Source organism: Oncorhynchus mykiss, chromosome 23 (genome assembly GCF_013265735.2).
Source record: "Oncorhynchus mykiss isolate Arlee chromosome 23, USDA_OmykA_1.1, whole genome shotgun sequence".
NCBI classification, from domain to species: Eukaryota; Metazoa; Chordata; class Actinopteri; order Salmoniformes; family Salmonidae; genus Oncorhynchus; species Oncorhynchus mykiss.
Genome location: NC_048587.1, coordinates 9,150,955 through 9,222,822, shown reverse-complemented (window position 1 = coordinate 9,222,822; position 71,868 = coordinate 9,150,955). Strand labels below are relative to the sequence as shown.

Here is a 71,868-nt window from a genome sequence, read left to right as displayed (position 1 = left end):
GTGTTCACAGCAGTGGGTAAAACTGAAAGGTGTTGCTGATCTAGACCTTTCACTGAACCGTGTCTTTGTAACACGTTTGAAATCAGACGTTGGAGTTGCATCAGGCCAGATTTCACGGAGGAGTCAGTCCTCAGACAGACAGACGCAGATCTCCTGAGGAGACATTTCCATGTCAAAAGGAAGATCGCTGAGATTGAAAGTAAAGCAGTTTTACGCCTCTTTTCAAATATGATTTATTTTGGTAGAGTACCACACAGGAATAGAGATGTCAAATTGCATTTCCCCACATAAGACATCCTGATATTTCACCCTATCCTCATCCAAAGCTTTATAAAAGCCTGTTATCTGTCAATCCACACATCTCAAGACAACAGGCAGGTATCCCAAATGGCACCCTATTCCCTGTATAGTGCACTACTATGGCACCCTATTCCTTATATAGTGCACTACTACGGCACCCTATTCCCTGTTTAGTGCACTACTATGGCACCCTATTCCCTGTATAGTGCACTACTATGGCAGCCTATTCCCTATATAGTGCACTAGTGTGGCACCCTTTTCCCTATATAGTGCACTACTATGGCACCCTATTCCCTATATAGTGCACTACTATGGCACCCTATTCCCTATATAGCGTACTACTTTTGACAAGGGCCCATTTTCCCAATGCTAGGGTCATAGGGGTATCGTCAAATCTCAGAGTATATCATGTTCAATAAATAAATTGAGTTCTATTTTGCTACTTCTAGGCTACTGTCTGTTTATTTGTCTCAATATATATTATGATGTGTAGCCTAGCATGTGCTCAATGATGTGACAAATCTGGGATTTAGTGCGTTTGTGTTGGGTAAGCAAAACATTAGAATAAGCCATAGTAGTGCACTATGTAGCGAATAAGGTGCTATTGGGGATGTATCCCAACAGGTATCAGTCATAAGAGTCTTCCTGATACTCCATGAAATTGTCACACCCTGATCTGTTTCACCTGTCTTTGTGCTTGTCTCCACCCCCCTCCAGGTGTCGGCCATCTTCTCCATGATCCCCTGTGTATTTATACCTGTGTTCTCTGTTTGTCTGTTGCCGGTTCGTTTTGTTTCATGAAACCTACCATCGTTTGTTCCCCTGGTCCTGTCTGTTCTTGCTCCTGTTTTCTAGTCCTTCCCGATCTTGACCGTTCTGCCTGCCCTGACCGTGACCCTGAGCCTGCTGTTCTGTACCTTACCCTACCTGTCTGGATTATTGACCCCGGCGAACCCTGACCCTGACCCTGAGCCTGCTGTTCTGTACCTTACCCTACCTGTCTGGATTATTGATCCCGGCGAACCCTGACCCTGAGCCTGCTGTTCGGTACCTTACCCCACCATACTGGATTATTGACCCTGGCGAACCCTGACCCTGAGCCTGCCTGCCTGCCCTGACCCTGAGCCTGCCTGCCCTGACCCTGAGCCTGCTGTTCTGGACCTTTTGCACCCTCTCTGGATTACCGACCCCTGCCTGTCTTTGACCTGTCGTCTGCCTGCCTTTGACCTGTCGTCTGCCTGCCCCTGTACTAGAAATAAACTTTTGTTTATGTTATCTATGCTGCTATCTACCAACCAGGACCGTTATATTAACCATGTTTATGTTATCTATGGTGCTATCTACCAACCAGGACCTTTATATTAACCATGTTATCTATGGTGCTATCTACCAACCAGGACCTTTATATTAGCCATGTTATCTATGGTGCTATCTACCAACCATGACCCTTATATTAGCCATGTTATCTATGGTGCTATCTACCAACCATGACCTTTATATTAGCCATGTTATCTGTGGTGCTATCTACCAACCAGGACCAACCTGGGGGGGGGGGGGGGGTACACTGGTTCCATTCCAGACTGTATCACAGCGTTCTGACTGAACATATTCAGTGATCCTGACTGAACATAAATCCTCAAAGGGTTTTTGATATTTACTTGACTGTTTTCTATAGCAGGAACCTCTCTCTGCCACCTCCACCTCTCTCTGCCACCTCCACCTCTCTCTGCCACCTCCACCTTTCTCTGCCACCTCCACCTTTCTCTGCCACCCCCACCTCTCTCTGCCACTCCCACCTCTCTCTGCCACCCCCACCTCTCTCTGCCACCCCCACCTTTTTATGCCACCCCCACCTTTCTCTGCCACCTGCACCTTTCTCTGCCACCCCCACCTTTTTATGCCACCCCCACCTTTTTATGCCACTCCCACCTCTCTCTGCCACCACCACCTCTCTCTGCCACTCCCACCTCTCTCTGCCACCCCCACCTTTTTATGCCACCCCCACCTTTCTCTGCCACCCGCACCTTTCTCTGCCACCCCCACCTTTTTATGCCACCCCCACCTTATTCTGCCACCCCCACCTCTCTCTGCCACCTCCACCTCTCTCTGCCACCTCCACCTCTCCCTGCCACCCCCACCTTTCTCTGCCACCCGCACCTTTCTCTGCCACCCCACCTCTCTCTGCCACCCCCACCTCTCTCTGCCACTCCCACCTCTCTCTGCCACCCCCACCTCTCTCTGCCACTCCCAACTTTCTCTGCCACCCCCACCTCTCTCTGCCACCCCCACCTTTCTCTGCCACCCCACCTCTCTCTGCCACCTCCACCTCTCTCTGCCACCTCCACCTTTCTCTGCAACCCCCACCTCTCTCTGCCTCTCCCTCCTTTCTCTGCCAACTCCATCTCTCTCTGCTACCTCCATCTACCTGCCACCAGGTTATCAGGTAAAGGTAGGGGTTGTCTCTACTTTCGGGGTGGGTGGGTGGTGTCATATGAGACCGGCTAGGTCCTGTCTGTTTATTGAATCATCTGTCATCCAATAGAGAGTCTGGTTACTATAGCTGTAGAGACTGTAGGAGCTGGTCTCAGCAGTAAACCAACAGCTTGTTAAGTGAATAGAGAGTCTAGTTACTATAGCTGAAGAGACTGTAGGAGCTGGTCTCAGCAGTAAACCAACAGCTTGTTAAGTGAATAGAGATTCTAGTTACTATAGCTGTAGAGACTGTAGGAGCTGGTCTCAGCAGTAAACCAACAGCTTGTTATGTGAATAGAGATTCTAGTTACTATAGCTGTAGAGACTGTAGGAGCTGGTCTCAGCAGTAAACCAACAGCTTGTTATGTGCATTCTTATCATTCTGAGTTATTGTAGCTATATATAGTCCTTTGGTATTCCATGTATAGCATCTGTGTCGAGACGCTGATCTATGATCATTTTTGTCTTTTAGATCATAATGAATGAGAGTATTATGGAAAGGGAGGGCCTGGTCCTAGATCAGCACTACTACTACTCGTACTACTAGGAACTAGTACTTAATACAGGCCCAGGACATGCATCTGAAGATGTGGATTTAAAGTTTCTCTTTAGGTATGTTACCTTGTATAATGTTCATTTTAAAGGAGGTGGTTAACTTTTTTTTTTGTTTTTTTTACCAAATCTCTGTTTTTGTCGTCATTCTGAACTTTATCCGCAATGTTATATTCCATTTTGTTGGACTCGAGCGATATATTTCCGTGTGCGAGCATGCTTGTGTTTTCTCATTTCTCGTTACCACGACAACGGAAGCAGAAATCACACGGTTGCTCGCTCGAGTTCAACAAAATGGAATATAACGTTGCGGATAATGTTCGGAAATAACACAATTTCACGAACATGCAAAGACTAACATCACTATACTAAAAGCTTTTGCGTTTCTAAAATGACATTTTTTTGGAACTTTTGTTCATGTTTGTCCATGTCCCCTGTACTACAGAATAAACACCGCTGGTTTCGGTTTCTCAAAACCAAGTTATTAAATAGTAAAAAATAAATTCTATAACATACCTTTTACATTAAAAAAAATGATATTTGGTCAATGAAAAGTGAACCAGTCTTTTAAGTAGGTTAGGTTTCTTGAAGGTAAGAGCATTATGACAAGAGAGGAGGAACCATAGCTTGACTAAAGTGTCTACTGCTGTGAACCATTCATGTAGGTCTCAAATGGCACCTTATTCCCTATGATAGGGCACTACGTTGTATTGTTGCACTGCACTAGACAGGGAAAGGATGTGATTTGAACCACGTCCACTGTCTCTTATGACCCAGGTATGAACATGACGGTGCTTTTCCCTGCCTTTTTCAGCTTCCCTTCTGACTGACACAGCTTTTATTTTTAGGCAGAATGACAGAACACAGAAATGGTGTCAGGGTACAAGAGGAGTAAACACACTCCAGTCTCTCTCTCTCTCTCTCTCTGGGTTACTGAAGTCGTAAAGAACTCATACGCCTTATCCTTCCTTTAGATTTCCACATGTATATTTGTTTGATAATAAATGCATTATAAATGTCTCCTTGGGCCGGCTTACATGGCACCAGCCTTGCGCATGGTGTCCCCGGTTCGCCTGCATAGCCCAGTGCGGGCTATTCCACCTCACCGCACTGGCAGGGCGACCGGGAGCATTCAACCAGGTAGGGTTGGGCAGGCTCGGTGCTCAAGAGCTCCAGTGCGCCTGCACGGTCCGGTCTATCCGGTACCACCTCCACGCACCAGCCCTCCGGTGGCAGCCCCCTGCACCAGGCTGTCTCTCCGTCTCATCCTTACAGGTGCTCCCGCCTGTCCAGCGCTGCCGGAGTCTCCCGCCTGTCCAGCGCTGCCAGAGCTGCCAGTCTGCAAGGAGCTGCCAGAGCTGCCAGTCTGCAAGGAGCTGCCAGAGCTGCCAGTCTGCATGGAGCAGCCAGAGCAGCCAGTCTGCATGGAGCAGCCAGAGCAGCCAGTCTGCATGGAGCAGCCAGAGCTGCCAGTCTGCATGGAGCAGCCAGAGCCGCCAGTCTGCATGGAGCAGCCAGAGCCGCCAGACTGCATGGAGCAGCCAGAGCCGCCAGTCTGCATGGAGCAGCCAGAGCCGCCAGTCTGCATGGCGCAGCCAGAGCCGCCAGTCTGCATGGAGCAGCCAGAGCCGCCAGTCTGCATGGAGCAGCCAGAGCCGCCAGTCAGCATGGAGCAGCCAGAGCCGCCAGTCAGCATGGAGCAGCCAGAGCCGCCAGTCAGCCAGGATCTGCCAAAGCCGCCAGTCAGCATGGAGCAGCCAGAGCCGCCAGTCAGCCAGGGTCTGCCAGAATCGTCAGCCAGTACGGAGCTAACCCTCTGTCCCGAGCTACCCCTCTGTCCCGAGCTGCCCCTCTGTCCCGAGCTGCCCCTCAGTCCAGTGGGTTCATTTAGAAGGGTCGCCGTGGTTAGGAGGCCACGGAAGAGGACAATGGGGCGGACTAAGACTATGGTGAAGTGGGGGTCACGTCCAGCACCGCGGACAGATGCCCACCCAGACCCTCCCCAATAGGTTCGGGTTTTGCGGCCGGAGTCCGCACCTTGGGGGGGGGGGGGGTACTGTCACACCCTGACCATAGTTTGCCTTGTATGTTCTATGTTTTGTTTGGTCAGGGTGTGATCTGAGTGGGCATTCTATGTTGGATGTCTTGTTTGTCTGTTTCTGTGTTTGGGACTGATATGGTTCTCAATCAGAGGCAGGTGTTAGTCATTGTCTCTGATTGGGAGCCATATTTAGGTAGCCTGTTTTGTGTTGGGTTTTGTGGGTGATTGTCTCCTGTGTCAGTGTTTGTGTCGGGTTTACACGTTTGTTGTTTTTGTAGTTTATTCATGTATAGTTTTCTTATTAAAAACAAACATGAATTTCAACCACGCTGCATTTTGGTCCTCCTCTCCTTCCCAGGAAGAATCCCGTTACAAAAAGTTTGGACACACCTACTCATTCAAAGGTTTTTCTTTCTTTTATTTGACTATTTTCTACATCGTAGAATAATAGTGAAGACATCAACTATAAAATAACACATATGGAATCATGTACTGTATATATTAAAGTGTTAAACAAATCAAAAAAATATTTTGGATTCTTCAAAGTTACCACTCTTTGCCTTGATGACAGCTTTGCACACTCCTTGAATGGTACTGTATGGGAGAACAAGTGGGGAGTGGGGAGAACAAGTATTTGAGACACTGCTAATTTTCCAGGTTTTCCTACTTACAAAGCATGTAGAGGTCTGTAATTTGGTACAGAAACCTTTGTTTGCAGTTACAGAGATTATACGTTTCCTGTAGTTCTTAACCAGGTTTGCACACACTGCAGCAGGGATTTTGGCCCACTCCTCCATACAGACCTTCTCCAGATCCTTCAGGTTTCGGGGCTATCGCTGGGCAATACGAACTTTCAGCTCCCTCCACAGATTTTCTATTGGGTTCATGTCTGGAGACTGGCTAGGCCACTCCAGGACCGTGAGATGCTTCTTACGGAGCCACTCCTTAGTTGCCATGGCTGTGTGTTTCGGGTCGTTGTCATGCTGGAAGACCCAGCCACGACCCATCTTCAATGCTCTTACTGAGGGACGGAGGTTGTTGGCCAAAATCTTGCAATACATGACCCCATCCATCCTCCCCTCAATACGGTATAGTCGTGCTGTCCCCTTTGCAGAAAAGCATCCCCCAAATATGATGTTTCCACCTCCATGCTTCACGGTTGGGATGGTGTTCTTGGGGTTGTACTTATCCTTCTTCTTCCTCAAAACAAAGGCGAGTGGAGTTTAGACCAAAAAGCTCTATTTTTGTCTCATCAGACCACATGGCCTTCTCCCATTCCTCCTCTGGATCATCCAGATGGTCATTGGCAAACCTCAGACGGGCCTGGACCTGCGCTGGCTTGAGCAGGGGTACCTTACAGGCGCTGCAAGATTATAATCCATGACGTCGTAGTGTGTTACTAATGGTTTTCTTTGAGACTGTGGTCCCAGCTCTCTTCAGGTCATTGACCAGGTCCTGTCGTGTAGTTCTGGGCTGATCGCTCACCTTCCTCATGATCATTGATGCCCCACGAGGTGAGAACTTGCATGGAGCCCCAGACCGAGGGTGATTGACCGTCATCTTGAACTTCTTCCATTTTCTAACAATTGTACCAACAGTTGTTGCCTTCTCACCAAGCTGCTTGCCTATTGTCCTGTAGCCCATCCCAACCTTGTGCAGGTCTACAATTTTATCCCTGATGTCCTTACACAGCTCTCTTGTCTTGGCCATTGTGGAGAGGTTGGAGTCTGTTTGATTGAGTGTGTGGACAGGTGTCTTTTATACAGGTAATGAGTTCAAACAGGTGCAGTAAATACTGGTAATAAGTGGAGAACAGGAGGGCTTCTTAAAGAAAAACTAACAGGTCTGTGAGAGCCGGAATTCTTACTGGTCGGTAGGTGATCAAATACTTATGTCATGCAATAAAATGCAAATGAATTACTTAAAAATCATACAATGTGATTTTCTCGATTATTTTTTTTTGATTCCGTCTCTCACAGTTGAAGTGTACCTATGATAAAAAAATTACAGACATCTACATGCTTTGTAAGTAGGAAAACCTGCAAAATCGGCAGTGTATCAAATAGTTGTTCTCCCCACTGTATATATATATATCATTTATTTGCAGACTAAGAGACAATTTACGCTTGCTTTTGAAAATGTGGTCGGAGGCGTTGTAAGGAGGGTGTGACTCAATTGCGGGGCTTCCGGAGGCATGCAGAAGCCAAAGTGTTGTAATAATACAGAGGGCTCCGTATAGCTCCGCATTCATATGATTGGTTGACGTTAGCTGAGGGCGGGAGGTCCTGAATAAATACAAATACACTTCCTTGACAACAGCTCTGCGAAGCACAAGAAGTATAAATGCCCTGACTTCTGCAGAGGCCATATCACCATAAATGCTGCGCGCCCCAATGCAGACGTCGGATTGACCATGCAGCGCCTGGAAAAAACGAGGTCCTGAAGAGACGGGGGCGAACCAAACGGAAGCAATCAGGATAAAATGGGGAGAGATCTACCTAAATGTGTCCAATAAAAACTCGTTTTCATAGCAAAGCATTTTCCTTTGCAAAACATTTTTCTACAGTGTGCATTAATGATGTCAGTGCGCACTACCCGATGTTGAGTTCACTGCTCCGTGTTGTGGTTGGGGAGAATTCACACCTCCATATATCTCTCCTGACATTCAATCCATAAAGATAAATCATTTTAAGAGCTGCTGCTTTCCCAGCCCAGGGGAACCTGTATTGTTTCAAACTCTGATCATATATTATAGACAAAGTAAGTCCGGTGGGTAGAAAACACATTTCCAGGAAACTTTCTTATGTAGGTCTACAACATTGTCCGTTTTAGATATGCCAGACCTTGCCTGCTTCCCAAATCGCAGCCTATTCCCTATATAGTGCACTACTTTTGATCAGATCCCTAATGGCTCTGGTTAAAAGTAGTGCACTACATAGGGAATAGGCTGCCATTTGGTACACAAGCTGGTTTGATCCCGACGTCCCAGAAAGGGCTGAGTAATACCTCATGTTGTCGGAGAAGAGGAACAGAATATAAATGACAGAAGGTCCATCAGGGCTTTCAAACTTAAAGAGAATTAATTTGACCAGAACATGTCTAATATTGGAAGAATGGGCACTGAAGCTGTAGACTACTGTGTTCTTACAACAAAAACAAAAACTCTAAATAACAGCGGGCTATGCTCTCATCTCTTCCGCTCTCATCTCTTCCACTTTTCCAGAGTAATTTGTTTTTCAAAATAACAAGACCTGTTTCCAATGGGGTTACAGAAAGGTTCCCCGAAGGCTGCTTCTTTTATATCCCTGCTAGTCATTATATGGCATGTCACTACACCTGATTGGACATATGTCCCAAATGGTACCTCATTTCCTTTATTAAGGGACACTACTTTTGACCAGTGCCCATAGGACCCATAGGACAATAGGACCCATAGGACAATATATATGTGTGTGTGTGTGTGTGTGTGTGTGTGTGTGTGTGTGTGTGTGTGTGTGTGTGTGCGTGCGTGATATGTCCAGTCAGGAAAACATCCCATTATTTCCATCATAATTATACAAAAAGGGCACTTTACTTTTGGCAAGCCTGGATCTTTTAGGAAGGCTTTATATGCAGGAGATGTTGTGTTGTGTTTTAACAGTGGGACTCCAGGTGATGTTGTGTTGTGTTTTAACAGTGGGACTCCAGGAGATGTTGTGTTGTGTTTTAACAGTGGGACTCCAGGAGATGTTGTGTTGTTTTTTAACAGTGGGACTCCAGGAGATGTTGTGTTTTAACAGTGGGACTCCAGGAGATGTTGTGTTGTGTTTTAACAGTGGGACTCCAGGAGATGTTGTGTTGTGTTTTAACAGTGGGACTCCAGGTGATGTTGTGTTGTGTTTTAACAGTGGGACTCCAGGTGATGTTGTGTTGTTTTTTAACAGTGGGACTCCAGGAGATGTTGTGTTTTAACAGTGGGACTCCAGGAGATGTTGTGTTGTGTTTAACAGTGGGACTCCAGGAGATGTGTTTAACAGTGGGACTCCAGGAGATGTTGTGTTGTGTTTTAACAGTGGGACTCCAGGTGATGTTGTGTTGTGTTTTAACAGTGGGACTCCAGGAGATGTTGTGTTGTGTTTTAACAGTGGGGACTCCAGGTGATGTGGTGTTGTGTTTTAACAGTGGGACTCCAGGTGATGTTGTGTTTTAACAGTGGGACTCCAGGTGATGTGGTGTTGTGTTTTAACAGTGGGACTCCAGGAGATGTTGTGTTGTGTTTTAACAGTGGGACTCCAGGTGATGTTGTGTTGTTTTTTAACAGTGGGACTCCAGGAGATGTTGTGTTTTAACAGTGGGACTCCAGGAGATGTTGTGTTGTGTTTAACAGTGGGACTCCAGGAGATGTTGTGTTGTGTTTTAACAGTGGGACTCCAGGAGATGTTGTGTTGTGTTTTAACAGTGGGACTCCAGGAGATGTTGTGTTGTGTTTTAACAGTGGAGACTCCAGGTGATGTTGTGTTGTGTTTAACAGTGGGACTCCAGGAGATGTTGTGTTGTGTTTTAACAGTGGGACTCCAGGAGATGTTGTGTTGTGTTTTAACAGTGGGACTCCAGGTGATGTGGTGTTGTGTTTTAACAGTGGGACTCCAGGAGATGTTGTGTTGTGTTTTAACAGTGGGACTCCAGGTGATGTTGTGTTGTGTTTAACAGTGGGACTCCAGGTGATGTGGTGTTGTGTTTTAACAGTGGGACTCCAGGTGATGTTGTGTTTTAACAGTGGGACTCCAGGTGATGTTGTGTTGTGTTTTAACAGTGGGACTCCAGGAGATGTTGTGTTGTGTTTTAACAGTGGGACTCCAGGTGATGTTGTGTTGTTTTTTAACAGTGGGACTCCAGGAGATGTTGTGTTTTAACAGTGGGACTCCAGGAGATGTTGTGTTGTGTTTAACAGTGGGACTCCAGGTGATGTTGTGTTGTTTTTTAACAGTGGGACTCCAGGAGATGTTGTGTTTTAACAGTGGGACTCCAGGAGATGTTGTGTTGTGTTTTAACAGTGGGACTCCAGGAGATGTTGTGTTGTGTTTTAACAGTGGGACTCCAGGTGATGTTGTGTTGTGTTTTAACAGTGGGACTCCAGGTGATGTTGTGTTTTAACAGTGGGACTCCAGGTGATGTTGTGTTTTAACAGTGGGACTCCAGGTGATGTTGTGTTGTGTTTTAACAGTGGGACTCCAGGTGATGTTGTGTTGTGTTTTAACAGTGGGACTCCAGGTGATGTTGTGTTTTAACAGTGGGACTCCAGGTGATGTTGTGTTGTGTTTAACAGTGGGACTCCAGGAGATGTTGTGTTGTGTTTAACAGTGGGACTCCAGGAGATGTGTTTAACAGTGGGACTCCAGGAGATGTTGTGTTGTGTTTTAACAGTGGGACTCCAGGTGATGTTGTGTTGTGTTTTAACAGTGGGACTCCAGGTGATGTTGTGTTGTGTTTTAACAGTGGGACTCCAGGTGATGTTGTGTTTTAACAGTGGGACTCCAGGTGATGTTGTGTTTAACAGTGGGGACTCCAGGTGATGTGGTGTTGTGTTTTAACAGTGGGACTCCAGGTGATGTTGTGTTGTGTTTTAACAGTGGGGACTCCAGGTGATGTGGTGTTGTGTTTTAACAGTGGGACTCCAGGTGATGTTGTGTTGTGTTTTAACAGTGGGGACTCCAGGTGATGTTGTGTTGTGTTTTAACAGTGGGACTCCAGGAGATGTTGTTCTTGGGTTAGCTCTCGTTGGGTCACCCATCGTAGGGTAGCTTGCTGGAGTCGTGTTCTTGGGTTAGCTCTTGTTGGGTCACCCATCGGAGGGTAGCTTGCTGGAGTCGTGTTATTGGGTTAGCTCTCGTTGGGTCTCCCATTGGAGGGTAGCTTTGCAGGAGTCGTGTTCTTGGGTTAGCTCTCGTTGGGTCATGTACTCTGTTAAGTTTGTACACCGCCAGTTCTGCAGTCTGAATGAGTCTGACATCAGTACATTGCCAGTCACTACAGTGCCTTTGTTAAGACAGGAACCATTTTGTTGCAATATCGTTTGGCATATTTGTTCACATATTAGATCAATTTTAATTTAAATATATTTCTGACAAATACATTAAAATAAAACACATTTCACAAAACATTTCCAAATATGTTGATAAATACATGTGGAAATACGTTGTAAAATAAATTCCTTAAAGGATTTCAGAGTTTACTTTAAATACATGTTCTGATGTGTTTAACATGTACTATTTAACTAGGCAAGTCAGTTAAGAACAAATTCCTATTTTCAATGACGGCCGGGGATTCAAACCTGCAACCTTTCGGTTACTTATCCAACGCTCTAACCACTAGGCTACGCTGTCCCCCCCACTTACTTTATGCAATATATACTCAGTGTACAAAGCATTAGGAATACCTTCTTAATATTGAGTTGCACTTCCCCCCTTTTCCCTCAGAACAGCCTCAATTCGTCGGGCATTGGACTCTACAAGGTGTCGAAAGCGTTCCACAGGGATGATGGCCCATGTTGACTCCGATGCTTCCCACTGTTGTGTCAAGTTGGCTGGATGTCCTGTGGGTGGTGGACCATTCTTGATAAACATGGGAAACTGTTGAGTGTGAAAAACCCAGCAGCCCCAACAGTTCTTGATACACTCAAACCGGTGTGCTTGGCACCTACTACCATACCCCGTTCATTTAAAAAAATACTTTATTTTGACATTTTTATATCATTCACAAATGCATGTTTTTCCCCCAAATGGGTTGGAATTAATGAAGAGAGAAGCTACAACAAAGTAGATAGAGGATTACTCTGTCAGGCCGAGGAGGATTTCTACGGCTTTTAAGTCTAACAAGCAAATTGAAAAAATATATACAAAAAATACATAGAGCAAACAAGCTTCCACTAGCAGGAACTTAGTCACATTCAGCAGAACACTGGCGAGGAGAGGACACCACCTCGTCATAATGAGCAGAGAAAGATCTGAGGAGCCTTGTATTTCTGGCTAAATACTGCCCTCTACTGGCTGGATCTAGGTCTCTACAGTCTGCCTCAAAACAAGATTGTAAATTGACTGTCAGTGGTTGTGAGTAGCTTTGTTATTGTTGCAGTATTGACAAAGACTATTTATTATATAGACAAGATAGCCGACTTCCTGTAACTGCTATAGTTGTGATTTATCTCACACAATTGCACGGAGTAAATCATTTGTTCAACAACAACAACAACAAAAAGAAGGATGATTTACTTTAGAGTTTCAACTAGTTTCACGAGATCTAGAATCAGGTTCACACCAGCACATCAGGAACGTAAAGGTTTACATCATTCAAACAAACAAAAAACGTTGTTACTTTTCGGTCTCTAAGCAACAGTAATGGAGTAGACATTAACTCCACCATTGGTTCGTTTAGCAAATCCTATGGGTAAATTAATGGAGTTTTTTTTTGGGGGGGGGGGGGGGGGGGTGTTGGATAAACACCCAAAATAAGCAGTGTGGTAAACACAGACTTAGGAGATCTTATACCTTTTGTTCTATGAGATCATCTTAATCCGCTAACGTAACGTTTTGTGAATTTTTAAGGATTTGTGTAATTAAAAACAATAACATAAAGGTTTCATAATTCATAAATGTCATGTTAACTGACTGATATTATCTCATAGAATAAAACGTATAAGATATCCTAAGCCTGTGTTTACCTTTTCGCTGTTTATTCCAAAAACCCATTCTTTCCCCGTGAATTTTCCCATAGGAATGGCTGAACGAACCAGTGGTAACTTATTTCCGGTTTTTAAGACTACAAACTGGCGAGCTCTATTCCCTTGTATATAAATGCTTGTGAAACACCAGCCAATGGCCTAGGATTAAGGCTCTGTCTATTTCTTAGATTTCGATGCCTATGACAATGTCTCTGACTTTGTGTCGAATGTCTTTATCTAAGTATGAAACCAAAAAAAAAAAAATGTTTTGCAAAAAACATTGAATGGTCATTACGGGGGAAAACAGAGAGATAATAGTCCACTTTCCCACGCCCTGCATCTGTCAGCTCGCCAAGGCCCTGTGAAGCTGCGCATAGACGGTGCGCCTCTGATGCGGTCGAGCGCCTGAAATAGACCTCCGAAGCGTCGCAATGACGTCACCGTGTCACGTCGACTGTCACTTGTGCGCCATTTTGGATTTTTGGAAATGAAATGAAAAAAATCACGGGCATTTCTGTAAAGCCCATATTCACGACTCTAATAACTGTTTCCTTTTTAATAACCTTGTACTGAAATTACAATCCTTACAACTCTAATCACTATCGGAAGACCCCCTCCCCCCTCCCAAAAAAAAGAAGCCAGTTGTGTTGCAGAAAGTGACAATGGCAGGTAAGGTTGACAACTTTGTAGACGGGGGGCCCCCGCATCAGCGCGGCCTAAAAGCATTGCAAGTTTCTTGGCTAACAGGCAACCGAGCAGCTCTGACAATGTGTGCCAAAATGTATACTCCATAGTTAACTAGTTGCTATGTTGAAGTACACATTTAAAGGTGGGAATTAATTCCTCTGTATTTCTATAACATCTGCTCCTATTTTCTGGCTATTTATTCACCTTTATTCAATTTGTGATGTTTTATAGGTGTCGGAGGAGGGAACGATTTCCAATGGTGCTTCTCTCAGGTGAAGGGAGCCATAGACGAAGATGTGGCTGAAGGTAAAGCTCGTTTCCATTTCAACAGATAGATGAACATTTTGAACGTTATTTATTGACCTAATCACGGGTGTTTTGTGCATGCTAACGTTAGCAAGCTAGCAACGTCGCTAATACAGATGGTTGCTAGTTCACTATCTAGCTAGCCTAGTGCCTAAGTTGGCAGCATTCAAACCTTGTTAACTCGCTAGCCAGTTATAGCAATGGCTATTTAGGGGAGCTGTCTTGTTAGCTGCAAGTACTATTGTTTTGGCTAGCTAGGTGTAGATGGTTGACCTATGTAGTTATTGCAAGCACATGGTAGGTTAACAACAGTTGTTCTCTCTTCACCAGGCAGAACAAGGTCAGATATTTGCTAACTACATCTGTCACTAAACATGGGCTTTAACTATATAGTTATATACCTATAGCTGTGAAAACACTGCAAGATCTTGTAACAACTGTCAGTGTTGGTGTGAAAGAGAATCATGGATACATTGCCCTGCACACCCCTGTTATCTAAGACGGCATTGATTCGGATGTAGCGACACATTGATCTGGTCTGTAAAGGCCCGCTATTGGCCCGCTATTGGCCGGCAGTGTGAAGGCTGACAGATATGGTGATGCTGGTCCCTCTGGTTTAAAATAAGGGGTGTCTCAGACATTTCGGGGTGCCTTCCTGACTGTACAGTACGATACACACTGTACTGTGCGGGAATCTGTGGAACTAGCTAATCACCTTGGTCTCTCAAAGATGAAAGATGTATGTTTGTCTGTACAGGACTATCTTTGCTGCACTACTGTGATACTGATTCTGAAGCTATTTGGTTGTGTCGTTTGGGACTGGGACTACTTGTCGTACTGACATTATATTTTGCACCACAATTAATCGTCTGTTTTTGAAGAAAGGGATTGGTCTGTGTATCTGTTGTGGACTGGCAGGTGGCACACTGGGCAGGGGCATCCCAGGAGAAAGGGCAGGAGGGATACTGCTGTGCTGCTGTCAGCTGGTCGTTTCCGGCTCCTCTCCTCCTCACTGCTACTTTGTTATAAATAATCAAGTGGCCTTGCTGTGAGATGTGGCACTAAAAGAGACACAGAGAGAGAGAGCCCCCAGTATCACGGGGAGAAACGGTCCCCAGCATCACTGGGAGAGAGATCCCTCCCAGCATCACTGGGAGAGAGATCCCTCCCAGCATCACGGGGAGAGAGGGCTCCCAGCATCACGGGGAGAGAGGGCTCCCAGCATCACGGGGAGAAAGGGCCTCCCAGCATCACGGGGAGAGAGGGCCTCCCAGCATCATGGGGAGAGAGGGCCTCCCAGCATCACGGGGAGAAAGAGCTCCCCAGCATCACGGGGAGAGAGAGCCTCCCAGCATCACGGGGAGAGAGAGCCTCCCAGCATCACGGGGAGAGAGAGCCTCCCAGCATCACGGGGAGAGAGGGCCTCCCAGCATCACGGGGAGAAAGAGCTCCCCAGCATCACGGGGAGAGAGAGCTCCCCAGCATCGCGGGGAGAGAGAGCTCCCCAGCATCACGGGGAGAGAGAGCCTCCCAGCATCACGAGGAGAGAGAGCCTCCCAGCATCACGGGGAGAGAGAGCCTCCCAGCATCACGGGGAGAGAGAGCCTCCCAGCATCACGGGGAGAGAGAGAGCCGCCTCCCAGCATCACAGGAAGAGAGAGAGAGCCCCTCCCAGCATCACAGGGGGAGAGAGCCTCCCAGCATCACGGGGAGAGAGAGAGCCGCCTCCCAGCATCACAGGAAGAGAGAGAGAGCCCCTCCCAGCATCACAGGGGGAGAGAGAGAGCACCTCCCAGCATCACAGGGAGAGAGAGAGCCCCCCAGCATCACGGGGAGAGAGAGAGAGCCCCCCCAGCATCACAGGGGGAGAGAGAGATAGAGCCCCACCCAGCATCACGGGGAGAGAGAGAGAGCCCCACCCAGCATCACAGGGAGAGAGAGAGCCCTACCTAGCATCACGGGGAGAGAGAGAGAGAGCCCCACCCAGCATCACGGGGAGAGAGAGAGCCCCACCCAGCATCACGGGGAGAGAGAGAGCCCCACCCAGCATCACGGGGAGAGAGAGAGAGAGCCCCACCCCAGCATCACGGGGAGAGAGCCCCCCCGCAGCATCACGGGGAGAGAGAGAGCCCTCACCAGCATCACGGGGAGAGAGAGAGCCTCCTTCCCAGCATCACGGGGAGAGAGAGAGCACCACCCCCCCAGCACCACAGGGAGAGAGAGAGCCCTCCCCCCCAGCATCACCGGGAGAGAGAGAGCACCACCCCCCAGCACCACGGGGAGAGAGAGAGCCCCCCCCCCCCCCCAGCACCACGGGGAGAGAGAGCGCCCCCAGCATGACTGGGGGGAGAGAGAGAGCCTCATTCCCAGCATCACGGGGAGAGAGAGAGAGCACTCCCCCCAGCACCACGGGGAGAGAGAGAGCCCTCCCCTCCCAGCATCACGGGGAGAGAGAGAGCACCACCCCCCAGCACCACGTGGAAAGAGAGCCCTCCCCCCCAGCACCACGGGGAGAGAGAGGGAGAGAGAGCGCCCCCAGCATGACTGGGGGGAGAGAGAGCGCGCCCCCAGCACCACGGGGAGAGAGAGGGAGAGAGCGCGCCCCCAGCATGACTGGGGGGAGAGAGAGCGCGCCCCCAGCATGACGGGGAGAGAGCCCGCCCCCAGCAGCACAGAGGGGCCAGCAGCATCTTTCCTGCCCAGTCATCCATACTGCAGCCTCTCTCTATTCTTCATGAACAAGCCATACATGTGCATGAACACTGAAACAGAGAGAGAGAGACTACCTCAACTTGTTCAATAAAGAAACCCCTCATTTTCATTCTCGGGCGAAAGCGTTTTGCTACGTTACGTCCTAATGAATACGACCCCCTTGGCTCTGCATCATCATACTGTCTCAGCCAGCACAGAGAGTCAATAGATTTCCCTTGCTGCAGTCTTGCTGTTCAGGCCGTGCTTAGATCTTCCACGGCTGAGTGCATTTCCCTGATGTCAGCTTCATCCTTTAACCAAGGTACAGAGTCCTACTACCTCTTTATAACATGCTACAGGGGCTCTGCACTGCACCTGACCCATTGGCTTCCAGCCCAAGCGGGGGGGGGGGGGGGGGTTGTGTATCTAAGGTGGTTGGGTTGTGAGCATAGAGACATATATTAGTTAATGTACAACAAAGTACGTCTTGTCAAAGACTCCAGTCACCCAAGTCATAGACCAAGTCTAGTCATAGACTGTGTTCTCTGCTCCCGCACGGCAAGTGGTACCGGAGCACCAAGTCTAGGTCCAAAAGGCTCCTTAACAGCTCCTACCCCCAAGCCATTAGACTGCTGAACAATTAATCAAATCACATTAATTACAATTACATCCAGCCCCCTCACCTCAACCTCCATCTGACCACACCATCTAGTGTCACAGTTGAAGCACTGATCAATGCACTTAGTCAGCTAAGTTAGACTTGTTTTAGCCTTGGTTTCTCTGCTACCGCACAGCAAGCGGTACCGGAGCGCCTAGTCTAGGTCCAAAAGGCTTCTTAACAGCTTCTGTGTGATGTCACGAAACCCATAAGATGTGATGTCACGTGAATCCATAAGATGTGATGTCACGTGAACCCATAAGATGTGATGTCACGTGAACCCATAAGATGTGATGTCACGTGAACCCATACGATGTGAGGTTTCACCTAATGGCTAGCTAGACAGACATGACTGGAATAGACACTACTGTGTTCACTCAAATGTTATTTGTCTTCATGCTTGGTAAGCAAACGGTGTACAATCGTGGCCAAAAGTTTTGAGAATGACACAAATATTAATTTCCACAAAGTTTGCTGCTACAGTGACTATAGACATTTTTGTCAGATGTTACTATGGAATACTGAAGTATAATTACAAGCATTTCATAAGTGTCAAAGGCTTTTATTGACAATTACATGAAGTTGATGCAAAGAGTCAGAGTCAATATAGTAGTGTTGACCCTTCTTTTTCAAGACCTCTGCAATCCGCCCTGGCATGCTGTCAATTAACTTCTGGGCCACATCCTGACTGATGGCAGCCCATTCTTGCATAATCAATGCTTGGAGTTTATCAGAATTAGTGGGTTTTTGTTTGTCCACACGCCTCTTGAGGATTGACCACAAGTTCTCAATGGGATTAAGGTCTGGGGAGTTTCCTGGCCATGGACCCAAAATATCGATGTTTTGTTCCCCGAGCCACTTAGTTATCACTTTTGCCTTATGGCAAGGTGCTCCATCATGCTGGAAAAAGATATTGTTCGTCGCCAAACTGTTCCTGGATGGTTGGGAGAAGTTGCTCTCAAAGGATGTGTTGGTACCGTTCTTTATTCATGGCTGTGTATTTAGGCATAATTATGAGTGAGCCCACTCCCTTGGCTGAGAAGCAACCCCACACATGAATGGTCGAAGGATGCTTTACTGTTGGCATGACACAGGTCTGATGCTAGCGCTCACCTTGTCTTCTCCGGACAAGCTTTTTTCCGGATGCCCCAAACAATCGGAAAGGGGATTCATCAGAGAAAATGACTTTACCCCAGTCCTCAGCAGTCCAATCCCTGTACCTTATGCAGAATATCAGTCTGCCCCTGATGTTTTTCCTGGAGAGAAGTGGCTTCTTTGCTGCCCTTCTTGACACCAGGCCATCCTCCAAAAGTCTTCGTCTCACTGTGCGTGCAGATGCACTCACACCTGCCTGCTGCCATTCCTGAGCAAGCTCTGTACTGGTGGTGCCCCGATCCCGCAGCTGAATCAACTTTAGGAGACGGTCCTGGCGCTTGCTGGACTTTCTTGGGCGCCCTGAAGCCTTCTTCACAACAATTGAATCGCTCTCCTTGAAGTTCTTGATGATCCGATAAATGGTTGATTTAGGTGCAATCTTACTGGCAACAATATCTTTGCCTGTGAAGCCCTTTTTGTGCAAAGCAATGATGACTGCATGTGTTTCCTTGCAGGTAACCATGGTTAACAGAGGAAGAACAATGATTCTAAGCACCACCCTCCTTTTGAAGCTAACAGTCTGTTATTCGAACTCAATCAGCATGACCGAATGATCTCCATCCTTGTCCTCGTCAACACTCACACCTGTGTTACCGAGAGAATCACTGACATGATGTCAGTGACTTGGTACCACTACCAAGTCAATGTGCAAGGGTAATAACATGGCTATATACACAGGGTATCAGTACCAAGTCAATGTGCAGGGGTAATAACATGGCTATATACACAGGGTACCACTACCAAGTCAATGTACAGGGGTAATAACATGGCTATATACACAGGGTACCACTACCAAGTCAATGTGCAGGGGTAGAGGTAATAACTAGGCTGTATACACAGGGTACCACTACCAAGTCAATGTGCAGGGGTAATAACATGGCTATATACACAGGGTACCAGGTAATAACATGGCTGTATACACAGGGTACCACTACCAAGTCAATGTGCAGGGGTAATAACATGGCTATATACACAAGGTATCAGTACCAAGTCAATGTGCAGGGGTACGAGGTAAGGGAGGTAGATATGTACATATAGGTAGGGGTAAAGTGACTAGGCATCAGGATAGATAATAGACAGTAGCAGCAGCGTATGTGATGAGTCAAACGAGTTAGTGCAAAGTGGGTCAGTGCAGATAGTCCAGGTGGCTGTTTGGTTAACTATTTATCAGTCTTGTGGCTTGGGGGGGTAGAAGATGTTCTGTTGGTCCCAGACTTGGTGCATCGTTTCTGCTATGTGAATGCAGAGAGAATAGTCAATGACCTGGGGTGGCTGGAGACTTTAACAATGTTCAGGGCCTTTCCTCTGACACCGCCTGGTATAGATGTTCTGTTGGTCCCAGACTTGGTGCATCGTTTCTGCTATGTGAATGCAGAGAGAATAGTCAACGACCTGGGGTGGCTGGAGACTTTAACAATGTTCAGGGCCTTTCCTCTGACACCGCCTGGTATAGATGTTCTGTTGGTCCCAGACTTGGTGCATCGTTTCTGCTATGTGAATGCAGAGAGAATAGTCAATGACCTGGGGTGGCTGGAGACTTTAACAATGTTCAGGGCCTTTCCTCTGACACCGCCTGGTATAGATGTTCTGTTGGTCCCAGACTTGGTGCATCGTTTCTGCTATGTGAATGCAGAGAGAATAGTCAATGACCTGGGTGGCTGGAGACTTTAACAACGTTTAGGGCCTTTCCTCTGACACCGCCTGGTATAGAGTGCTTGAATAACAGAGAGCTCTGCCCCAGTGATGTACTGGGTTGTACTCACTACCCTCTGTGGTTCCTTGCGATCAAATGCCAAGCAGTTGCCATACTAAGCGGTGAGACAGCCGGTCAAGATTTCCTCAATGGTGAAGCTGTATAACATTTTGATGATCTGAGGACCCATGCCAAATATTTTTCGCCTCCTGGGGGGGAAAGAGGTGTTGTCGTGCCTTCTTCACGTCTGTGATGGTGTGTGTGTGGACCATTTATAATTCCTTAGTGATGTGGACTCCGAGGATCTCAAAGCTGTCGACCCTCTCCACTCTCCATGTGGATGTGGATGGGGGCGTGGCCAGCTCTCCGTTTCCTGTGGTCCACGATCAGCTCCTGTTTGTCATTTTAAGGCGCCATCCAATAGTGAGAGTTAATGTGTTTCTATACTTTTAGTTATTACTTATTGTTTCTAGGCTTGGGCTAATACCACAGCATATGGTATAAACGCTATATTTTGAAATACAGAAGGTATGATTTTGCAATACGGTTTGAAAAATAAATAGATTTATTTTTAAGTTGAGTATAATTTTGAGAAATCTAGGATGTTAATAAAATTATCCTGCTCAGGGCTCCAGCTATGCATTTGGTTTGCTAAGTGGCTCTAGATGTGAAGATGAAGCTTCTTGGTTACAGCAGAGACATTCAACTCCCTCTTGGTAATAGCATAAACTCCGGTATGGTACAGAAACTGTATGAAAATCTGCATACCACCCAACCCTAATTGAACCTCTGGCTGTTGGTTGTTTAAAGGCTGTAGTAGGTCATCTTGGTTGGAACCTCTGGCTCTTGGTTGTTTAAAGGCTGTAGTAGGTCATCTTGGTTGGAACTTCTGGCTGTTGGTTGTTTAAAGGCCATCTTGGTTGGAACCTCTGGTTGTTGGTTGTGTTTAGAGCTGTGTTGTGAATACAGTATCTGCTGTAGGGCCATATAAATATATATTTTTTGTGGCCTGATTCCATTTTCTCCATTTTTGGGGGCAACATTTTTGTATGTGTTCCATTCAGAGGATGAATGGGCAAGACAAAAGATGCCTTTGATAGGGGTATGGTAGTAGGTGCCAGGTGCACTGGTTTGTGTCAAGAACTGCAACACTGCTGGGTTTTTCACGCTCAACAGTTTCCCGTGTGCATCAAGAATGGTCCTCCACCCAAAGGACATCCAGCCAACTTGACAACTGTGGGAAGCATTGGGCGGCAGGGTAGCCTAGTGGTTAGAGCGTTGGACTAGTAACCGAAAGGTTGCAAGTTCGAATCCCCGAGCTGACAAGGTACAAATCTGTCATTCTGCCCCTGAACAGACACTAGGCCGTCATTGAAAATAAGAAATTGTTCTTAACTGACTTGCCTAGTTAAATAAAGGTCAAATAAAAAAATAATTTTAAAATTTTAAAAACAACATGGGCCAGCATCACCGTGGAACCCAACCTTGTCGTCCATGCCCACACACTGTGGCTGTTCTGAGGACGAAGGAGGGTGCAACTCAATATTAGGCAGGTGTTCCTAATGTTTTGTACACTCTGTGTATATATACACTGCATTCAGAAAGTATTCAGACCCCTTGACTTTTTACACATTTTGTTACGTTACGGCCTTATTAATTAATTGATTCAATATTTATTTAATCTACACGCACTACTCCTTAATGACAAAGCAATAGCAGGTTTTTAAAAATGTTTGCAAATGTATTCAATATTTTAAAAAACTGATACCTTTTACCTACGTATTCAGACCCTTTGTAAATGAGATTTGGATTTGAGCTCAGGTGCATCCTGTTTCCATTGATCATCCTTGATGTTTCTACAACTTCATTGGATTCAACCTGTGGTAAATTCAATTGATTTGGACATGATTTGGAAAAGGCACACACCTGTCTATATAAGGTCCCACAGTTGACAGTGCATGTCAGAGCAAAAACCAAGACATGAGGTCGAAGGAATTGTCCATATAGCTCCAAAACAGGGTTGTGTTGAGGCACTGATCTGGGGAAAGGTACCAAAAAATGTCTGCAGCATTGAAGGTCCACAAGAACACCGTGGCCTCCATCATTCTTAAATGGAAGAAGTTTGGAACCACCAAGACTCTTCCTAGAGCTGGCCGCCCATCCAAACTGATGTATCGGGGTAGAAAGGCCTTGGTCAGGGAGGTGACCAAGAACCCAATGGTCACTCTGAAAGAGCTTCAGAGTACCTCTGTGGAGATGGGAAAACCTTCCAGAAGTACAACCATCTTTGCAGCAATCCACCAATCAGGCCTTTATGGTAGAGTGGCCAGACGGAAGCCACTCCTCAATAAAAGGCACATGACAGCCTGCTTGGAGTTTGTCAGAAGGCATCTAAAGACTCTCAGACCATGAGAAACAAGCTGCTCTGGTCTGATGAAACCAAGATTGAACTCTCTGGCCTGAATGTCTGGAGGAAACCTGGCACCATCCCTACAGTGAAGCATGGTGGTGGCAGCATCATGCTGTGGGGATGTTTTTCAGCAGCAGGGACTGGGAGACTAGTCAGGATCAAGGGAAAGATGAACGTAGCAAAGTACAGAGAGGTCCTTGATGAAAACCTGCTCAGGACCTCAGACTGGGATGAGGGTTCACCTTCTAACAGGACAAAGACCCTAAGCACTCAGCCAAGACAATGCAAGTGTGGCTTCGGGACAAGTTTCTGAATGCTCTTAAGTTGCCCAGCCAGAGCCCAGACTTGAACCCGATCGAACACCTCTGGAGACACCTAAAAATAGCTGTACAGCGACGCTCCCCATCAAACCAGACCGATTGATAGGATCTGCAGAGAAGAATGGGAGAAACTCCCCAAATACAGGTGTGCCAAGCTTGTAGCGTCATACCCAAGAAGACTCAAGGCTGTAATCGCTGCCAAAAGTGCTGCAACAAAGTACTGAGTAAAGGGTCTGAATATTTATGTAAACGTGATTTTTTATTTTTTTTGCATAAATGTCTAAACCTGTTTTCGCTTTGTGATTATGGAGTATTCTGTGTAGATTGATGTCTAAACCTGTTTTCGCTTTGTGATTATGGAGTATTCTGTGTAGATTGAAGATGAAAATGTTTTATTTAATCCATTTTAGAATAAGGCTGTAACGTAAAATGAAATGTGTAAAAAGTCAAGGGGACTGAATACTTTTCGAAGGCCCCGAATATTTTAAGAGCATCTTTGAGAACTAACAATCACAACAACAACAACAACAAACTACAGACACTCAGACAGCATAAGCCATGGAAAAAAATGTGTAGAATTACAGGAAATTCGCTTCATAAGAGAAACATGTTGCTACTGTGGCCAAGAGGAGGGCTGAACATCTTTGGCAGTGTGGACTTCAGAAAATAATTTATAGCCTGGCTAGCCTACTTCTTGTATCGAGCATATTACGTATTTATCAGGAGACTAGCATGGCGCATGGTTGTTTTGTCTTGCTGTGAGGCCAAGTACCCCACTGAGCTGCTAGTGTTGTTGCAGTGGGTTCTCCACCCGGCACAGCCAGAAGAGGACTGGCCACCCCTCATAGCCTGGTTCCTCTCTAGGTTTCTTCCTAGAGTTCTGGCCTTTCTAGAGAGTTCTTCCTAGCCACCGTGCTTCTACACCTGCATTGCTTGCTGTTTGGGGTTTTAGGCTGGGTTTCTGTACAGCACTTTGAGATATCAGCTGATGTAAAAAGGGCTATATAAATACATTTGATTTGATTTGGCTGTTTTGTGTTGTCATTATTCCCCAGTGAGCTGCTAGTGTTGTTGCAGTGGGTTGTGTTGTCATTATTCCCCCAGTGAGATGCTAGTGTTGTTGCAGTGGGTTGTGTTGTCATTATTCCCCAGTGAGCTGCTAGTGTTGTTGCAGTGGGTTGTGTTGTCATTATTCCCCCAGTGAGATGCTAGTGTTGTTGCAGTGGGTTGTGTTGTCATTATTCCCCCAGTGAGATGCTAGTGTTGTTGCAGTGGGTTGTGTTGTCATTATTCCCCAGTGAGCTGCTAGTGTTGTTGCAGTGGGTTGTGTTGTCATTATTCCCCAGTGAGCTGCTAGTGTTGTTGCAGTGGGTTGTGTTGTCGTTATTCCCCCAGTGAGCTGCTAGTGTTGTTGCAGTGGGTTGTGTTGTCGATATTCCCCCAGTGAGCTGCTAGTGTTGTTGCAGTGGGTTGTGTTGTCATTATTCCCCCAGTGAGCTGCTAGTGTTGTTGCAGTGGGTTGTGTTGTCATTATTCCCCCAGTGAGCTGCTAGTGTTGTTGCAGTGGGTTGTGTTGTCATTATTCCCCAGTGAGCTAGTGTTGTTGCAGTGGGTTGTGTTGTCATTATTCCCCCCAGTGAGCTGCTAGTGTTGTTGCAGTGGGTTGTGTTGTCGTTATTCCCCAGTGAGCTGCTTGTGTTGTTTTGTGTTGTCATTATCCCCCAGTGAGCTGCTAGTGTTGTTGCAGTGGGTTGTGTTGTCGTTATTCCCCAGTGAGCTGCTAGTGTTGTTTTGTGTTGTCATTATTCCCCAGTGAGCTGCTAGTTTTGTTTTGTGTTGTCATTATCCCCCAGTGAGCTGCTAGTGTTGTTGCAGTGGGTTGTGTTGTCATTATTCCCCAGTGAGCTAGTGTTGTTGCAGTGGGTTGTGTTGTCATTATTCCCCCCAGTGAGCTGCTAGTGTTGTTGCAGTGGGTTGTGTTGTCGTTATTCCCCAGTGAGCTGCTTGTGTTGTTTTGTGTTGTCATTATTCCCCAGTGAGCTGCTAGTGTTGTTTTGTGTTGTCATTATTCCCCAGTGAGCTGCTAGTGTTGTTGCAGTGGGTTGTGTTGTCATTATTCCCCCAGTGAGCTGCTAGTGTTGTTTTGTGTTGTCATTATTCCCCCAGTGAGCTGCTAGTGTTGTTTTGTGTTCTCATTATTCCCCAGTGAGCTCCTAGTGTTGTTGTAGTGGGTTGTGTTGTCATTATTCCCCCAGTGAGCTGCTAGTGTTGTTGCAGTGGGTTGTGTTGTCATTATTCCCCCAGTGAGCTGCTAGTGTTGTTGCAGTGGGTTGTGTTGTCGTTATTCCCCCAGTGAGCTGCTAGTGTTGTTGCAGTGGGTTGTGTTGTCATTATTCCCCCTGTGAGCTGCTAGTGTTGTTGCAGTGGGTTGTGTTGTCGTTATTCCCCAGTGAGCTCCTAGTGTTGTTGCAGTGGGTTGTGTTGTCGTTATTCCCCAGTGAGCTCCTAGTGTTGTTGCAGTGGGTTGTGTTGTCATTATTCCCCAGTGAGCTGCTAGTGTTGTTGCAGTGGGTTGTGTTGTCATTATTCCCCCAGTGAGCTGCTAGTGTTGTTGCAGTGGGTTGTGTTGTCATTATTCCCCCAGTGAGCTGCTAGTGTTGTTGCAGTGGGTTGTGTTGTCATTATTCCCCCAGTGAGCTGCTAGTGTTGTTGCAGTGGGTTGTGTTGTCATTATTCCCCCCAGTGAGCTGCTAGTGTTGTTGCAGTGGGTTGTGTTGTCGTTATTCCCCAGTGAGCTCCTAGTGTTGTTGCAGTGGGTTGTGTTGTCATTATTCCCCAGTGAGCTAGTGTTGTTGCAGTGGGTTGTGTTGTCATTATTCCCCAGTGAGCTGCTAGTGTTGTTGCAGTGGGTTCTCCACCCGGCACAGCCAGAAGAGGACTGGCCACCCCTCATAGCCTGGTTCCTCTCTAGGTTTCTTCCTAGAGTTCTGGCCTTTCTAGAGAGTTCTTCCTAGCCACCGTGCTTCTACACCTGCATTGCTTGCTGTTTGGGGTTTTAGGCTGGGTTTCTGTACAGCACTTTGAGATATCAGCTGATGTAAAAAGGGCTATATAAATACATTTGATTTGATTTGGCTGTTTTGTGTTGTCATTATTCCCCAGTGAGCTGCTAGTGTTGTTGCAGTGGGTTGTGTTGTCATTATTCCCCCAGTGAGCTGCTAGTGTTGTTGCAGTGGGTTGTGTTGTCATTATTCCCCAGTGAGCTGCTAGTGTTGTTGCAGTGGGTTGTGTTGTCGTTATTCCCCCAGTGAGCTGCTAGTGTTGTTGCAGTGGGTTGTGTTGTCGATATTCCCCCAGTGAGCTGCTAGTGTTGTTGCAGTGGGTTGTGTTGTCATTATTCCCCCAGTGAGCTGCTAGTGTTGTTGCAGTGGGTTGTGTTGTCATTATTCCCCCAGTGAGCTGCTAGTGTTGTTGCAGTGGGTTGTGTTGTCATTATTCCCCAGTGAGCTAGTGTTGTTGCAGTGGGTTGTGTTGTCATTATTCCCCCCAGTGAGCTGCTAGTGTTGTTGCAGTGGGTTGTGTTGTCGTTATTCCCCAGTGAGCTGCTTGTGTTGTTTTGTGTTGTCATTATCCCCCAGTGAGCTGCTAGTGTTGTTGCAGTGGGTTGTGTTGTCGTTATTCCCCAGTGAGCTGCTAGTGTTGTTTTGTGTTGTCATTATTCCCCAGTGAGCTGCTAGTTTTGTTTTGTGTTGTCATTATCCCCCAGTGAGCTGCTAGTGTTGTTGCAGTGGGTTGTGTTGTCATTATTCCCCAGTGAGCTAGTGTTGTTGCAGTGGGTTGTGTTGTCATTATTCCCCCCAGTGAGCTGCTAGTGTTGTTGCAGTGGGTTGTGTTGTCGTTATTCCCCAGTGAGCTGCTTGTGTTGTTTTGTGTTGTCATTATTCCCCAGTGAGCTGCTAGTGTTGTTTTGTGTTGTCATTATTCCCCAGTGAGCTGCTAGTGTTGTTGCAGTGGGTTGTGTTGTCATTATTCCCCCAGTGAGCTGCTAGTGTTGTTTTGTGTTGTCATTATTCCCCCAGTGAGCTGCTAGTGTTGTTTTGTGTTCTCATTATTCCCCAGTGAGCTCCTAGTGTTGTTGTAGTGGGTTGTGTTGTCATTATTCCCCCAGTGAGCTGCTAGTGTTGTTGCAGTGGGTTGTGTTGTCATTATTCCCCCAGTGAGCTGCTAGTGTTGTTGCAGTGGGTTGTGTTGTCGTTATTCCCCCAGTGAGCTGCTAGTGTTGTTGCAGTGGGTTGTGTTGTCATTATTCCCCCTGTGAGCTGCTAGTGTTGTTGCAGTGGGTTGTGTTGTCGTTATTCCCCAGTGAGCTCCTAGTGTTGTTGCAGTGGGTTGTGTTGTCGTTATTCCCCAGTGAGCTCCTAGTGTTGTTGCAGTGGGTTGTGTTGTCATTATTCCCCAGTGAGCTGCTAGTGTTGTTGCAGTGGGTTGTGTTGTCATTATTCCCCCAGTGAGCTGCTAGTGTTGTTGCAGTGGGTTGTGTTGTCATTATTCCCCCAGTGAGCTGCTAGTGTTGTTGCAGTGGGTTGTGTTGTCATTATTCCCCCAGTGAGCTGCTAGTGTTGTTGCAGTGTTGTCATTATTCCCCAGTGAGCTGCTAGTGTTGTTGTAGTGGGTTGTGTTGTCATTATTCCCCCAGTGAGCTGCTAGTGTTGTTGCAGTGGGTTGTGTTGTCATTATTCCCCCAGTGAGCTGCTAGTGTTGTTGCAGTGGGTTGTGTTGTCGTTATTCCCCCAGTGAGCTGCTAGTGTTGTTGCAGTGGGTTGTGTTGTCATTATTCCCCCTGTGAGCTGCTAGTGTTGTTGCAGTGGGTTGTGTTGTCGTTATTCCCCAGTGAGCTCCTAGTGTTGTTGCAGTGGGTTGTGTTGTCGTTATTCCCCAGTGAGCTCCTAGTGTTGTTGCAGTGGGTTGTGTTGTCATTATTCCCCAGTGAGCTGCTAGTGTTGTTGCAGTGGGTTGTGTTGTCATTATTCCCCCAGTGAGCTGCTAGTGTTGTTGCAGTGGGTTGTGTTGTCATTATTCCCCCAGTGAGCTGCTAGTGTTGTTGCAGTGGGTTGTGTTGTCATTATTCCCCCAGTGAGCTGCTAGTGTTGTTGCAGTGTTGTCATTATTCCCCAGTGAGCTGCTAGTGTTGTTGCAGTGGGTTGTGTTGTCATTATTCCCCCAGTGAGCTACTAGTGTTGTTGCAGTGGGTTGTGTTGTCATTATTCCCCCAGTGAGCTGCTAGTGTTGTTGCAGTGGGTTGTGTTGTCATTATTCCCCCAGTGAGCTGCTAGTGTTGTTGCAGTGGGTTGTGTTGTCATTATTCCCCCCAGTGAGCTGCTAGTGTTGTTGCAGTGGGTTGTGTTGTCATTATTCCCCCAGTGAGCTGCTAGTGTTGTTGCAGTGGGTTGTGTTGTCATTATTCCCCCCAGTGAGCTGCTAGTGTTGTTGCAGTGGGTTGTGTTGTCATTATTCCCCCAGTGAGCTGCTAGTGTTGTTGCAGTGGGTTGTGTTGTCATTATTCCCCCAGTGAGCTGCTAGTGTTGTTGCAGTGGGTTGTGTTGTCGTTATTCCCCCAGTGAGCTGCTAGTGTTGTTGCAGTGGGTTGTGTTGTCATTATTCCCCAGTGAACTGCTAGTGTTGTTGCAGTGGGTTGTGTTGTCATTATTCCCCCAGTGAGCTGCTAGTGTTGTTGCAGTGGGTTGTGTTGTCATTATTCCCCCAGTGAGCTCCTAGTGTTGTTGCAGTGGGTGCTACAGTACAGGATGACGTGTGCCTGATAGGGTTCGGTCCTATACTGAGAGGGGGATGTTCACGAGGCCCCACTCTTTATAATATGATTGAAAAACCCACTGCTACGTCAGACTGGTCATCAATGATATTGATCATGTTTTTTGTTTTGTGACGTAGACCTAACCCGTGTTATAGTGTGTCTTAAGTTCAGGTTTGTTTATCATTATTTTATTACATATGCAAAAAAGAAACAGCCAACATAGAAGTGTTACACACTCATTACCTTTTTGTTCTTGTTGTCTCTCTCAGCCGACATAATCTCAACGGTTGAGTTTAACTATTCTGGAGAACTACTAGCGACGGGAGACAAAGGAGGTCGTGTCGTCATTTTCCAACGGGAACAAGAGGTCAGTTAACTATCAAACAGACATAAATCAATAGGGGGGGGGGGGGGGGGGGGGGGGGGGGGGGGGGGGTGGGGGGGGGGGAACAACAACGTTTAAGACTAAAACGCACCTTGAAAACAACATTAGTCGGATTCACCTTTTTAATGTAGCATAATGTACAACATCGTATTTTTTTAACATTTTTAAGTGCATTATTGTTGTGAAATATAGTTGTACTGATAATGAGCTGGGGGTTTTATTTCTTTCAGAGTAAAAACCGTCCTCATTCCAGAGGAGAATACAACGTGTACAGCACTTTCCAGAGCCATGAACCCGAGTTTGACTATTTAAAAAGCTTAGAAATCGAGGAGAAAATCAACAAAATAAGATGGTTACCTCAACAAAACGCTGCACACTCTCTGCTCTCAACAAACGGTAAGTCGCCGAGCTCTCCTTCATATTTCTGATTCCGTTCGGTCAAGGTGATGACGACTCTTCAGCACCACAGACGGTTCCACTGAATATTGAACTGTAAAGGTCGCTTATTAACCTCTGTCGTGGAAATGTCCTGTATTACCAAATCCATGAGAGAGCAAACCACCACACAAGTCAGTTATATCATAAAGTCCATCTTTTAATTATATGAGCTTCACCATAAGCCCGGTGACTCTCAGATCAATTCAGTGTCTATAAATGAATTCTCTGAGAGTGCTTACAAAACAATTCTTAGTATCATTTATAGCCCAGACACACCCATCTGAACTCACATGACAAATAACAGATCTTAGAAACATTACAAAGGAAGACTTTACTTGAGAGAGGAGTATTCCATAGCCAGACAGCATTATCTATAAATGATTGTTCAGTTTACTCTCTTAGACGAGGTTCTACTTCTCGTTCTTGGTACAACATAGAACCAAAACATTACCTCATCCAATGGCATATATCAATTGTCAAACCTAGATACTCCCATATTAAATACACCCCCTCCTGGACAAGCTCACCGAGACAGTGAGCCTCTTAGGTTATATACTAGATCAAGATAAGGGCAACCTCAGAGGGGACATGTAATAGTGAACCTCTTAGGTTATATACTAGATCAAGATAAGGGCAACCTCAGAGAGGACATACAACAGTTCCAGACCCATTCACATAAGAATACAAGCCTGACCTCTCCACTCTCTGGGGCCCAAGTCACTTTTCCCCCACATAAGCATTATTATGTAAATTAAACATCTTATTTAACTAACTCATTCTGATTCTGCTACCACACTCCTTCCTCTGAAGTGTTTTTACAGACGGAAGGCCAAGGTGACTGTAAACCTGTGCTATAACACTGACATGGCCTTTTTCACAACCCAGACAAAACCATCAAGCTGTGGAAAATCAGCCAACGGGACAAAAGAGCAGAAGGCTACAACTTGAAAGACGAGGATGGAAGACTGAGAGATCCTTTCAGAATCACGTCGTTACGGGTATGTCTCCTCTCGTTCATCACCGTTTACCTGATATAGTTTTGAATGATCCCGTTCAGGGAAATATTATTGAAATTTTACCCCTTTTTCTCCCCAATTTCGTGGTGTCCAATTGTTAGTAGTTACTATCTTGTCTCATCGCTACAACTCCCGTACGGGCTCGGGAGAGGCGAAGGTCGAAAGCCATGTGTCCTCCGATACACAACCCGCACTGCTTCTTAAGACAGCGCGCATCCAACCCGGAAGCCAGTCGCACCAAAGTGTCGGAGGAAACACCGTGCCCCTAGCGACCTGGTCAGCGTGCACTGCGCCCGGCCCGCCACAGAAGTCGCTGGTGCGCGATGAGACAAGGATATCCCTACCGGCCAAACCTTCCCTAACCCGGACGCTGGGCCAATTGTGCGTCGCCCCATGGAGCCTGGGCTCGAACCCAGAGTCTCTGGTGGCACAGCGATGCAGTGCCTTAGACCACTGCGCCACCCGGGGAGGCAGTGCCTTAGACCACCGCACCACCCGGGGAGGCAGTGCCTTAGACCACTGCACCACCCGGGGAGGCCCTCCGTTCAGGGACATTTTTAAAAACACAAAGAAAAACGTAAAGTATTTGGAGTGAAAATGTGAGGGAGAAAATACACGGCACAGAGTGACGGTCTGATATGAACCTGCCGTTCGTTCTCCGTCCGTTTAGACGCAGGGCGTTTTAGCAACCGCTCGCCGTTAGCCGCTCGCCGTTAGCCGCTCGCCGTGAGTCGTTAGCCGTTAGCCGTGAGCCGTTCTGACTGCTGACATTTTCACAAGTTTGGACACGTAGAATCAGTTCGCACTCGGTTCGCAAATTACATCCGGCACTCTGTTCAGAGGTGCCAAGTCCTCTTGGACGGCAAACGCTACCCGTGTGTCCCTGCCTTTTTAAACTGTCATCCCTTCTGATCCATCTCTCATGTGATTGATTACCTGATATATGGTTCATTACCCCTCCTCCGTGACTCCTTTCACACCCTCCCTCCGTGGCTCCTTCCACACCCCCCCTCCGTGACTCCTTCGACTCCCCCTCTCCGTGACTCCTTCCACACCCCCCCTCCGTGACTCCTTCCACACCCCCCCTCCGTGGCTCCTTCCACACCCCCCCTCCGTGACTCCTTCGACTCCCCCTCTCCGTGACTCCTTCCACACCCCCCCTGCGTGGCTCCTTCCACACCCCCCCTCCGTGACTCCTTCCACAGCCCTCCTCCGTGACTCCTTCCACAGCCCTCCTCCGTGACTCCTTCCACACCCCCCCCCCTCCGTGACTCCTTTCACACCCCCCCTCCGTGACTCCTTCCACACCCCCCCTCCGTGACTCCTTCCACACACCCCCTCCGTGACTCCTTCCACACCCCCCCTCCGTGACTCCTTTCACACCCCCCCTCCGTGACTCCTTCCACACCCCCCCCCCTCCGTGACTCCTTCCACACCCCCCCTCCGTGACTCCTTCCACACCCCCCCTCCGTGACTCCTTCCACACACCCCCTCCGTGACTCCTTCCACACCCCCCCTCCGTGACTCCTTTCACACCCCCCCTCCGTGACTCCTTTCACACCCCCCCTCCGTGACTCCTTCCACACCCCCCCTCCGTGACTCCTTCCACACCCCCCCTCCGTGACTCCTTCCACACCCCCCCTCCGTGACTCCTTTCACACCCCCCCTCCGTGACTCCTTCCACACCCCCCCTCCGTGACTCCTTCCACACCCCCCCTCCGTGACTCCTTCCACACCCCCCCTCCGTGACTCCTTCCACACCCCCCCTCCGTGACTCCTTCCACACCCCCCCCTCCGTGACTCCTTCCACACCCCCCCTCCGTGACTCCTTCCACACCCCCCCTCCGTGACTCCTTCCACACCCCCCCTCCGTTACTCCTTCCACACCCCCCCTCCGTTACTCCTTCCATACCCCCCCTCCGTGACTCCTTCCACACGCTCCCCTCCGTGACTCCTTCCACACGCTCCCCTCCGTGACTCCTTCCACACCCCCCCTCCGTGACTCCTTTCACACCCCCCCTCCGTGACTCCTTCCACACGCTCCCCTCCGTGACTCCTTCCACACACTCCCCTCCGTGACTCCTTTCACACCCCCCCCCCTCCGTGACTTCTTTCACACCCCCCCTCCGTGACTCCTTCCACACCCCGCTTTGCCACAGCCCGAACCCAAAATGGACCGAACTGTGATCCCTTAGTTTAATTCAAACTTAAATATTTTGTCTTCACCCTCTGAATGGCACACATACACCATTTTTTTTTTTCACCTTTATTTAACCAGGTAGGCCAGTTGAGAACACCTTTATTTAACCAGGTAGGCTAGTTGAGAACACCTTTATTTAACCAGGTAGGCAAGTTGAGAACAAGTTCTCATTTACAATTGCGACCTGGCCAAGATAAAGCAAAGCAGTTCGACAGATACAACGACACAGAGTTACACATGGAGTAAAACAAACATACAGTCAATAATACAGTATAAACAAGTCTATATACGATGTGAGCAAATGAGGTGAGATAAGGGAGGTAAAGGCAAAAAGGCCATGGTGGCAAAGTAAATACAATATAGCAAGTAAAACACTGGAATGGTAGATTTGACAGATGAGTGTGCAAAGTAGAAATACTGGGGTGCAAAGGAGCAAAATAAATATAGTAGGGGAAGAGGTAGTTGTTTGGGCTATTTATAGATGGGCTATGTACAGGTGCTGTGATCACAATCAATGTCTCAATGGTCTCAAGGCTTAAAAATCCTTCTTTAAACCTGTCCCCTCCTCTTCATCTACACTGATTTAAAGTAGATTTAACAAGTGACATCAATAAGGAATCATGGCTTTCACCCGGGTTCACCTGGTCAGTAAATATCATGGAAAGAGCAGGCGTTCCTAATGTTTTGTCCAATCAGTGTCCGTCTGCTACAGAGGGAAAGGAGAGAGCATGAGAAAATTATGTTGGATATAAAAGTTCTGAAAACATGTTTATTATTTTTATATTATTATATTAATATATTATTATTATAAATATTATATATTTATATATTATATTATTTTTTTCCTATTTAAAATAGAAGATGGAGAACCAGCTACAGGATGAAAATCCAGTATTTTTGGCACATGAACAACCAGCTAGCACCGCTAACGTTATCCAGCAAAAAAACTATAACAAGTGTATATATATACAACAAAGGGACTATAACAAAGTATTGAGATTAAGTTTTGTAGGTGACCAAATACTTATTTTCCACCATAATCTGCAAATAAATTCATTAAAAATCCTACAATGTGATTTTCTGGATTTTTTTTTTCTCATTTTGTCTGTCATAGTTGAAGTGTACCTATGATGAAAATTACAGGCCTCTCTCATCTTTTTAAGTGGGAGAACTTGCACAATTGGTGGCTGACTAAATACTTTTTTGCCCCACTGTATATATTTTGAGTCAAGTATCAATATAATATTGCGATATGTAACTAAACACCCCCCCCCCCCCCCCCTACTTCACTACTACAGGTATTTGTCATCTTCAGAAAAGGAGCGAACTGCAGGGTTTTTAAACGTGGTACATCTTCATAATAAAAGGCTTCTTTGTTGTAGGTGCCTGTGCTGCTGCCCATGGACCGGATGGTGGAGGCTAGTCCGAGGAGGATATTCGCTAACGCACACACATATCACATCAATTCCATCTCTGTAAACAGTGATCATGAAACGTACCTTTCGGCTGATGATCTCAGGGTTAACCTCTGGCACTTAGAAATCACTGATAGAAGTTTTAGTATCCTTTTTTAATCACAAAAAATACACATGTATTTCATTTAAATGGGAAGATTTGTGTGTGTGTTTACCTGTGTGTGTGTGTCTACCTGTGTGTGTGTGTCTACCTGTGTGTGTGTGTCTACCTGTGTGTGTGTTTACCTGTGTGTGTGTGTCTACCTGTGTGTGTGTGTGTCTACCTGTGTGTGTGTGTCTACCTGTGTGTGTGTGTCTACCTGTGTGTGTGTGTCTACCTGTGTGTGTGTGTCTACCTGTGTGTGTGTGTTTACCTGTGTGTGTGTGGTGTGTCTACCTGTGTGTGTGTGTCTACCTGTGTGTGTGTGGTGTGTCTACCTGTGTGTGTGTGGTGTGTCTACCTGTGTGTGTGTGTATACCTGTGTGTGTGTGTGTGTGTGTATACCTGTGTGTGTGTGTCTACCTGTGTGTGTGTGTCTTCCTGTGAGTGTGTCTACCTGTGTGTGTGTGTGACTACCTGTGTCTACCTGTGTGTGTGTGTGTGTGTGTGTGTGTGTGTACCTGTGTCTACCTGTGTGTGTGTGTGTCTACCTGTGTGTGTGTGACTACCTGTGTCTACCTGTGTGTGTGTGTGACTACCTGTGTCTACCTGTGAGTGTGTCCACCTGTGAGTGTGTGTCCACCTGTGAGTGCGTGTCTACCTGTGAGTGCGTGTCTACCTGTGAGTGAGTGCGTGTCTACTTGTGAGTGAGTGCGTGTCTACCTGTGAGTGAGTGCGTGTCTACCTGTGAGTGTGTTTGTGACCTGTTTGTGTCTATGCCCTTGCCATGTCTTGGTGGTGTTGATCCTTGATAGTGCCCCTCCCCTCCCCCAGACATTGTAGATATAAAGCCTGCCAATATGGAGGAGCTGACAGAAGTCATCACAGCTGCAGAGTGCCATCCACACCAGTGTAATGTATTTGTGTACAGTAGCAGTAAGGGGACCATCCGCCTCTGTGACATGCGAGCTGCTGCCCTCTGTGATAGGCAAAGCAAATGTAAGTCAATAATATCGTTGGGGGTAAAACTTTACAGAAATGTCATTGTTTTAGATAGAATAGAACAATATATGTTGTTGCTAGCAAATCCTGCGAATCCTGTTATCAAAACTCAACTCGAAATAAGAGAACGGAGTTGAGCGTTCCTCAAACTAAGTCCGATGTGTTTTCACATACAAACAGTTTTTACAATAGTTTCCCTCTGATGTCAGAAGGTTATATATATTTTTATTTTTTTAACCATTATTTAATTAGGCAAGTCAGTAAAGAAGAAATTCTTATTTACAATGACGACAGAACGGGGTTAACTGGTCTAGGAACAGTGGGTTAACTGGTCTAGGAACAGTGGGTTAACTGGTCTAGGAACAGTGGGTTAACAGTTAACTGGTTAACTGGCCTAGGAACAGGCCAGTCTAGGAACAGGGGGTTAACTGGTCTAGGAACAGGTCTAGGAACAGTGGGTTAACTGGTCTAGGAACAGTGGGTTAATTGGTCTAGGAACAGTGGGTTAACTGGTCTAGGAACAGTGGGTTAACTGGTCTAGGAACAGTGGGTTAACTGGTCTAGGAACAGTGGGTTAACTGGTCTAGGAACAGTGGGTTAACTGGCCTAGGAACAGTGGGTTAACTGGTCTATGAACAGTGGGTTAACTGGCCTAGGAACAGTGGGTTAACTGGCCTAGGAACAGTGGGTTAACTGGTCTAGGAACAGTGGGTTAACTGGTCTAGGAACAGTGGGTTAACTGGCCTAGGAACAGTGGGTTAACTGGTCTAGGAACAGTGGGTTAACTGGTCTAGGAACAGTGGGTTAACTGGTCTAGGAACAGGTGGGTTAACTGGTCTAGGAACAGTGGGTTAACTGGCCTAGGAACAGTGAGTTAACTGGCCTAGGAACAGTGGGTTAAACTGCCTGTTCAAGGGCAGAACGACAGATTTGTACCTTGTCAGCTCGGGGTGTTTGAACTTGCAACCTTCCGGTTACTAGTCCAACACTCTAACCACTAGGCTACCCTGCCGTAACTTACAGAATGATGTAATCCGTGTAGTACCCTATTAAATGCAGCTATAATATGTTGTAAGACTCTTCATGAACATGAATGATTCCTCTTGATTAATTTATCATGTAATGATTCTTCAGTTGAATGACAGTTAAGCTCATACATGGTTATAACAAGTTATAAAGTTATAAAGCTATATACCTGCAGGCTTTAGGTAAAGTGTAACCTCCTGTCTGTCTTCTAGGAGCTAGATGCAGGCTTGTTTTTGATACTAACGTTGTCCTGTGTGCCTCAGTTGGTAGATCATGGTGCTTGCAATGCCAGGATTGACTCTTTAATCACCAGGGTCACACATACAATAACATGTCTGCATGCATGACTTTAAGTCACTTGAGATAAAAGCATCTGCTAACTGGCCAAGACGTTGCTGTTTTGATGAACTGATTTGGAAAGGTTTGTGTTTATTTGTTTCTCAGTCTTCGAGGAGCCAGAGGACCCTAGCAGCCGGTCCTTCTTCTCCGAGATCATCTCCTCAATATCGGATGTGAAGTTCAGCCACAGCGGCCGTTACATGATGACCAGAGACTACCTGTCAGTCAAGGTGTGGGATCTGAACATGGAAAACCGGCCTGTGGAGACCTATCAGGTACTGACTGGAACTTTACCTGTAGAGACTTACCAGGTACTGACTTTACCGGTAGAGACCTGCCTGTAGAGACCTACCAGGTACTGACTTTACCTGTAGAGACCTGCCTGTAGAGACCTACCAGGTACTGACTTTAACTTTACCTGTAGAGACCTGCCTGTAGAGACCTACCAGGTACTGACTGGAACTTTACCTGTAGAGACTTACCAGGTACTGACTTTAACTTTACCTGTAGAGACTTACCAGGTACTGACTGGAACTTTACCTGTAGAGACCTATCAGGTACTGACTAGAACTTTACCTGTTGAGACTTACCAGGTACTGACTGGAACTTTACCTGTAGAGACCTACCAGGTACTGACTGGACCTTTACCCGTAGAGACCTACCAGGTACTGACTGGAACATTACCTGTAGAGACTTACCAGGTACTGACTGGAACTTTACCTGTAGAGACTTACCAGGTACTGACTAGAACTTTACCTGTAGAGACCTACCAGGTACTGACTGGAACTTTACCTGTAGAGACTTACCAGGTACTGACTTTAACTTTACCTGTAGATACCTGCCTGTAGAGACCTGCCTGTAGAGACCTACCAGGTACTGACTAGAACTTTACCTGTAGAGACTTACCAGGTACTGACTGGAACTTTACCTGTAGAGACTTACCAGGTACTGACTGGAACTTTACCCGTAGAGACCTACCAGGTACTGACTGGAACTTTACCTGTAGAGACCTACCTGTCGAGACCTGCCATATTCCTCTGGCTATAGAGCACTGTGTTGTGTAGTAGTATGTTTTTATCACAGTTTGAATGAATTGCAGTGGTATGAAAACAGACAGAAACAAAATGTATAGTGAACAAAGATATAAACCCAACATGCAACAATTTCAACACTTTTACAGTTCATTTAAGGAAATCAGTCAATTGAAATAAATCCAATGGGCCCTGATCTATAGATTTCACATGACTGGGCAGGGGCGCAGCCATGGATGGGCCTGGGAGGGCATAGGCCCACCCACTGGGGAGCCAGGTCCAGCTAGTCAGAATGACTTTTTTCCTCACAAGGGCTTTATTACAGACATAAATACTCCTCAGTTTCATCAGCTGTCTGGGTAGCTGGTCTCAGACGATCCCACAGGTGAAGAAGCCGGATGTTGAGATCCTGGGTTGGCGTGGTTACATGTGGCCTGCTGTTGTGAGGCCGGTTGGACGTACTGCCAAATTCTCTAAACCGATGTTGGAACATTCGATTCTCTGACAACAGCTCTAGTGTACATACCTGCAGTCAGCATGCCAATTGCACGCTCCCTCAAAACTTTGTGTTGGATGACAAAACTGCACATTTTAGTGACCTTTTATTGTCCCCAGCACAAGGTTCACCTGTGTAATGATCCTGTTTAATCAACATCTTCCTATATACCACACCTGTCAGGTGGATAGATTATCTTGACAAAGGACAAACGCTCACTAATGGGGATGTTAGTGCAACAACATTTGAGAAAAATAAGCTTTGGAACATTTCTAGGATATTTTATTTCAGTTCGTGAAACATGGGACCAACACTTTACATGTTGCATTTTATATTTTTGTTCAGTGTATGTATATGTTATTTAGTTAAATCTTTAAAATTCTTGTCTCAGGAATGAAAGACAAATTCTTCCTAAAGGCCAAATAAATGAACTGATCCGAACTGTTTTAAATGTGTTTTATATTTTGTATAGGTGCACGAGTACCTCCGTAGCAAGCTCTGCTCGCTGTATGAAAACGACTGCATCTTCGACAAGTTCGAGTGCTGCTGGAACGGTGCTGACAGGTACCGCAAACCAACCGACACGGAACTTTAGAATCAGTTTGAAAGTTCGGTCTCATAAATGGACCCGCAACACACAAATAACAAACACCTGTATGTACACAAAGCCCAGGATCACCTGACACCATTCATTCCTATGTGAAGATAAAATAGTCGGTTAAGATGGCGTCTCATGGAGACGTGACATGGCGCCGTTTGGGCTACTCCAGGAAGTGATGTTGCAGGCTAGCTCAGTGTTGCCTCCTCATTGAGTAACTCTAGTTTAAGGCTGACCAGGGTACTGCAGGCTGCCATTAGGAACTAAAATATCCTTCACTTCTGTGTGTGATTTTTTTAAATAATCGGTTCAAGGACATACATCTGTTGTGTTAGAAGCGATTATTAATACCATGATTGTCATCTAAACATTTTATTTACACTAAGATTGATCACAAAGATTGACGTTTTTCCATAATGTGTTCTGTTTTCTGAGAACAATGCCTGCAGTACCGCAGTCGGCTTTGTATTTCCGTGGTTTCAATGAGAAGGGGCAGTCGTTTTCCCCTGATTACAATTCAGACCTGCAATTGACTTCCAAGCAAAGATGACTCTACAACATTACCCTTCTAGAACCATGATGACGTTACAACATTACCCTTCTAGAACCATGATGACGTTACAACATTACTCTTCTAGAACCATGATGACGTTACAACATTACCCTTCTAGAACCATGATGACGTTACAACATTACCCTTCTAGAACCATGATGACGTTACAACATTACCCTTCTAGAACCATGATGACGTTACAACATTACTCTTCTAGAACCACGATGACGTTACAACATTACTCTTCTAGAACCATGATGACATTACAACATTACTCTTCTAGAACCATGATGACATTACAACATTACCCTTCTAGAACCATGATGACGTTACAACATTACCCTTCTAGTACCATGATGACATTACAACATTACCCTTCTAGAACCATGATGACATTACAACATTACCCTTCTAGAACCATGATGACATTACAACATTACCCTTCTAGAACCATGATGACGTTACAACATTACCCTTCTAGAACCACGATGACGTTACAACATTACCCTTCTAGTACCATGATGACATTACAACATTACCCTTCTAGAACCATGATGACGTTACAACATTACCCTTCTAGAACCATGATGGCGTTACAACATTACCCATCTAGAACCACGATGACGTTACATTGCCCATCTAGAACCATGATGACGCTACAACATTACCCTTCTAGAACCATGATGACGTTACAACATTACCCTTCTAGAACCATGATGACGTTACAACATTACCCATCTAGAACCACGATGACGTTACAACATTACCCTTCTAGAACCATGATGACGTTACAACATTACCCTTCTAGAACCACGATGACGTTACAACATTACCCTTCTAGAACCATGATGACGTTACAACATTACCCTTCTAGAACCACGATGACGTTACAACATTACCCTTCTAGAACCATGATGACGCTACAACATTACCCTTCTAGAACCACGATGACGTTACAACATTACTCTTCTAGAACCATGATGACGTTACAACATTACTCTTCTAGAACCATGATGACATTACAACATTACCCTTCTAGAACCATGATGACGCTACAACATTACCCTTCTAGAACCATGATGACGTTACAACATTACTCTTCTAGAACCATGATGACATTACAACATTACTCTTCTAGAACCATGATGACATTACAACATTACCCTTCTAGAACCATGATGACGCTACAACATTACCCTTCTAGAACCATGATGACGTTACAACATTACTCTTCTAGAACCATGATGACATTACAACATTACCCTTCTAGAACCATGATGACGCTACAACATTACTCTTCTAGTACCATGATGACATTACAACATTACCCTTCTAGAACCATGATGACGTTACAACATTACTCTTCTAGAACCATGATGACGTTACAACATTACTCTTCTAGAACCATGATGACATTACAACATTACCCTTCTAGAACCATGATGACGCTACAACATTACCCTTCTAGAACCATGATGACGTTACAACATTACTCTTCTAGAACCATGATGACATTACAGCATTACCCTTCTAGAACCATGATGACGCTACAACATTACCCTTCTAGAACCATGATGACGTTACAACATTACCCTTCTAGAACCATGATGACGTTACAACATTACCCTTCTAGAACCATGATGACGTTACAACATTACCCTTCTAGAACCACGATGACGTTACAACATTACCCTTCTAGAACCATGATGACGCTACAACATTACCCTTCTAGAACCATGATGACGCTACAACATTACCCTTCTAGAACCATGATGACGTTACAACATTACCCTTCTAGAACCATGATGACGTTACAACATTACCCTTCTAGAACCATGATGACGTTACAACATTACCCTTCTAGAACCATGATGACGTTACAACATTACCCTTCTAGAACCATGATGACGCTACAACATTACCCTTCTAGAACCATGATGACGTTACAACATTACCCTTCTAGAACCATGATGACGTTACAACATTACCCTTCTAGAACCATGATGACGTTACAACATTACCCTTCTAGAACCATGATGACGCTACAACATTACCCTTCTAGAACCATGATGACGTTACAACATTACCCTTCTAGAACCATAATGACGTTACAACATTACCCTTCTAGAACCACGATGACGTTACAACATTACTCTTACCCCTTTGATGGGTTGTTTGCTTTACACTAGATAAATAAATGCAAATGTAAATTCTTTATCTAGTATTTTTGTCCAGCAGCAAATTTCTATTTCATAATAGGTCTTATCTTGTCTTAGTACATGGTATTTATATTGCGCTTTTAAAGGACCCAAAATCACTTTGCAACTGTAGACATTTTTGGGACGTGCAAATTCACCTTGTTTTGCTGTTCCTCCTCCCCAGTGCCATCATGACGGGCTCGTACAACAACTTCTTCCGGATGTTTGACCGGAACACGCGGCGGGACGTCACGCTGGAGGCCTCTAGGGAGAACAGTAAACCTCGGGCCATCCTGAAGGCTCGCAAGGTGTCCACCGGGGGGAAGAGGAAGAAGGACGAGATCAGCGTAGACAGTCTGGACTTCAACAAGAAGATCCTGCACACCGCGTGGCACCCAAAGGAGAACGTCATCGCTGTCGCCGCCACCAACAACCTCTACATATTCCAGGACAAGATCAACTAAACTTAAACACCCCCAGTCCCCCCCACCACCCCCCCGAAACTGTTCCGACCCTCCCCGAACCCAGCCATCATACCTACCTACCGCGAATGGACAGAAATCTTGTACGTTGTATAGGTAAAGAATAGTTGATAAATCTGTTTAAAGAAACAACAGCAGCCTTGTCTGTCCTCCCTAATGATGAAGAAATGTGATGCGCTTGTTTCGTTGTGTAGCCAGCCAGCCAGACGCCTGGTCGCCTGGTCGCCTGCTGGAGTCAGACGGCCTGTTTCTTTAAGAGTCTGAGGTGTTGGTTGGTTGGTTTGCGTCCTGTCTCGTTGCGAGGGCAGACACAGGCAGGCAGGAGCCCCAGGTCTGACTCTGGACAGACTAGCCCGGGCCTGACTGCGGCAGAAACATCGATGGGACAGCGGCTCAACAAAGAGGCCCAAAAAAATGTCAGTTTAAAGTTTAGTGTATTTATTTAAAAGTCTGAGCCTTGTTTTACTTCCTATGATTCGACGACACATTATGGAATAAGGAGGAAAGATGTGTTGGAAGTCAGAATGAGATATTAGTCTCTTAACTGTAAATCTGGGCCTTGGAAGAAACTGAAATGAAATTAGCTTAAATAAAGTAAGGTTGCAAATTCCCAGGTAACTTTCCCGAAAAATCCCAAGGTTTTCCAGAAATCCCATTTGGAAGATTCCCAGAATCGGAAAAAGGAATGAGCAGGAAATGATCGGGGAATCCTGCCAACTAGGATGCTGGGAAAGTTAGGGGAAATGTTGCAGCCTTACTGATAACATTCCTCCTCCCTGGCCGACTCTCTCAGGCCTCCTCCGTGTTGGACCTTGTTAAGCTCTTCAACACAGGTCTCCATGTTTGGTCAGTGGACAATTGTTTTTGGTTATTTTTTTTTAAAAGTTTTTGTTTATTATTATTTTTTTTAGTTTTTATCCTTCTTTTTTCTTCTTCTCATGTATAATAACATTTTACTCATTGACTGTATCTATATAACCACACCGTCTGGTGTCAACCACTTAATAAAAGTAACGAAAACCACAACGACGCGTTTTTTCACATTCTGAAATGAATCTGGGTTTATTCTGTTCTACTTCTGCGTGTCATTTGGTAGATGTGGACAGTCAACCTACTGGCCACAAAATGCCTTTTCTAAGGCACCTGATTCTCTGTTATTAGGCAGCTCACTACTGGAACTTGTGAGAATCCTGTTATTGGCTCTTGTCAGTATTTTTATTTTTTTATTTAACTAGGCAAGTCAGTTAAGAACAAATTCTTATTAACAATGACGGTCTAGGAACAGTGGGTTAACTGCCTTGTTCATGGGCAGAACGACAGATTTGTACCTTTCGGTTACTGGCCCAAAGCTCTAACCACCAGGCTACCTGGCTCTAACCACTAGGCTACCTGGCTCTAACCACCAGGCTACCTGCTCTAACCACTAGGCTACCTGGCTCTAACCACCAGGCTACCTGGCTCTAACCACCAGGCTACCTGGCTCTAACCACCAGGCTACCTGCTCTAACCACTAGGCTACCTGGCTCTAACCACCAGGCTACCTGGCTCTAACCACTAGGCTACCTGGCTCTAACCACCAGGCTACCTGGCTCTAACCACTAGGCTACCTGGCTCTAACCACCAGGCTACCTGGCTCTAACCACCAGGCTACCTGCTCTAACCACTAGGCTACCTGGCTCTAACCACCAGGCTACCTGGCTCTAACCACCAGGCTACCTGGCTCTAACCACCAGGCTACCTGACTCTAACCACTAGGCTACCTGGCTCTAACCACCAGGCTACCTGGCTCTAACCACTAGGCTACCTGGCTCTAACCACCAGGCTACCTGCTCTAACCACTAGGTTACCTGCTCTAACCACTAGGCTACCTGGTTCTAACCACTAGGCTACCTGGTTCTAACCACTAGGCTACCTGGCTCTAACCAGTAGGCTACCTGGTTCTAACCACTAGGCTACCTGGTTCTAACCACTAGGCTACCTGGTTCTAACCACTAGGCTACCTGGCTCTAACCACTAGGCTACCTCCTCTAACCACTAGGCTACCTGCTCTAACCACCAGGCTACCTGGCTCTAACCAGTAGGCTACCTGGTTCTAACCACTAGGCTACCTGGTTCTAACCACTAGGCTACCTGCTCTAACCACTAGGCTACCTGCTCTAACCACTAGGCTACCTGGTTCTAACCACTAGGCTACCTGGTTCTAACCACTAGGCTACCTGCTCTAACCACTAGGCTACCTGGTTCTAACCACTAGGCTACCTGCTCTAACCACTAGGCTACCTGCTCTAACCACTAGGCTACCTGCTCTAACCACTAGGCTACCTGCTCTAACCACTAGGCTACCTGGTTCTAACCAGTAGGCTACCTGGTTCTAAGCACTAGGCTACCTGCTGTAACCACTAGGCTACCTGCTCTAACCACTAGGCTACCTGCTCTAACCACTAGGTTACCTGGTTCTAACCACTAGGCTACCTGCTCTAACCAGTAGGATACCTGCTCTAACCCCTAGGCTACCTGCTCTAACCACTAGGCTACCTGGTTCTAACCACTAGGCTACCTGCTCTAACCAGTAGGATACCTGCTGTAACCACTAGGCTACCTGCTCTAACCACTAGGCTACCTGGTTCTAACCACTAGGCTACCTGGCCCTAACCACTAGGCTACCTGGCTCTAACCACTAGGCTACCTGGCTCTAACCACTAGGCTACCTGGTTCTAACCACTAGGCTACCTGGTTCTAACCACTAGGCTACCTGCTCTAACCACTAGGCTGCCTGCTCAAACCATTAGTCTACCTGGCTCTAACCACTAGGCTACCTGCTCTAACCACTAGGCTACCTGCTCTAACCACTAGGCTACCTGGTTCTAACCACTAGGCTTCCTGGCTCTAACCACTAGGCTACCTGGTTCTAACCACTAGGCTACCTGGTTCTAACCACTAGGCTACCTGGTTCTAACCACCAGGCTAACTGCTCTAACCACTAGGCTGCCTGCTCAAACCATTAGTCTACCTGGCTCTAACCACTAGGCTACCTGGCTCTAACCACTAGGCTACCTGCTCTAACCACTAGGCTACCTGGTTCTAACCACTAGGCTACCTGGTTCTAACCACTAGGCTACCTGGTTCTAACCACTAGGCTACCTGGTTCTAACCACTAGGCTACCTGGTTCTAACCACTAGGCTACCTGGTTCTAACCACTAGGCTACCTGGTTCTAACCACTAGGCTACCTGGCTCTAACCACTAGGCTACCTGGTTCTAATCACTAGGCTACCTGCTCTAACCACTAGGCTACCTGCTCTAACCACTAGGCTACCTGGTTCTAACCACTAGGCTACCTGGTTCTAACCACTAGGCTACCTGCTCTAACCACTAGGCTACCTGGTTCTAACCACTAGGCTACCTGCTCTAACCACTAGGCTACCTGCTCTAACCACTAGGCTACCTGCTCTAACCACTAGGCTACCTGCTCTAACCACTAGGCTACCTGGTTCTAACCAGTAGGCTACCTGGTTCTAAGCACTAGGCTACCTGCTGTAACCACTAGGCTACCTGCTCTAACCACTAGGCTACCTGCTCTAACCACTAGGTTACCTGGTTCTAACCACTAGGCTACCTGCTCTAACCAGTAGGATACCTGCTCTAACCCCTAGGCTACCTGCTCTAACCACTAGGCTACCTGGTTCTAACCACTAGGCTACCTGCTCTAACCACTAGGCTACCTGCTCTAACCACTAGGCTACCTGGTTCTAACCACTAGGCTACCTGCTCTAACCAGTAGGATACCTGCTGTAACCACTAGGCTACCTGCTCTAACCACTAGGCTACCTGGTTCTAACCACTAGGCTACCTGGCCCTAACCACTAGGCTACCTGGCTCTAACCACTAGGCTACCTGGCTCTAACCACTAGGCTACCTGGTTCTAACCACTAGGCTACCTGGTTCTAACCACTAGGCTACCTGCTCTAACCACTAGGCTGCCTGCTCAAACCATTAGTCTACCTGGCTCTAACCACTAGGCTACCTGCTCTAACCACTAGGCTACCTGCTCTAACCACTAGGCTACCTGGTTCTAACCACTAGGCTTCCTGGCTCTAACCACTAGGCTACCTGGTTCTAACCACTAGGCTACCTGGTTCTAACCACTAGGCTACCTGGTTCTAACCACCAGGCTAACTGCTCTAACCACTAGGCTGCCTGCTCAAACCATTAGTCTACCTGGCTCTAACCACTAGGCTACCTGGCTCTAACCACTAGGCTACCTGCTCTAACCACTAGGCTACCTGGTTCTAACCACTAGGCTACCTGGTTCTAACCACTAGGCTACCTGGTTCTAACCACTAGGCTACCTGGTTCTAACCACTAGGCTACCTGGTTCTAACCACTAGGCTACCTGGTTCTAACCACTAGGCTACCTGGTTCTAACCACTAGGCTACCTGGCTCTAACCACTAGGCTACCTGGTTCTAATCACTAGGCTACCTGGTTCTAACCACTAGGCTACCTGGTTCTAACCACCAGGCTAACTGCTCTAACCACTAGGCTGCCTGCTCAAACCATTAGTCTACCTGGCTCTAACCACTAGGCTACCTGGCTCTAACCACTAGGCTACCTGCTCTAACCACTAGGCTACCTGGTTCTAACCAGTAGGCTACCTGGTTCTAACCACTAGGCTACCTGGTTCTAACCACTAGGCTACCTGGTTCTAACCACTAGGCTACCTGGCTCTAACCACTAGGCTACCTGGTTCTAATCACTAGGCTACCTGGTTCTAATCACTAGGCTACCTGGTTCTAACCACTAGGCTACCTGGTTCTAACCACTAGGCTACCTGGTTCTAACCACTAGGCTACCTGGTTCTAACCACTAGGCTACCTGGTTCTAACCACTAGGCTACCTGGTTCTAACCACTAGGCTACCTGGTTCTAACCACTAGGCTACCTGGTTCTAACCACTAGGCTGCCTGCTCTAACCACTAGGCTACCTGCTCTAACCACTAGGCTACCTGCTCTAACCACTAGGCTATCTTATTGACAATGACGTCCTAGGAACAGTGGGTTAAACTGCCTTGTTCAGGGGCAGAACAACAGATTTTTACCTTTCGGTTACTGGCCCAACGCCTGCCGTATTGTTATCTTAGATCCTGATACTCTACATTGTAGTCCAGTAAGACAGGATGTCTTTAAGAAGGTTTCTACATCCTGAATCTCTGGAGGAGGAAACCCCCGGTGATGCCCGCTGCACGTTTCGACTGTACCAACCAGGTTTTAAGTTGTGTAATAGCATCCTATATGTTCTACAGAAGACTACTGTCCTTTTTTAAAACGTTTTTGCTTGAATGGGTTTGTTGTCCTGTCTGAACTCTGGTACAGTCAGGATCCTGTCTGAACTCTGGTACAGTCAGGATCCTGCGGTCGGTCTGTGGTGGAGGAGAGATGCTTTACTGTCGTGTCTCTACTATCCAGACATCATCCTTTCCTTCAGCTGTACTGATCTGTAACAACTGACCAGATGAAAGCCAGCTTCATGGTGAGACCTGTCTCGTCTTCTCTAATCAGTGTAGATGAGAGGAGACTAGGAGAGGACCGATTATTAAGACGATTGGGAGAGCCATAGATCGTTCCTGTCCAACTGGATGTGCAGGCGTGGCGTTTCATCAACCAATGGTTGCTTGCCACGTCATCGACTGTGCAGTAGGGCAACAAATTGCTATATATGATGTGGTTAGCCGATATGTTAAATACCTATCCAGGCGTTGTAAAAAATCTGGCATTTGTCTGCAATGTTGTCGGGCAGGAACTCGACCAGAGAGTCCCAACAACTGCTGAGTGCCCTGCCTTCCTCCAGACTTAAGCTGGCCAGCAGTCGTTCAGTCATCTCCGGAGGAACCTGGACCTCCATGAAGAAACCAGGGTACTTGTTATTGTACACCCAGTATACAATATCCCCCAGCAATATACAATGGTCTGAAATCACTGAGAGAATATTCTAAGGTTTAAAAGTACAACATGGTATCGTTGCGATGCTCTTTAAATCAGGAACTAGTCGGGGGGAATTACAGTCTTCTGTTGAATGATCATGGTTCCTTGTGTTATAATGCTAACATTGTGGAAATGTATTCATCTGTTTGGTTATTTGTGATGGGAGTTAGAGTTTACTTGTTGGCATGGTAGGGGGACACGTTTGAAATATCCATTTGGTATGAATGACCCATTCACTGTTGGGGAAAAGGCAATTTTAGGAAAATGTATTGACTGACATTTTGGATAATCACGTTTTCGTTGTACGGTTTTCCAGAAACGAGCACAGAGGTGGATATTTTTATGATTCAACCATTTTATTTTTCAGATACAATTCCAACTGTTCATACAAAACAGTTTTACAAATTCACATAGACACTTGACATGTTGACCAGCTCTACAAGACATGCAGAAACAGATTGGTAATGCCTTTTCAAGGCATAACTCAGGAAAGCCTCTGTTGCTCTCTTCATTCTTAGAACAAAAAAATACTGAAGCATTCTGGATACTGAGATTTCGTATTTAATTAGGAGTGAAGTATAAGTAAGGCAAAAATAAAAGATTTCTAAATTCCCTCATGATTACAAGTGTGAAAGTCTATATTTTCCCCTAAAATATTTGATATGGGGATGTGTGGTCTTATGCAGTCGTGGTAGAAAAGCTGTTTTAGTGTATTTCAAATGGTCACGTAGACCATTAACATGCCACCGACCATTAAAACACTTCCGGTTTACATAGTGCCACATCTAATGTACAATTCTACCCATACACATGCATATTCAGTGAACGGGACACCTTGTTGTCACAGAAAACAACCCTGAGTGAAAAAATAACACCAATAAACTGAAAGGTGCCGACAGAACCAAAACCCCGACGCTCCCGTTCGACCTAATCTGGGATCTAATGGAAGATGCTCCGTACATTCATTCTCCTTCTACTTCCTCAAACACTTTTCAAGGTTGATCTATTTCAAACCTTTTTCATTTCTCCTGAAACCTTGTTTTATTATTAAAGCCCTTCATGATCCATGAGAAGGATCCGGGTCAGAAATAACATTTCGGTTGAATGTCTTGATCCCTTTTTCCCCCCAAAACCAAGGACATTCTGATAAAACAAGCAACAGCTCCCTAAAATACAACGTCCAGCTTTCTTGTCTGACCCACTCCCTTTTCTTCTCCGTACATATCTCAACGCTGAGAAATTCACAATGCTTTTCTGTATCATCACCTTCTTACTGTAATGTCATTACCTCAAAAGTCTTCTACTACAAAAAAATGTCTCAACTCGGAGCAAGATAAAATGGCTTGAAAATGACTGACAGTGAACGCTAGCTAGCTAGCTAGCCGTTGACAACGATGGCTCTTAAAAGGTTGATTATAAGATGGCCCCCCCTACCCAGAGATCGTCCAGTGAGATGGAGGAGGAACACCGGGTTCTACTTTCCAGTGGAGCAGGGTTATTTAAAAAGCAGCTCTGGGAACTAAAGGAAAAGCCAACAGTATTCACAGGGGTACAATACAGATACAGGCAGGGTGGACTGCTCACCGCCAGGGGAAAACAAAAAGGAAGTGTGTCCCAAATGGAACCCTATACCCTATGTAGTGCACTACTTTTAACCAGAGCCATTAGAGATCTGGTCAAAAGTAGTGCACTATGTAGGGAATAGGGTGCCATTTTGAGCCATGTATTTGAGTGGAGTTGGGGGACACATGACAGATGTTGCCTATCTGTATCTAATAAGCGAACCACTTCAAAGCTAGCAGCAGTGGAAGGTAACGGTGTTGGAGCCTAAAAAACATGTTGTTCCAGTCCAGTGGAGTGTCCCTTTAGAAGGTACTGGTCACTGAGGTACTTAGACGTCTCCCAATGTACACCCTGAGGACAAAGGGGAAAGAACATCAACATACTAGTATAGTTTTGTACATATGTTGTCAGTTTTATTTTGTGCAACTTGGTAAACATGCTAAGTTTCTCCCCCCCCCCCCCCCCCCCCCCCCCCCACACTTATTTTTGTCATTTAGAGTTTCTTGAAAATCAGCAAGGCATTCTTCAGATGTTTCACTCTACAGTCCCCAGTGTATTTTATTATTTTATTTATTAGGATCACCCAATGGGCTGCTGCTGAGGCAGGGTCTGCTCTTCCTGGGGTCCAAACAGGAAACTACACATAAAACACACAGTGTAGTCATTTAGCAGACGTTCCCATCCAGAGAGACCCACAGCACTACATTACAGTGTAGTCATTTAGCAGACGTTCCCATCCAGAGAGACCCACAGCGCTACATTACAGTGTAGTCATTTAGCAGACGTTCCCATCCAGAGAGACCCACAGCGCTACATTACAGTGTAGTCATTTAGCAGACGTTCCCATCCAGAGAGACCCACAGCGCTACATTACAGTGTAGTCATTTAGCAGACGTTCCCATCCAGAGAGACCCACAGCACTACATTACAGTGTAGTCATTTAGCAGACGTTCCCATCCAGAGAGACCCACAGCACTACATTACAGTGTAGTCATTTAGCAGACGTTCCCATCCAGAGAGACCCACAGCGCTACATTACAGTGTAGTCATTTAGCAGACGTTCCCATCCAGAGAGACCCACAGCGCTACATTACAGTGTAGTCATTTAGCAGACGTTCCCATCCAGAGACCCACAGCGCTACATTACAGTGTAGTCATTTAGCAGACGTTCCCATCCAGAGAGACCCACAGCACTACATTACAGTGTAGTCATTTAGCAGACGTTCCCATCCAGAGAGACCCACAGCACTACATTACAGTGTAGTCATTTAGTAGATGTTCCCATCCAGAGAGACCCACAGCACTACATTACAGTGTAGTCATTTAGCAGACGTTCCCATCCAGAGAGACCCACAGCACTACATTACAGTGTAGTCATTTAGCAGACGTTCCCATCCAGAGAGACCCACAGCACTACATTACAGTGTAGTCATTTAGCAGACGTTCCCATCCAGAGAGACCCACAGCACTACATTACAGTGTAGTCATTTAGCAGACGTTCCCATCCAGAGAGACCCACAGCGCTACATTACAGTGTAGTCATTTAGCAGACGTTCCCATCCAGAGAGACCCACAGCACTACATTACAGTGTAGTCATTTAGCAGACGTTCCCATCCAGAGAGACCCACAGCACTACATTACAGTGTAGTCATTTAGCAGACGTTCCCATCCAGAGAGACCCACAGCACTACATTACAGTGTAGTCATTTAGCAGACGTTCCCATCCAGAGAGACACACAGCGCTACATTACAGTGTAGTCATTTAGCAGACGTTCCCATCCAGAGAGACCCACAGCACTACATTACAGTGTAGTCATTTAGCAGACGTTCCCATCCAGAGAGACCCACAGCACTACATTACAGTGTAGTCATTTAGCAGACGTTCCCATCCAGAGAGACCCACAGCACTACATTACAGTGTAGTCATTTAGCAGACGTTCCCATCCAGAGAGACCCACAGCACTACATTACAGTGTAGTCATTTAGCAGACGTTCCCATCCAGAGAGACCCACAGCACTACATTACAGTGTAGTCATTTAGCAGACGTTCCCATCCAGAGAGACCCACAGCACTACATTACAGTGTAGTCATTTAGCAGACGTTCCCATCCAGAGAGACCCACAGCACTACATTACAGTGTAGTCATTTAGCAGACGTTCCCATCCAGAGAGACCCACAGCCCTACATTACAGTGTAGTCATTTAGCAGACGTTCCCATCCAGAGAGACCAACAGCACTACATTACAGTGTAGTCATTTAGCAGACGTTCCCATCCAGAGAGACCCACAGCACTACATTACAGTGTAGTCATTTAGCAGACGTTCCCATCCAGAGAGACCCACAGCGCTACATTACAGTGTAGTCATTTAGCAGACTTTCCCATCCAGAGAGACCCACAGCGCATTCATCTCAAGATAGCCAGGTGACACAACCAGGCATCACAGTCGTATCACCAACCATGTATCACAGTCATATCCCAACCACATACAGTTGAAGTCGGAAGTTTACATACACCTTAGGCAACTACATTTAAACTCAGTTTTTTCTCAATTCCTGATATTTAATCCTAGTACAAATTCCCTGTTTTAGGTCAGTTAGGATCACCACTTTATATTAAGAATGTGAAATGTCAGAATAATAGTAGATAATTATTTATTTCAGCTTTTATTTCTTTCATCACATTCCCAGTGGGTCAGGAGTTTACATACACTCAATTAGTATTTGGTAGCATTGCCTTTACATTTTTTTACTTAGGTCAAACGTTTCGAATAGCTTTCCACAAGCCTCCCACAACAAGTTGGGTGAATTTTGGCCCATTCCTCCTAACAGAGCTGGTGTAACTGAGTCAGGTTTGTAGGCCTCCTTTCTTGCACACACTTTTTCAGCTCTGCCCACACATTTTCTATAGGATTGAGGTCAGGGCTTTGTGATGGCCACTCCAATACCTTGACTTTGTTGTCCTTAAGCCATTTTGCCACAACTTTGGAAGTATGCTTGGGGTCATTGTCCATTTGGAGGACCCATTTGAAACCAAGCTTTAACTTCCTGACTGACGTCTGGAGATGTTGCTTCAATATATCCACGTAATTTTCCTCCCTCATGTAGCCATCTATTTTGTGAAGTGCTCCTGCAGCAAAGCACCCCCACAACATGATGCTGCCACCCCCATGCTTCAGGGTTGGGATGGTGTTCTTCAGCTTGCAAGCCTCCCTCTTTTTCCTCCATACATAACATAACGATGGTCATTATGGCCAAACAGTTCTATTTTTGTTTCATCAGACCAGAGGACATTTCTCCAAAAAGTACGATCTTTGTCCCCATGTGCAGTTGCAAACCGTAGTCTGGCTTTTTTATGGCAGTTTTGGAGCAGTGGCTTCTTCCTTGCTGAGCAGCCTTTCAGGTTATGTCAATATAGGACCCGTTTTACTGTGGATATAGATACTTTTGTACCTGTTTCCTCCAGCATCTTCACAAGGTCCTTTGCTGTTGTTCTGGTATTGATTTACACTTTTCGCACCAAAGTACATTCATCTCTAGGAGACAGAATGCGTCTCCTTCCTGAGCGGTATGGCAGCTGTGTGGTCCCATGGTGTTTATACTTGCGTACTATTGTTTGTTCAGATGAACGTGGTACCTTCAGGCGTTTGGAAATTGCTCCCAAGGATGAACCAGACTGGTGGAGGTCTCCAATTTTTTTTCTGAGGTATTGGCTGATTTCTTTTGATTGTCCCATGATGTCAAGCAAAGAGGCACTGAGTTTGAAGGTAGGCCTTGAAATACATCCACAGGTACACCTCCAATTGACCCAAATTATGTCAATTAGCCTATCAGAAGCTTCTAAAGCCATGACATTTTCTGGAATTTTTTTAATCATCTGTTTGTAAACAATTGTTGGAAAAATGACTTGTCATGCACAAGGTATATGTTCTAACCGACCTGCCAAAACTATAGTTTGTTAACAAGAAATGTGTGAAGTGGTTGAAAAACAAGTTTTAATGACTCCAACCTAAGTGTTTGTAAACCTCCGACTTCAACTGTATCACAGTTGTATCCCCAACCACGTATCACCACGTATCACATACATAAATCAATGCAAAATGCATTAAAATGCCTGTCTCGGGCCTACTGGGTGGCACAGTGGTTAAGGGCGCTGTACTGCAGCGCCAGCTGTGCCACCAGAGAATCTGGGTTCACGCTCAGGCTCTGTCGCAACCGGCTGCGACCGGGAGGTCCGTGGGGCGACGCACAATTGGCCTAGCGTCGTCCGGGTTAGGGAGGGTTTGGCCGGTAGGGATATCCTTGTCTCATTGCGCACCAGTGACCCCTGTGGCGGGCCGGGCGCAGTGCGTGCTAACCAAGGTTGCCAGGTGCACGGTGTTTCCTCCGACACATTGGTGCGGCTGGCTTCCGGGTTGGATGCGCGCTGTGTTAAGAAGCAGTGCGGCTGGTTGGGTTGTGTATCGGAGGACGCATGTCTTTCGACCTTCGTCTCTCCCGAGCCCATACGGGAGTTGTAGCGATGAGACAAGATAGTAGCTACTAAACAATTGGATACCACAAAATTGGGGAGAAAAAGGGGTAAAATTCAACAACAACAAAAAATTATAATAATAAAAAATAAATAAATGCCTGTCTCTTCACAGCAAGGTGTTATTTAATCTGGTTTATGAACCTGGTTTTATTGCCAGCTTGAGTTACCTGCAGCAGGTAGCCTAGCAGGTAGCCTAGTTAGAGCAGGTAGCCTAGTGGTTAGAGCAGGTAGCCTAGTGGTTAGAGCAGGTAGCCTAGTGGTTAGAGCAGGTAGCCTAGTGGTTAGAGAAGGTAGCCTAGTGGTTATTGCAGGTAGCCTAGTGGTTAGAGCAGGTAGCCTAGTGGTTAGAGCAGGTAACCTAGTGGTTAGAGCAGGTAGCCTAGTGGTTAGAGCAGGTAGCCTAGTGGTTAGAGAAGGTAGCCTAGTGGTTAGAGCAGGTAGCCTAGTGGTTAGAGAAGGTAGCCTAGTGGTTAAGCGCATTGGGCTTAAGGTTGCTAGATCGAAAGGTTGCTAGATCGAATCTCTGAGCTGACAAGGTAAAAAAAATATATATATTGGTCGTTCTGCCCCTGAACAGCCAGTTAACCCACTGTTCCTAGGCCAGTTAACCCACTGTTCCTAGGCCAGTTAACCCACTGTTCCTAGGCCAGTTAACCCACTGTTCCTAGGCCAGTTAACCCACTGTTCCTAGGCCAGTTAACCCACTGTTCCTAGGCCAGTTAACCCACTGTTCCTAGGCCAGTTAACCCACTGTTCCTAGGCCAGTTAACCCACTGTTCCTACACCAGTTAACCCACTGTTCCTAGACCAGTTAACCCACTGTTCCTAGACCAGTTAACCCACTGTTCCTAGACCAGTTAACCCACTGTTCCTAGACCAGTTAACCCACTGTTCCTAGACCAGTTAACCCACTGTTCCTAGACCAGTTAACCCACTGTTCCTAGACCAGTTAACCCACTGTTCCTAGACCAGTTAACCCACTGTTCCTAGACCAGTTAACCCACTGTTCCTAGACCAGTTAACCCACTGTTCCTAGGCCATCGTTGTAAATAAGAATTAGATCTTAACTGACTTAAATAAAGGTTAGATAAATATTGGGTGACAGACTTCCATGTAGTCATGTCTCTATTTAATACTGTGTGTTTCCCAGCCTCTGTTCTGGACCTGGGGACTGTGAAGAGATATCTGGTTGCATGTCTTGTGTTGTACAGATGAGTGTCTGAACTGTGAAGAGATCTCTGGTTGCATGTCTTGTGTTGTACCGATGAGTGTCTGAACTGTGAAGAGATCTCTGGTTGCATGTCTTAAGTTGTACCGATGAGTGTCTGAACTGTGAAGAGATCTCTGGTTGCATGTCTTGTGTTGTACAGATGAGTGTCTGAACTGTGAAGAGATCTCTGGTTGCATGTCTTAAGTTGTACCGATGAGTGTCTGAACTGTGTTGCCAACTGCTTAAACAGACAGTTCTGTACCTTCAACACCTCGCACGAAGACCAATAGTGATGCAGTCAAACTCTCCTCAACTTTGAGCCAGGAGAGATTGACATTCTCCCTCCGTATACACAGTGCCTTAAAGGCTCACAGCTCAAACTCTGGCGACTGAAGTGGATCAACTATTCCATTCTTCCCACAGTGAGGTGCGACCAGAAAACGTAAGGCATCTGATCTGGGGCCTTAGCAGCACAGCTAAAACACACATCTGCTAGAATGCAGCTCTAGTCAACTCTGTGTGTGTGTGTGTGTGTGTGTAGATATAGTTGATGATAAAAAAATACTGTTATATAAAAATACTGTAGTATAGCCTTCTAATTCTACTTAGATTAAGATCACATTATTGGTGAAGGGCGCAATGGCATCGAGGACCTGATACCAACACCCCCCCACCGGTTGCCAGCTCACTTCCCAACAGATTCTTCCCATCAGACCCGGGATTCGAACTGGCCACCGGTTGCTGGCTCGCCTCTAACCACTAGGCTACCTGCTGCCCCTGGTATCTATGGTGGAGATGAGACAAAATAGTATACTGATCACCAGACTAGATTTGTGTTGCTATAATCTCTCTACAGAGTGCAGATTATATCCCATACAAACACACAAGAGACCTATTTCACTTTCTGCTCTTTTACCCTTTACAAATAATACATTCTTCATAATTAGCTTTTATTTTCTAAATGTTTTTAAAATCAGAACTCACCCCAGACCGATGGCCAGTACGTGGGATATGAGCAGAGAAGGAAGGAAAAGTTTGAGGAACTCTGCAGAGAAGATCCCTCCGTTCTTCATGACGCTGGTGTTTCTGATGCTGAGAGGGTTGATACGTTTGGGATGCTTCAGAACAAACTCCCTGCATTTAAAAGACAAGAGAGAACATTACAATGTCCCTGGAAGTGGTTTGGGGAAGCTTCAGAACAAACTCCCTGCACCCAAAAGACAAGAGAGCACATTACAATGTCCCTGGAAGTGGTTTAGGATGCTTCAGAACAAACCCCCTGCACCCAAAAGACAAGAGAGCACATTACAATGTCCCTGGAAGTGGTTTGGGTAGAAAGGAATATCAAGTTCTGTTCTATATCATTCTATAATAGCATAGAATTGTATATACAGTGCCTTGCGAAAGTATTCGGCCCCCTTGAACTTTGCGACCTTTTGCCACATTTCAGGCTTCAAACATAAAGATATAAAACTGTATTTTTTTGTGAAGAATCAACAACAAGTGGGACACAATCATGAAGTGGAACGACATTTATTGGATATTTCAAACTTTTTTAACAAATCAAAAACTGAAAAATTGGGCGTGCTAAATTATTCAGCCCCCTTAAGTTAATACTTTGTAGCGCCACCTTTTGCTGCGATTACAGCTGTAAGTCGCTTGGGGTATGTCTCTATCAGTTTTGCAAATCGAGAGACTGAAATGTTTTCCCATTCCTCCTTGCAAAACAGCTCGAGCTCAGTGAGGTTGGATGGAGAGCATTTGTGAACAGCAGTTTTCAGTTCTTTCCACAGATTCTCGATTGGATTCAGGTCTGGACTTTGACTTGGCCATTCTAACACCTGGATATGTTTATTTTTGAACCATTCCATTGTAGATTTAGCTTTATGTTTTGGATCGTCTTGTTGGAAGACAAATCTCCGTCCCAGTCTCAGGTCTTTTGCAGACTCCATCAGGTTCTTCCAGAATGGTCCTGTATTTGGCTCCATCCATCTTCCCATCAATTTTAACCATCTTCCCTGTCCCTGCTGAAGAAAGGCAGGCCCAAACCATGATGCTGCCACCACCATGTTTGACAGTGGGGATGGGTGTGTTCAGGGTGATGAGCTGTGTTGCTTTTACGCCAACCATAACGTTTTGCATTGTTGCCAAAAAGTTCAATTTTGGTTTCATCTGACCAGAGCACCTTCTTCCACATGTTTGGTGTGTCTCCCAGGTGGCTTGTGGCAAACTTTAAACGACACTTTTTATGGATATCTTTAAGAAATGGCTTTCTTCTTGCCACTCTTCCATAAAGGCCAGATTTGTGCAATATACGACTGATTGTTGTCCTATGGACAGAGTCTCCCACCTCAGCTGTAGATCTCTGCAGTTCATCCAGAGTGATCATGGGCCTCTTGGCTGCATCTCTGATCAGTCTTCTCCTTGTATGAGCTGAAAGTTTAGAGGGACGGCCAGGTCTTGGTAGATTTGCAGTGGTCTGATACTCCTTCCATTTCAATATTATTGCCTGCACAGTGCTCCTTGGGATGTTTAAAGCTTGGGAAATATTTTTGTATCCAAATCCGGCTTTAAACTTCTTCACAACAGTATCTCGGACCTGCCTGGTGTGTTCCTTGTTCTTCATGATGCTCTCTGCGCTTTTAACGGACCTCTGAGACTATCACAGTGCAGGTGCATTTATACGGAGACTTGATTACACACAGGTGGATTGTATTTATCATCATTAGTCATTTAGGTCAACATTGGATCATTCAGAGATCCTCACTGAACTTCTGGAGAGAGTTTGCTGCACTGAAAGTAAAGGGGCTGAATAATTTTGTACGCCCAATTTTTCAGTTTTTGATTTGTTAAAAAAGTTTGAAATATCCAATAAATGTCGTTCCACTTCATGATTGTGTCCCACTTGTTGTTGATTCTTCACCAAAAAATACAGTTTTATATCTTTATGTTTGAAGCCTGAAATGTGGCAAAAGGTCGCCAAGTTCAAGGGGGCCGAATACTTTCGCAAGGCACTGTAAATTGTATTCAATTCAATGATATTCTATTGTTTTCTATTACAAACTGGGCTGAGCAGAACTGAATTGGAAACACATATAATAGATATGACCCGTCTGTCTGGGATACTGAGGGGAATATATTGAGGGGGGGGGGGGGGTACTAACTTGCGTTGAATGTTCTCAGGTCTACTGGACCAGTCCCAGATCCAGTCTGCGTTCTTCTTCATCAGGTTCTCCACTTCACGTCTCCGTTCTAGGTAGTCTTCTTCAGACTGGAACAGAATATATATATTTTTTAAACAACTTTATTTGTTAATTTGTTACAACGGGGAAAAACTGCTCTTCTGCTCTGCTCTCAACCTCTGAGTGGAAAAACTAGGAATGTAAAAAACAATATATTGCAGAATTAGAAATATTAGGTTATAACTTTTTTTTGTTTTTGTTTTCTAACCCTTGAAACCACCCTGCTGTGCCTCACCAACTACTTAGAGATTAGTGCCCCACACAGAGTTTAATAGAATGATATTATATTTCATCTCTATGGTGACCCTGGATAAGGGCTCCAAACCTGTGAGCTGTTCTTCTCTCCTGAGCTGTGCACTTCTGAGCCACGGCGGAGCAAAGGAGTCTGGGGTCTCGGAGGACTGAGTGGGGGGGGGGGGGGTGGGGGCGGGGGACACACAGCGGAAGAGAGAGACTACATAAGTATTGGGGAAGAGCCCTCTTGACAGATCTCTTGTGTTTCCATCATGACAAGCTTCATCTATTAAATCTGATCTAGAATGTACAGAGGCACTCATGCAGATGGTGGATAGGAGGTCAGAGGTCACTATAGTACCTACTGTGCTATAACTCTAGTGAATGACAGTGTCTCTTATCTCTTAGTCCTTTGTGTTCAGATAGCTAATCAGTATAAAACGAATCCAAAATGTTGTCCTGATCAGTCATGTGATGGTCTATATGGCATGTGATTGGTGAGAGGAGAGACACCTGTCACAGGGAACACTGCCCCTGGAGCTGCTTCTTCCTGACTCGTGCTGGGCGTCTAACAACATCTTCTCCAAGTCCACCCCTCCCTGGACTGAGCCAGACGCAGACCCTGACCCAGGAATCAGGTCACCTCCCTGGGTAGAGGCAGAGAGAGACCCAGGCAGGACCGACGCAGAGGTAGACCCAGCCATCAGGTCTCCACCATGGACTGAGGCAGAGGCACCTAACCCAGAGCCTGGTAGCTCAGTGGCAGAGCCTGGTAGCTCAGTGGCAGAGCCTGGTAGCTCCGTGGCAGAGCCTGGTACCTCAGTGGCAGAGCCTGGTACCTGCTCTTCCTCCACACCAGCAGCCCCATGTGCTGGTGAGCCAGCACTGTTGCCATTGTTAAAGTGCAGCTCCACCCAGGAACCTTAGAAGAAAACATAAACATGACAAAATGGTGCAGAACATTGAGACATAGTTGATAAAAGGCCAGTCATAAAGCAGGTATTAACAGGCTGCGTGTGCTGTGGGAGTGGTTGAGGAGGTGTGTTTAGCCTAGATAGCGTGGCACAGTCAGCCATCGCTAAATGTTTTGTTCTTTAAATAACACCTGCTCAGTGCCCATGACAGTACGTGCCCCCCTTATTGCTCAATGGTCCCTGTCCTCTGCCCACATTTTCCTTCCTGTGTGTATCCAATAGGAAAGCGAAGTGTTCAGCCCCGCCCTTCCACTTTATAGGCTGGCTATCCAATAGGAAAGCGTCGTGTTCAGCCCCTCCCCTTTATAGGCTGGCTATCCAATAGGAAAGCGACGTGTTCAGCCCCTCCCCGTTATTACATAACGGAGAAACACACAACAGGTGGATGGGCAGAATCATCTGGTTTGTTGTGTTTCTTATCGTAGCTGAATTGAACAATGCCAAACATAGACATCATTACAGCATTGAGAATACGTCATTCAGAACACTGCGCTAAAGTCAATATCGACTTTACATCAGCTAGCTGACAATGTTATTATAGGCCTGCCCTATAGCCCAACGTTACCTATCCTACTGTCTGATCTGTCTAATGTAGGACAGCCAGGCAACACGAGGAATGTTTACATGGCCGCTGAATTACTACCACCTGCTGAAGAAACATTGTTGTCCTACAATGTAGCAAAAAAACTAATATCTGTGTCTCCTCGGCGCAACACTGTTTCACCATAATAATATGATGTACAATGACGTAGGCTACATGTCTCAGGAAGACGATACAGCATGGCATCCTGAATATACTGCGATCATACGGTCCGTTGTTTTCACATTATGCAACATGCCATTATAGACTACGAGACAGCAATTAACTTACCCTGCAAATTTTCCTCGATGACACTTTGTTTGTCTTCCGTCATGTTGGTAAATAAGGGACGCAATGCGTATTTGATTGACTCCCCCTTTGCGTCGCGATCGTTCCGAGTCAAACGTCCTAAATATTTGGAAGAATCCTGTAATTACAAATCCGAATGTAGACAATATTATTCTGATGCCTCTGAATTGGGAGAAAGGTTTAGATCGAGTGCAGACCATTCAGGAAAGCACTAGGCTACCAGAACAATAACAACAAGCATGTGACTAAACTTGGCCAGCTGTGTGGCCTACACGGGTTTGCCCCATGAATATCAAATCTGGTCCCTTATCACTCACTGGTGTATTCATTAGTCGAATTCCGTTGCGAAACGTTTTGTAAAGGAAACAGTTTCAAAGAAAACGAGAGTTTCTATTGGACAAATTCAGGTAGATCCTTCCCCGTTCGTTCCGTTTGCTCTGTGCATTTGCTTCCGTTTGGTTCCTAGAGTAAACGGTAAACGGTTTCTATTGCAAAACGTTGCCAGATGAAACGTTTTCCTGTGTGAAGCAACTCTCTGGGCTGTTGACCGAAATTAACGCTTCGTGTGATTGGTCCAGAAAATACTAGACGCGGTAGAGCTACATGTAAACAAACACGAGCGTGCGTATTTAGGCATAAATAGCCTGATGTGATTGCTGTTATTGTATCATAATACCGGTATGCATGAGCTTTCTAGGAAACATGCTGACAACACTGGCAGGTGTTTCCTCCATCCATAAAGTTAGGCTGCAACACATGAAGAAACAGCCTTCACCTGTTGACCTTTTCCAGACCATCCAAGACTGTTTGAGTGATGAATGCACTGACAGTGTCTGTGATAATGTGTGTCTAAAACTAATTTCCTCTACTTCGTCCTCGGGGTAGCCTATGGCTTCTAGATATACCACGACAGCTCTTACAGACTCCTCAACAGCTCTCACAAGCTAACATCTACTTAAAGTTTACTACTTCTGGTGTCCATATAGAGTTGTGAATTCAGTCATGCATTTGTGAGAAATATCACATCCAGCTAATCAGACTGATCTGAGAATGTTCTCTGACGCCATCTGCAGGATCAGTTTGTCCTGCTGAGGACTGAGTATTCCATCACAATGACACCCTCCCTCCCCTGCATCCAAATCAGTATTCCATCACAATGACACCCTCCCTCCCCCTGTATCCTCCATCAGTATTCCATCACAATGGCACCCTCCCTCCCCCTGTATCCTCCATCAGTATTCCATCACAATGGCAGCCTCCCTCCCCCTGTATCCTCCATCAGTATTCCATCACAATGACACCCTCCCTCCCCTGCATCCAAATCAGTATTCCATCACAATGACACCCTCCCTCCCCCTGTATCCTCCATCAGTATTCCATCACAATGGCACCCTCCCTCCCCCTGTATCCTCCATCAGTATTCCATCACAATGGCAGCCTCCCTCCCCCTGTATCCTCCATCAGTATTCCATCACAATGGCACCCTCCCTCCCCTGTATCCTCCATCAGTATTCCATCACAACGGCACCCTCCCTCCCCTGTGTCCTCCGTCAGATAAGAGATGCAGACAGATAAAACCACAGCCCTGGCTGAATACATCCTGGCTCCTTCCACATATAACAGCCTGAAATCACTGACATCTCTGGTCAAAGTAGCTCTTTATGGTGAGATATAAAAACGATTCCTCATCATTGTAATACTATAAATAAATGAACACCCATGTTGCTCCTGATGGGTCCCCGTCTCTCCTCTCTCTCAATTCAATTCAATTCCAGGGCTTTATTGGCATGGGAAACATGTGTTAACATTGCCAAAGCAAGTGAGGTAGATAATATACAAACGTGAAATAAACAATAAAAACTAACAGTAAACATTACACGTACAGAAGTTTCAAAACAATACAGACATTACAAATGTCATATTATTTATATATATATATATATATATATACAGTGCCTTGCGAAAGTATTCGGCCCCCTTGAACTTTGCGACCTTTTGCCACATTTCAGGCTTCAAACATAAAGATATAAAACTGTATTTTTTTGTGAAGAATCAACAACAAGTGGGACACAAGCATGAAGTGGAACGACATTTATTGGATATTTCAAACTTTTTTAACAAATCAAAAACTGAAAAATTGGGCGTGCAAAATGATTCAGCCCCTTTACTTTCAGTGCAGCAAACTCTCTCCAAAAGTTCAGTGAGGATCTCTGAATGATCCAATGTTGACCTAAATGACTAATGATGATAAATACAATCCACCTGTGTGTAATCAAGTCTCCGTATAAATGCACCTGCACTGTGATAGTCTCAGAGGTCCGTTAAAAGCGCAGAGAGCATCATGAAGAACAAGGAACACACCAGGCAGGTCCGAGATACTGTTGTGAAGAAGTTTAAAGCCGGATTTGGATACAAAAAGATTTCCCAAGCTTTAAACATCCCAAGGAGCACAGTGCAAGCGATAATATTGAAATGGAAGGAGTATCAGACCACTGCAAATCTACCAAGACCTGGCCGTCCCTCTAAACTTTCAGCTCATACAAGGAGAAGACTGATCAGAGATGCAGCCAAGAGGCCCATGATCACTCTGGATGAACTGCAGAGATCTACAGCTGAGGCTGGAGACTCTGTCCATAGGACAACAATCAGTCGTATATTGCACAAATCTGGCCTTTATGGAAGAGTGGCGAGAAGAAAGCCATTTCTTAAAGATATCCATAAAAAGTGTTGTTTAAAGTTTGCCACAAGCCACCTGGGAGACACACCAAACAAGTGGAAGAAGGTGCTCTGGTCAGATGAAACCAAAATTGAACTTTTTGGCAACAATGCAAAACGTTATGTTTGGCGTAAAAGCAACACAGCTCATCACCCTGAACACACCATGCCTACTGTCAAACATGGTGGTGGCAGCATCATGTTTTGGGCCTGCTTTTCTTCAGCAGGGACAGGGAAGATGGTTAAAATTGATGGGAAGATGGATGGAGCCAAATACAGGACCATTCTGGTAGAAAACCGGATGGAGTCTGCAAAAGACCTGAGACTGGGACGGAGATTTGTCTTCCAACAAGACAACGATCCAAAACATAAAGCAAAATCTACAATGGAATGGTTCAAAAATAAACATATCCAGGTGTTAGAATGGCCAAGTCAAAGTCCAGACCTGAATCCAATCGAGAATCTGTGGAAAGAACTGAAAACTGCTGTTCACAAATGCTCTCTATCCAACCTCACTGAGCTCGAGCTGTTTTGCAAGGAGGAATGGGAAAAAAATTCAGTCTCTCGATGTGCAAAACTGATAGAGACATACCCCAAGCGACTTACAGCTGTAATCGCAGCAAAAGGTGGCGCTACAAAGTATTAACTTAAGGGGGCTGAATAATTTTGCACGCCCAATTTTTCAGTTTTTGATTTGTTAAAAAAGTTTGAAATATCCAATAAATGTCGTTCCACTTCATGATTGTGTCCCACTTGTTGTTGATTCTTCACAAAAAAATACAGTTTTATATCTTTATGTTTGAAGCCTGAAATGTGGCAAAAGGTCGCAAAGTTCAAGGGGGCCGAATACTTTCGCAAGGCACTGTATATATACAGTGTTGTAACAATGTATAAATGGTTAAGGAAAATAAATAAGCATAAATATGGGTTGTATTTACAATGGTGTTTGTTCTCTCTCTAGTGACGTGTCTGTGTGCTGTGGAGGAATGGAGCTGCTCTGACCCTGCAGGGGCCAGTGGGTGTCTAGAGCCTGCAGGGGGGTGTCTGGAGCTGGGCTAGAGCCTGCAGGGGGGTGTCTGGAGCTGGACTAGATTCTGCAGCGGGGTGTCTGGAGCTGGGCTAGAGCCTGACGGTGGCCAGGGTGGTGTATGGAGCTGGGCTAGAGCCTGACGGAGGCTAGGGGGTGTCTGGAGCTGGGCTAGAGCCTGACGGAGGCTAGGGTGTGTCTGGAGCTGGGCTAGAGCCTGACGGTGGCCAGGGTGGTGTATGGAGCTGGGCTAGAGCCTGACGGAGGCTAGGGGGTGTCTGTAGCTGGGCTAGAGCCTGACGGAGGCCAGGAGGTGTCTGGAGCTGGGCAAGAGCCTGACGGAGGCTGCATGGAGGCAGGCAGAGACTGGCATTCAACACAAGCTCCAGAAGGGGAGCCAAGCTCACAGCTCACAGCACACAGCTCACAGCACACAGCATACAGCACAGAGCATCACTGGATATGCACGCAGCACACACACACCCACGCATCCTCGTCCTCCTCCTCCTCCTCCTCCTCCTCCTCCTCCGCCTCCTCCTCCTCCTCCTCCTCTGCTTCCTGTCTCCTACCGGCTGCCTGGTTCCCTTTCTCCACCAGGGAGGGCTGTGTGTTCACGGTAAGCATCACAATCCTCCTCCTCCTCCTCCTCCTCCTTCTCCTCCTCCGCCTCCTCCTCCTCCTCCTCTGCCTCCTCCTCCTCCTCCGCCTCCTCCTCCTCCTCCTCTGCTTCCTGTCTCCTACCGGCTGCCTGGTTCCCTCTCTCCACCAGGGAGGGCTGTGTGTTCACGGTAAGCGTCACAATCCTGCTCTTCCTTCATCTCAACTGGATTTTCCCTCTCTCCTCTTTTGTGCCTCCTCCCTTTTTGTGATGAATCATTATCCTCTCTCTGCCTGTGTTATTTCAGGGATTGTGGGTGCTGCTGTATGTGGAGGCTAGTTAGTCAGGGATTGCATGCAGGCAGCCTCCCATCTTTATACTCCATTATCAGAGAGAGCGAGAGAGAGAGATGAGGGCTGTGACTCAGGGAAGCAGATCTGGCTGTACGGTAGAGACACTAGAGAGATAGACATGCAGAAGACTGTTCTGTGTTCATTTTAGGAGAATGTGCCACAGCTCATAGCAGAAAATGGCGATTCTAGCACAGTTCCCCAGCTAAGGCAGGCAAGGGAGCAGACAGACAGACAGCGTTCACGTCACATACTGGATCATGGTTTTAAGGTTGGTCTAACTCTAATCATACGCTTGTTTGAGTTCCTGTTCGAGAGAGGTAGAGAGAGAGAGAGGTAGAGGTATGGCAGAGAATGCTGCAGGGTCGAGTGTTTGCATACCTTCTGCTATCTGTAGGTGTGATGTGTATTTGTGACTGTGATGTGTAACTGTGACTGTGTTGTGTATCTGTGACTGTGATGTGTATTTGTGACTGTGATGTGTATTTGTGACTGTGATGTGTAACTGTGACTGTGTTGTGTATCTGTGACTGTGATGTTTAACTGTGACTGTGGTGTGTATCTGTGACTGTGTTGTGTATCTGTGACTGTGATGTGTATCTGTGACTGTGATGTGTATCTGTGACTGTGGCATGTATCTGTGACTGTGATGTGTGTCTGTGACTGTGATGTGTGTCTGTCAGATAGCTTGTTGTTCTTCAGTATAATGGTAATGAGGATGCATGTGGGCCTTGTTGTGTGTTAAACCTCTCTGTTAGTAGAAGCTGCCGCAGCATCTCTCTCTCTCTCTCTATGTAAAACAATATGGGTCCAGCCAGCCAGAGATGTTGGTCGGGTCGCTCCAGTCTCTGCTAGCCAGAGATGTTGTTTGGGTCGCTCCAGTCTCTGCCAGCCAGAGATGTTGGTCGGGTCGCTCCAGTCTCTGCCAGCCAGAGATGTTGGTCGGGTCGCTCCAGTCTCTGCCAGCCAGAGATGTTGGTCGGGTCGCTCCAGTCTCTGCCAGCCAGAGATGTTGGTCGGGTCGCTCCAGTCTCTGCCAGCCAGAGATATTAGTCGGATCGATTCCAGTCTCTGTCAGCCAGAGATGTTGGTCGGGTCGCTCCAATCTTTGTCAGCCAGAGATGTTGGTCGGGTCGCTCCAGTCTCTGCCAGCCAGAGATGTTGGTCGGGTCGCTCCAGTCTCTGCCAGCCAGAGATGTTGGTCGGGTCGCTCCAGTCTCTGCCAGCCAGAGATGTTGGTCGGGTCGCTCCAGTCTCTGCCAGCCAGAGATGTTGGCCGGGTCGCTCCAGTCTCTGCCAGCCAGAGATGTTGGTCGGGTCGCTCCAGTCTCTGCCAGCCAGAGATGTTGGTCGGGTCGCTCCAGTCTCTGCCAGCCAGAGATATTAGTCGGGTCGCTCCAGTCTCTGCCAGCCAGAGATGTTGGTCGGGTCGCTCCAGTCTCTGCCAGCCAGAGATGATGTAATTATTTTGACAGGTGCAAGATCCAAAACTGCCTGCAGTATGGTATGTTCAAATCGAATCAAACTTTATTTGTCACATGTCGACTTTACAGTGAAACGCTTAGTTACATACAAGCTCTTAACCAACAGTTAACAGTTCAAGAAGAATTAAGAAAATATTTACCAAATAAACTAAAGTTAAACATTATCAACAAATTAACACAATAAAATAACAATAACGAGGCTATATACAGGGGGTACCGGTACAGAGTCAATGTGGAGGCTATATACAGGGGGTACCGGTACAGAGTCAATGTGGAGGCTATATACAGGGGGTACTGGTACAGAGTCAATGTGGAGGCTATATACAGGGGGTACCTGTACAGAGTCAATGTGGAGGCTATATACAGGGTGTACTGGTACAGAGTCAATGTGGAGGCTATATACAGGGGGTACTGGTACAGAGTCAATGTGGAGGCTATATACAGGGGGTACCGGTACAGAGTCAATGTGGAGACTATATACAGGGTGTTACGGTACAGAGTCAATGTGGAGGCTATATACAGGGTATTACGGTGCAGAGTCAATGTGGAGGCTATATACAGGGGGTACCGGTACAGAGTCAATGTGGAGGCTATATACAGGGGGTACTGGTACAGAGTCAATGTGGAGGCTATATACAGGGTGTTACGGTACAGAGTCAATGTGGAGGCTATATACAGGGTGTACCTGTACAGAGTCAATGTGGAGGCTATATACAGGGGGTACCGGTACAGAGTCAATGTGGAGGCTATATACAGGGTGTTACGGTACAGAGTCAATGTGGAGGCTATATACAGGGGGTACCTGTACAGAGTCAATGTGGAGGCTATATACAGGGGGTACCGGTACAGAGTCAATGTGGAGGCTATATACAGGGGGTACCGGTACAGAGTCAATGTGGAGGCTATATACAGGGGGTACTGGTACAGAGTCAATGTGGAGGCTATATACAGGGGGTACTGGTACAGAGTCAATGTGGAGGCTATATACAGGGGGTACTGGTACAGAGTCAATGTGGAGGCTATATACAGGGGGTACTGGTACAGAGTCAATGTGGAGGCTATATACAGGGGGTACTGGTACAGAGTCAATGTGGAGGCTATATACAGGGGGTACTGGTACAGAGTCAATGTGGAGGCTATAGACAGGGGGTACTGGTACAGAGTCAGTGTGGAGGCTATAGACAGGGGGTACTGGTACAGAGTCAATGTGGAGGCTATATACAGGGGGTACCGGTACAGAGTCAATGTGGAGGCTATATACAGGGGGTACTGGTACAGAGTCAGTGTGGAGGCTATAGACAGGGGTACTGGTACAGAGTCAATGTGGAGGCTATATACAGGGGGTACCGGTACAGAGTCAATGTGGAGGCTATATACAGGGGGTACTGGTACAGAGTCAATGTGGAGGCTATATACAGGGGGTACCGGTACAGAGTCAATGTGGAGGCTATATACAGGGGGTACTGGTACAGAGTCAATGTGGAGGCTATAGACAGGGGGTACTGGTACAGAGTCAATGTGGAGGCTATATACAGGGGGTACTGGTACAGAGTCAGTGTGGAGGCTATAGACAGGGGGTACTGGTACAGAGTCAGTGTGGAGGCTATAGACAGGGGGTACTGGTACAGAGTCAGTGTGGAGGCTATAGACAGGGGGTACCGGTACAGAGTCAGTGTGGAGGCTATATACAGGGGGTACTGGTACAGAGTCAGTGTGGAGGCTATAGACAGGGGGTACCGGTACAGAGTCAGTGTGGAGGCTATATACAGGGGGTACTGGTACAGAGTCAGTGTGGAGGCTATAGACAGGGGGTACTGGTACAGAGTCAATGTGGAGGCTATATACAGGTGGTACCGGTACAGAGTCAGTGTGGAGGCTATATACAGGGGGTACCTGTACAGAGTCAATGTGGAGGCTATATACAGGAGGTACCAGTACAGAGTCAATGTGGAGGCTATATACAGGTGGTACCGGTACAGAGTCAATGTGGAGGCTATATACAGGGGGTACTGGTACAGAGTCAATGTGGAGGCTATATACAGGGGGTACTGGTACAGAGTCAATGTGGAGGCTATATACAGGGGGTACTGGTACAGAGTCAATGTGGAGGCTATATACAGGGGGTACTGGTACAGAGTCAATGTGGAGGCTATATACAGGGGGTACTGGTACAGAGTCAATGTGGAGGCTATATACAGGGGGTACTGGTACAGAGTCAATGTGGAGGCTATAGACAGGGGGTACTGGTACAGAGTCAGTGTGGAGGCTATAGACAGGGGGTACTGGTACAGAGTCAATGTGGAGGCTATATACAGGGGGTACCGGTACAGAGTCAATGTGGAGGCTATATACAGGGGGTACTGGTACAGAGTCAGTGTGGAGGCTATAGACAGGGGTACTGGTACAGAGTCAATGTGGAGGCTATATACAGGGGGTACCGGTACAGAGTCAATGTGGAGGCTATATACAGGGGGTACTGGTACAGAGTCAATGTGGAGGCTATATACAGGGGGTACCGGTACAGAGTCAATGTGGAGGCTATATACAGGGGGTACTGGTACAGAGTCAATGTGGAGGCTATAGACAGGGGGTACTGGTACAGAGTCAATGTGGAGGCTATATACAGGGGGTACTGGTACAGAGTCAGTGTGGAGGCTATAGACAGGGGGTACTGGTACAGAGTCAGTGTGGAGGCTATAGACAGGGGGTACTGGTACAGAGTCAGTGTGGAGGCTATAGACAGGGGGTACCGGTACAGAGTCAGTGTGGAGGCTATATACAGGGGGTACTGGTACAGAGTCAGTGTGGAGGCTATAGACAGGGGGTACCGGTACAGAGTCAGTGTGGAGGCTATATACAGGGGGTACTGGTACAGAGTCAGTGTGGAGGCTATAGACAGGGGGTACTGGTACAGAGTCAATGTGGAGGCTATATACAGGTGGTACCGGTACAGAGTCAGTGTGGAGGCTATATACAGGGGGTACCTGTACAGAGTCAATGTGGAGGCTATATACAGGAGGTACCAGTACAGAGTCAATGTGGAGGCTATATACAGGTGGTACCGGTACAGAGTCAATGTGGAGGCTATATACAGGGGGTACCGGTACAGAGTCAATGTGGAGGCTATATACAGGGGGTACTGGTACAGAGTCAATGTGGAGGCTATATACAGGTGGTACTGGTACAGAGTCAATGTGGAGGCTATATACAGGGGGTACCGGTACAGTGTCAATGTGGAGGCTATATATAGGGGGTACTGGTACAGAGTCAATGTGGAGGCTATATACAGGTGGTACCGGTACAGAGTCAATGTGGAGGCTATATACAGGGGGTACTGGTACAGAGTCAGTGTGGAGGCTATAGACAGGGGTACCGGTACAGAGTCAGTGTGGAGGCTATATACAGGGGGTACTGGCACAGAGTCAATGTGGAGGCTATATACAGGTGGTACTGGTACAGAGTCAATGTGGAGGCTATATACAGGGGGTACCGGTACAGAGTCAATGTGGAGGCTATATACAGGGGGTACCGGTACAGAGTCAATGTGGAGGCTATATACAGGGGGTACTGGTACAGAGTCAATGTGGAGGCTATATACAGGGGGTACCGGTACAGAGTCAATGTGCAGGGGTACAAGTTAGTTGAGGTCATTCGTACATCTAGGTACAGTTGAAAACGCACTGTAGTTGTTCAACTAGCCTACCTGGTTAAATAAAGGGTAAAATTAAAGGTGAAATTAAAGGTAGGGGTGGAGTGACTGTGCAAAGATAATAAACAGCGAGTAGCAGCAGTGTACAAAACACATGGGGGGGGGGGGGGTATGATTAATTGTTTAGGAGTCTGATGGCTTCTGGGTAAAAGCTGTTAAGGAGCCTTCTGGTCCTAGACTTGGTGCTCCGGTACCACTTATCGTGCGGTAGCAGAGAACACGGTCTATGACTTTGATGGTCTTTCCCGGAGTTTGATAGAATGACACAGCATTTTATATAGGTCCTGGATGGTGACTTATGGTGTGTTAAGGATGTACATATTGTAGTTGTTCTGGGTATGTTCATGTGTGTAGAGATGGTTGAAACATATTGTAGTTGTTCTGGGTATGTTCATGTGTGTAGAGATGGTTGAAACATATTGTAGTTGTTCTGGGTATGTTCATGTGTGTAGAGTTGGTTGAAACATATTGTAGTTGTTCTGGGTACGTTCATGTGTGTAGAGACTGTTGAAACATATTGTAGTTGTTCTGGGTATGTTCATGTGTGTAGAGACAGTTGAAACATACTGTAGTTGTTCATGTGTGTAGAGATGGTTGAAACATACTGTAGTTGTTCTGGGTATGTTCATGTGTGTAGAGACAGTTGAAACATATTGTAGTTGTTCTGGGTATGTTCATGTGTGTAGAGACAGTTGAAACATATTGTAGTTGTTCTGGGTATGTTCATGTGTGTAGAGATGGTTGAAACATACTGTAGTTGTTCTGGGTATGTTCATGTGTGTAGAGACAGTTGAAACATATTGTAGTTGTTCTGGGTATGTTCATGTGTGTAGAGATGGTTGAAACATACTGTAGTTGTTCTGGGTACGTTCATGTGTGTAGAGATGGTTGAAACATATTGTAGTTGTTCTGGGTATGTTCATGTGTGTAGAGATGGTTGAAACATACTGTAGTTGTTCTGGGTACGTTCATGTGTGTAGAGACAGTTGAAACATATTGTAGTTGTTCTGGGTATGTTCATGTGTGTAGAGATGGTTGAAACATATTGTAGTTGTTCTGGGTATGTTCATGTGTGTAGAGATGGTTGAAACATATTGTAGTTGTTCTGGGTATGTTCATGTGTGTAGAGATGGTTGAAACATATTGTAGTTGTTCTGGGTATGTTCATGTGTGTAGAGATGGTTGAAACATACTGTAGTTGTTCTGGGTATGTTCATGTGTGTAGAGATGGTTGAAACATATTGTAGTTG

The 71,868-nt window shown here is 46.3% G+C and overlaps 2 protein-coding genes across 3 annotated transcripts; one reads left to right on the top strand and one right to left on the bottom strand.

Annotated features, from left to right (window-relative positions):
- Positions 1–13,486: 13,486 nt before the first annotated feature.
- LOC110532938 (serine/threonine-protein phosphatase 2A 55 kDa regulatory subunit B delta isoform) lies at positions 13,487–43,137 on the top strand. Of its 2 annotated transcripts, none has more exons than XM_036960050.1 (10): positions 13,487–13,730; positions 13,980–14,054; positions 29,063–29,160; positions 29,409–29,574; positions 30,502–30,614; positions 34,215–34,392; positions 35,221–35,385; positions 36,859–37,028; positions 38,753–38,844; positions 41,814–42,093. In XM_036960050.1, the coding sequence occupies exons 1-10, from the start codon at positions 13,724–13,726 to the stop codon at positions 42,091–42,093; spliced, it is 1,344 nt and encodes a 447-aa protein (XP_036815945.1). In that variant the 5' UTR covers positions 13,487–13,723. The 2 variants fall into 2 exon arrangements, with proteins under 2 accessions (XP_036815945.1, XP_036815944.1); XM_036960049.1 differs by lacking the exon at positions 13,487–13,730 and adding an exon at positions 13,741–13,890 and having other exon boundaries at positions 41,814–43,137.
- A 5,288-nt stretch (positions 43,138–48,425) lies between these two features.
- LOC118943850 (BCL2/adenovirus E1B 19 kDa protein-interacting protein 3-like) lies at positions 48,426–61,217 on the bottom strand. The gene is made up of 6 exons (XM_036960036.1): positions 60,718–61,217; positions 59,386–59,794; positions 58,964–59,039; positions 58,561–58,667; positions 56,381–56,530; positions 48,426–50,004 (listed from the first exon to the last, which is right to left on the bottom strand). The coding sequence occupies exons 1-6, from the start codon at positions 60,758–60,760 to the stop codon at positions 49,956–49,958; spliced, it is 834 nt and encodes a 277-aa protein (XP_036815931.1). The 5' UTR covers positions 60,761–61,217; the 3' UTR covers positions 48,426–49,955.
- Positions 61,218–71,868: the final 10,651 nt, after the last annotated feature.

Excerpts from the sequence above, each read along its gene's own strand:
- LOC110532938 (XM_036960049.1), top strand. The coding sequence starts at position 13,869 with ATGTTGAAGTACACATTTAAAG. Across the intron at positions 13,891-13,979 it reads GTTGAAGTACACATTTAAAG|GTGTCGGAGGAGGGAACGAT; the intron begins GTGGGAATTAAT and ends GATGTTTTATAG. Across the intron at positions 37,029-38,752 it reads GGCCTGTGGAGACCTATCAG|GTGCACGAGTACCTCCGTAG; the intron begins GTACTGACTGGA and ends TATTTTGTATAG.
- LOC118943850 (XM_036960036.1), bottom strand. The coding sequence starts at position 60,760 with ATGACGGAAGACAAACAAAGTGTCATCGAGGAAAATTTGCAGG. Across the intron at positions 59,040-59,385 it reads GGCAGTGTTCCCTGTGACAG|TCCTCCGAGACCCCAGACTC; the intron begins GTGTCTCTCCTC and ends CCCCCCACTCAG. Across the intron at positions 50,005-56,380 it reads GTACTGGCCATCGGTCTGGG|GGTGTACATTGGGAGACGTC; the intron begins GTGAGTTCTGAT and ends CTTTGTCCTCAG.